Raw genomic sequence first — 70,460 nt, 5'->3', positions numbered from 1 at the left:
AATATATTCTTATTGTCTCTATTTCAAAACATTTAAAAAAACACAAATATACAGTACCAGTCAAAAGTTTGGACACACCTTCTCATTCAATGTTTTTTCTTTATTTTGTTTTTATTTTTTTTCTACATTGTAGATTAATATTGAAGACATCCAAACTATGAAGGAATACATATGGAATTATGTGGTAAACAAACAAATGCTCAACAAACCAAATGTTTTAGATTTTAGATTCTTCAAAGTAGTTGACTGAGAAGGTGTGTCCAAACTTTTTACCGGTACTGTATATTATATAAACTCGACATGGGACTCAAATAAAATAAAAAATGATAAATGACAGCCTTGTAAAGCTTATAGGTGTTTTATATTTAAACATCTTTTTGTTGATAAATTTAGCTATAGATCAAATGGATTGCTGGTGAATCAGCTCAGTAAACTTGAAAATGTTGAAAATGTAGAAAATAACAAACAAATGGATTTAATAAAAGAGAGAATCAGTGACATTCAGATTCAGTGCATACAAACAATACACGTTTGTTAAATAATGTAAACTGAGGGTAAAACCTAAACATCATCTCTCACACTATCTCCATAGGTTATGATTGGAGCTGTTCTGGTCACTGATTGGCTGTTTCAGTTTCTCCGTGACGCGCTGCTGAGGGAGGGAGGCTAATCAATCAATCAACCTCATTAGCCTCCAGTCCAGGAGCAAACCGCTTCGTGACCCTGCATTGCTTAATTGATTATTAGTACAAGTTTATTGGTTTCGACTTTCGCAATGGAGGAAGACTGCGAAGGAGCTGAAGGTTTTGGTGAGCACATTAGTCCGACTTTTAATTGTTTTATTGGTTTATTGGCTCTGGCCATTTTTTTTTCCTCTGTCGACTCAAAACTTTCTGTGTCATTTTGCAAACTTTGAAAGACTTTTGAAAAACTTTACTGGGTGTATTTAAAGCTCGTAATCTTCCCTGTGAGGTGAAACTCCCACTGCTGCTCAACTCCACTGAGACAATTTAAGAATTTAAACTATTAACATTCCCGACCCGGTGTTTGTAGGCGGGGGACAGGTTAGCTGCTTTAGCTGCAGCTAGCTGCTCACACTTAATTAAGGTCAGGTGAGGTGCTCGAGGCTCTGCACACCTGGGACACTAATTAATGACGTCACTGCAGCTCCTCGAGGATGACGTTTATAAGGAGTATTCAACCTTCAGGTCACCATGACTCATGAAATATGAAAGACATAATTCCAACATTATCAAGTCATTTCTTACACTATAGTCACTTTTAAAGGGAAATAATCAATAGGCATATGGCTTCAGCTGTACTGATATAAAGTCAAATAAATGGATGAAATGTATCTTTATTAGCTGTTATTAAAAAGCTGGAAACACGGCCAAAGACAGGATTTTAGATAAACAGGGCTTATCTAAAACATGTTACATGAAGTCTCTAAAATGTTGGTTATAGTTTACATATTTTTACATACAACATGGTCTAACTACTTTGATGATGTGGACATTTGCTGGCTTTCTTAGTATTCTATGATAGTAAACTGAATATCTTCAGGTTTTGGACAGTTGGTCTAAAACAAGGATTTTTAAAATGTCAGTTTGGGCTGTAGGGAAATTGCAAAGATCATTTTTTTTTTGTATTTACTATTTTCTGACATTTTATAGACCAAAAAATGAATCAATAGATCATATGAATATTCCTGATTCAGTTATTCAATGGTAAATTAACCTAAAAGTCCAAATTAAAAAACAAACAAACACAGAGTTGAAAAACTGCTTTAATCAGTTTATAATTTAACCACCATGTGAAAGGTTTCTTTAAATGGTTCGCTTTAGCCTCCCAAAAATACTGAAGACATTACTTTGGTGGCTGCTAAAGTCCTTGATGGAAATACTTCTGTGTCAACGTGCCTGTACTAAAATTCTATACATATGATTTTATTGTTTTAAACAGGAACTCATAATGAACCGATGTTGGTCTGGAGGGCCGTCTTATTAAAAGGTTCAGAACCACAAAACATATTTGAGACCACTTTTGCAGTTTTTTTTTTGCCTGTGACAAACCAGAGACATTTAACTCCAAACCTCTCAGCTTTATATTTACAGAATACATCGAATTATATACACTGGGGAAAGCTTAATGCCTTTCACATAAAGATTAACAAGGGAACAATGAAGATTGAAAAAAATCTACCTCCCAAAAAACTAATAAGAAAATAAAAGGGATTCTATTAATATTTCTATAAAAACGGATATAATACAGTTCATTGAAAAGGCAACAGAAAAATAAATGTTTTAAGGCTGCTTTTAAAAGTAATTGGAGTCCTCAGGGAGCCTAATTAAGCAACTGGGAGCATAAAAACTATAGACAGCCTCACAGAGCTTTGAATCGAGACTCAGTACAGCAAGAATAAAAGAGACCGATGAGTGCTTCTTATCTTTTAAGCATATCTTACTTATCAATAAACCTTAAAGTTAGTACCTTAAGCTAATTTGGTAATTTAAGTACAGGGGTAATGTGCTTTTTTCCTTCTTAGTCCATGTTGGAAGAATCTGGCTGCAGGAATTTGGTACAAGTGTTACGATTGCGATGAACCACCTTCAGGTGTGGTTTTGATTAATAGAAAGTATTTTAGACACAAAGTAGTGATAAATAACCGGCTGTAGTCTAAATGAAAATGGTCCTGGACAAAAGTGAAAAAAACTCACACTTTACTCCATTGCAGACTGTTCAAGCCTTCTGTGTGAGGAACTGGAGGATTTGGAAACAAAGATTTACCAAGGGAGGAAGAGGAGGCAGAGGGAAGGGAAGGAGGAGGAGGAGGAGGAGGAGGAAGTCTTTAATCAGAGGGAGGATGAAGAGGCAGGAGAGGAGACAGACGGAAAAGAGGGGGATGAGGACAAAGAAAAGAAAGTCGTTATGTCAGAAAAGGAAGTGAGGGCGACAGAGGGAGAAGAGGAGGAGCAGGTGAAGCCAGACAGTAGGCTGAGAGCGGAGGAGGCGCAGGAGGTGCAGATGGAAGACAACGAGACTGAGAACATTAAGGAAACAATGCCTGATAAGCCAGAGGAAAAAGAAAAAACAAGTCTAGAGGACAGAGACGAGAAGAAAAAGAGTAGGAAGAGGCGAGGTAAGAAGCAAACTGAGCGACTGAGAAACAGGAGAAGTTTAAAAGATGTTAGTGAGCGTGTTGAGGAGGAGAAGGAGAGTCAAACACAGGAGGTGTCAGCGATGAACTCAGAGGAGAGCTTGTCTCTGTCGGAGCCTCACGTTGGACTGATGAACAGCTGTGACCTGTCTGATCCCGTCTACCTGGGTTGTGGGGGCGGGGCTGTATTGCCCTCCGGTCCCTCTCCCCCTGCTTTACTCCTCACAACCTCCTGTCCCGATCCAACCTGCACCTCCTCAGCGTCACGGGACAAAAAGGCCACACAGCCCTCTTCTCCCTCACAGTCTCCACCAGCAGGGCCCTCAGCCGCTCGAGGTGAGAATAGACAGTCACTGTTTATCAATCACTGTGAACTTATAGTGAACAATATTGTACAATTAACTTTCATGAAGTGAAACCAAACTGTTAAAGGGTTAAAGTTCTAAAACGAATACACAGACATATCCCAGAAGAGACAACGCCACGATCTGCCAATAACAAGGTAGCCGCGCCCTAAAGCATTCCCTGCTTTATGGTCTATATAACTCTCAATGGGACCATAACTGACTAAATGAACTTCATGTTGCATTGAAGAAGACTCGAAACTAGCGATATTGACCATAAACTCATGTTTACTGAGGTAATAAATCAATTGAGAAGTAGGGTCATTGTCTCATAGACTTCCGTACAAACTGACTACAATGATGCAGCATTAATGAAGAAAATATTAGTTACGTTCTCAAAGATTTTAGTGTCATTTTTCATAATGAGGATTACCAAAAACTTATTTTAAATGTTCCTTTATTTAAAACTTCAGTGTAATATTACACTTTAACATATATCCCACATGGGCCGGTAAAGGCATAGTGTCCATGCTCGTGGGGTTCTCGAACTTGGAAAAATCATGCAGCAAAACAGGAGATATTGTTTCTTTCATTTCACACAGCTCTCTCTGTGAAACTTTATTTTTACTGCAGCACCTCCCAAGACCAGTGAACAGACTTTAATGTGTTAGGACTTAATCAATAATTGTATTACAGTGTGTGACATTATTTATATTATACCCTCAGTTGCCACTTTTTTAGATGCAACTGTACGATCATTTGCAATTCAATGCAACAGCTCTGCTATAAATTCTACCTTAACAAAGATTATAATGTTCACCTTTTGGTGACATTGTTGGATATGAATTGAACAATTAGAGATCTTTGGAAACTTTGTGATGTATCACTTTAAAATAATCTTGTGTGGGTTTGTATTGTTTAGCAGTATATGAGTTTTATCCTCTTCAGCCCAACAGACACGTTTGCAAGATCTCCAGATTTCTAATAATACCTAATTTGCCTTGTTCAACTATTGTGTAATATGTATGAAATGATCCACACCTACAACCTCCTGCAATATCAATGATGCAGCTGCGAAAATGGCGGACTGGATTTGAATATTTGGCTGTGTGTATATTTGTGTGTGTGTGTGTGTGTGTGTGTGTGTGTGTGTATATATATATAAGTATTTGCCAGTATGAATGCACCTACACGATTATAGATAAATACACATAGATACCGATGAGCATTAGCAAGACATTTCATTTTACCCAGATTTTACTAAATAAAATGAATTGGGACAGCGAACCCAAACCTTTAAATCACGGCCTGGCATGTAAGTGCATCATGTTGCATGTGGGTTGTTTGGATGCAGTTTTTCTAACCAATACAAGAGCGCTAACAAGTAAAATGTATGTGTAGTGGAGCTGTAACAATTATTGATTGATTGATTGGAAATTAATGGTCATCTATTTTGAGAATTGATTAAGCAGATTTCAAGCAAAACTTTGTCCATCCCAGCTTTCCCAAACGTGAGGGTTTGGTCCTTTTTTTTTTGGGCAGATAAAACATCCTTGTTGGCTTTTGGTCTTTTTGACATCCTCCAAAATTGTGTTCAGCTTTAAATAAATGTGATTATTGATACTTAACAGTGAGAAAATCATAATTTTTAAAGGAAGAATACTGTAAATCAGACAATACTTAACTTATTGAATCTGACTGAGTTGAGGAAATGTTTATCTGGTTCACGGCAGATGGAGATAACCCAGGTCTACTCCACCCGACGCTCCATCCGCTACAGCAGCAGGGGTCGAGGCCGCGCTCTGAGCTTCCCTCTGCCGCCGGGATTAGAAACTGTGGACAACTGCCTGCTTCCCCCTGCACCGAAGAAGAAAACTCGAACGCTCTACAGTACTGGTAACCGAACTATCACTTTATCCAGGTGTGTTCAGATTTGACTATGCAAAAAATTGACCTACACCCAGTCTGTGTGTGTTTGTGTGCGTGTACATATGCGTGCAGATCAGTTAGAGCATTTAGAGGCCCTGTTCCAGGAGGACCACTATCCGGACGCAGAGAAGAGGAAAGTCATCGCTGCTTCAGTTGGTGTCACACCTCAAAGGATTATGGTTAGAAATTCCCCTGACTCCTTTTATATTGCTTACTCGGTGATGCACATCCTAGAAGAAAGAATAATTAACAAGCAGGGAATTAAGTTTTCCTCCTCTGCCTCGATATTAACTTCTTTCACCTCCCCTATAATCCAGTTTCCTTCCATTTTCCTCCACCATCCTCTGTCTTTTTTCCTGATATCCATTTTCTCTCTGCATGATTCTGTGAACCAGGTCTGGTTTCAGAACCGCCGGGCTAAGTGGAGGAAGGTGGAGCGCTCGATCACAGCAAGGGTTGAACACAGACAGAGCAGAGCTGGATGCAGCAGCAGCAGCCCCCTACATCACCAGATCAATCCCACCCTGCCCACACTGGCACCCAACAGGTATTGCAGTGATATCCCTGTGTGCCCTCAAATGGTGCAAATGACTTGTATTTAAACATTATTTGATGTATGACATGTAGTTAGTTATGTTTTTCCTCTTTTTCAGTAAGGGCGTTCCTTGTTTTTCCAGTCACTTTGCCAATAAGCTGCCCCAGGTCGCCCCTGCAGCACCTTCTTTCTCTAACCTGTCCCACCAGACTCCGCCCTCCTACAGCAACCTTCTGGCCAGCCTCAACAGCCCAGGTGTTGAAATCCACATGCATATACACAATTTTTCAAAATGTACTGCTCATTATGAGGTCATTGTGCTCCTAAATTACTATTCAAAAGAAGTTTGGTTTCTTAGGAACTGTCCTTATGCCCCGACTTCTACATTCACACCAAATTAGCATTTGCGGCAAAAACGCCAGTCTTCCCATTCATTTGATTGTGGGTAGTGTGTTTAACTGGCGGTGGGGGCCGTGGTGAAATGTGGTCATGTAGTAATGGTACATTTTATGGATAAACATTTTAAAATCACAAATGGAAGAAAATAAATTGCTAACAATTGTGTGTTCGGCATACTGATATTAAGTCCCAAAAATATTTCCCATCTCTGTATTTCACAATTAAACTGAAGCAGCGGGAGGTTTGAACTCAGTTTATTAAATAAAGGACAATTAGTATCTTTATAATACCATAAATTACATTTTGTAGTCCAAACAACCATCAGTTGTAATTTCCTTTAGGGGAAGAAATAACTTGAAGCTGTGAGAGTCTGTAAGAGTTTAGGGTTTAACCTCAGTGCTCAGTGGACCTTCACACTGCATGTTTATATTGTACAAGACAGAAACCAGACCAATGTTTTATCTCCATGTGTTATCTCCAAGGTCAATCCAGAGTGAGAGATGTGGGCCAGCACCAGCTTTCATCTCAGGGGGGGTTGGCAGAGTACCACCCCCGTCCCATGCACAGCCCTCCCCCCTTGCGTCGAGCCAGTCTCCCACTTTTCACAACGACTTACAACCAGGCCAACCCAACTCCACCTCCGCCTCTCCTTAACACCCTGGCTCACACCCCACCTCTGTTCCTGGATGCCCTGGAGGGAGGCTCCGCCTTGGCACACCGAGACAGCCAGTCTCTGCAGACTGACACCAGGTCAGCTCGATTCACAGCAGACTGTGACATGAATACTAGGCGATGATTTGAACAGGGACAACGAGTACTAGAGTTGACAGGGGGACAGAGGCTGCAGACAGGAGCAGAGATCCTGTGAAATACTGGTATAATGATGCCTCAGACAGAGCCTGTTGTAGTGGGGAGCCGGGTTCTGCTGGTGTATAATATTTGAGAAATCATGCTGAGAGACATTTCAGTTAGTAAGTCCTTTGTACAAAATGTTGTTTTTTTGTTTGATTACAATTGTGTATCACAGCACAAAAAATCCCCCAATGCAAGACAATACAAAATCAAACAATGACTATAAATAAATGTTCCAGTCCTGCTGTTAAGAGATTTAAAGGGTCAGCTCACCCACATTACAAAATAACGTATTGTCCTTGGAACTACTATCAACAAAAATAACAGTTAATATTCATGATTGGCTCAGAGTATGTTCTGTAGAGTAATTGGGACTTTCTGTCTGAAATACCATTTTAATAATTCTGCTGTATTGGAGTGGCAGCAGAAGTCTCAGGCAAATTTGTCCAATACTGTGTTTTCATATCAAATACCTGCAAAACCAATCTCTATCAGACCAAAGCTAGCATGCTAATAATTAAGGTGGTGAACATGGTAAACATTACCTGGTGAACATCAGTATGTGAGCATTGTCATTGTGTGTGTGATTGCATGCTGATGTTTGCATTTACCTCAAAGTAGTGCTGAGCATAAATACAGCCTCACAGAGACGCCAGCATGACTTTAGACTCACACATACAGATGCAAAGTGACAGACAGTTTCTGGCCTCTTATGAAGCTGTTACTGTCTGTGTGTTTTGTGCTGAGTATGAAGTTAAGCCTACATACTCTGCTCCGACTACTGTTTTCTGACGTAGCTGCCACACATTACATACAAGGAAGTTGTTTATTTCTTCTTTTGCATATTCAGAGTAGCTTATTTGCAGTTCTTTTTATGTAGTATGTGTTGTTGAAACTGTTAAAAACTATCAAGGCGCCGCAGCTGACGATCAACAGTTTTTGCTGTTTTTAGAACAAGTGCTGGCTCAAGACTGACTTTTGCCTGGTTGTTGCTGGCCGTTTGTTAGAAGAAGACCTTTGCATAAAGTTGAGCTTTTCCTCAACATTCCCTTGTAGTGCCGTTGGGCACCTTTTTAAAAAATCTTTGTAGCTCATCAAGCGGTGCCTGGCTGCAACAATAGGTCCCATTCACAATGAATGGCAGCTGATTGCCGTCTCAGCATTTGACACTATAGGTGGGAAAAAGATAAGATGCAAGTCTTGTTGTAATTTGGTTGAACTGACCCTTTAAGAGGGTCCTTTGATGACAGCTGATGTAAGTGACAAAATAATCATTGTATCTATCAAATCTTACCAAATTCTTACTGTTGGGCTCCTTTGTTTTGGTCACATTGATTTCAGCAGTTAACGTTCGGTGCAACTTTAACAAACACCCCCTCATTTAAGTCCTTGTCCCTTACTTTTGGAAGGGAGTGATAGAAAGACAGACTATCAGAGATATAAGGAAGTAACTAAGCATACCATATAAACCATAGAGGTATATCTGTAGTAACACATTATATATTTATAGGTGTGTGTTTTTGATCAAGTTCTTCTTTGTTTTGTCCTCAGTTCTCTCTTTGACTTTGGGGAGAAGCTGGACTACCTGACCTCAGGCCAGCAGAACAACCCTCTCTCCTACCAGCTGCAGACCTCCTACTCTTCCGGCCAGCCCCAACATCAACCTCAAGCATCTCTGCCCCGCATGGCCTACCTCACCCCCTCCCCCTACCTCACCCCTAACCCTCCAGATTCCAATTCTACCTCGTACCTGACCTTTGGCCCTGGAGGAAACTCCACTGGGATGGTGACCTATTCCACCGGAGGCCACACTTACTTCCAATCCCAGAGCACTGGACAAATCCTGCTGCAGTCGGCTGGTCATCACGGTGAGTCTCTTTTTTTATTTTTATGGTGCAACAAAAACAAACCAATCAAGGGTATTTTTTGTTTCAAAGAATCAGATATTTTTTGATGTTGTGATTCATCTTTTTACACTGATGATTCAACTGGAAGAGTTTCATATCCATCCATGCCTTGGAATAAAAAGCCCACTCTTCTACTCTGTTGCAGTTGATTCTCAATCAAGGTCCACATTAACTGATCTTTTTTCCAAAATTGTATTTATTATTTTAGCATTTTCGCCTTTTATTGATAGTGACTTTAGAGCTAGACTGTAAACATGCCACTTGTGCACCAGGACGCCACAGTAAAAGTGTTTATTGTATATGAAATGTATGAGTAAAGATTGGCAGATGAAAATGGTGGAGCAGGATGATTACTGTGTGATGGGGAAGGCTTTGGGAAAAGACACAATAGCTTCTGGGCTCGGCAGACGCCTCGGGGACCAATGAGAGAGGATGGTGGGGCACAGAAAAATGGGAACAAACGGGTATGAAGGGCAATTAGGCATTTATAGAAATACGACAGGAAGAGGGGGGGGTTTGAGGTGCTGTCCTGCTCCTGAGCTACATCACCTCTAATACAGCTCAGTTTTCACATCTCTGGTTGACTCTGTGTGTTTCCGTGCAGGAGGGATCACAGCGTACCAGTCGTACCCGTGGGGTAACATGTACAGTCAACCGGCCATCCACCAGCGTACCCAGTGCCCTCCAACTTACCCCGGCTTGGAAGGTACCAGAGATCACCATCCGACCTCCTCCACCACCCTGCCTCCACCTTCATTCTTCACCCGGGGGGACCACGGCTCCTCACACGTAAACTCCCAGTGCTCGTCACACACCCATACACACACCTCCACCAGCAGCAACAGCGCCGTCCTCCCTCCTGTCTCCACCCTGCGGCCCTCGAGGCTCAGAGCGGAGATTACTCCGACCAAGGCTGCATCCCTGCTGTCCTCTCAGGTCAGCCCTGCCTCTCCAGACAGCTCTCCGCTACCCCCTTGTGTCAAAATTGAGTATGACAGCCCTCGAGAGATTCACAGCCACTTCCACTGCGAATTCTCCCCCATACATTTTTGACTCCATGTTTTTCTGTGTGAGAGAGTGTGATTGAAGTATCGTTGTTAATATATCTGTGTAAATGTAGGTATTTCTGTATTTGTATAACTATTAGGATGTTCTCAGTAGAAATATTAATGTAAGCTGCTTGGCTGCAATAAATGCTCATTGTTCTGTTAATCCTTTACTTTTGCATTTAACTCGCTTGATCTTAATCAGCGGTCTCCATCACATTGTTATTCATTACATTATTGCTCCAGGGATTGTTTTTATTGAGACAATTTTGTTGCATGCCGGACTGGGAAGGGCGTGGGAGGTGGGTTAATAGCCACATGTAATTGTTCTCCTCATCCCCATCAGTATATGCATGCATGTTCACAATTCATGAACGTTTTTAATTAAGTGTTGATTCCAGACACACCAATAAGCCTTGATACAAAGTTAGAAGATGATAGAGACGGACAAAGAAAAGAGTGCACAACTGTGGGCACTGAGTTAAAGGAAAAACTTAACAGTATTTAGTCTCCCCATTAAGCATTTATAAACTCTATACAAACATATAATGCATGATTTATAACACTATATTGTAGTTTAAAGCAGATGAGCAGGAGTGTTTATTGTATTAATGTATTTGTCAACTACAACTCCATAAGAGGCTGGTGTATAAGCACATTGTGCATCATAGAATGTCTTCATATCAGTTTTTAATTGTTGACAAATATTGTACTTTAATAATCATGTAAAATGTATCTATAGCTTAGTTATAAACTATTCATGAAATTTGTACATATAGCTTGAAGACGCTAATTGGAGGGACTTAAAGTAAAGTTTTACCCAGAAGCTTAACTGTATTGTCAATATTTGAATCTTGTTAGAAAATGTATAATTTAATACAGATAGACCTATCAGGAACACTCAGAGGTCGAGGCCTAATGAAAAATGGGGATGGTGATCAGCCGTAGATAAAAATCAGGTTGTTGGGCATGAAACACAAATGGATGGATAGATACATATTTCATTAAACCCAAGGAGGTTCATGTATAGACTACAATAACCTCCAAATTGATATGCGTATTATTCAGCTAACCTCTAATTTACTGCTCATGTGGCTTCACTAGAGGGCACTGTTCCGTCATGAGAGAAGACCACATGCTGGATTTTATTTTAACAGCATGTCAGTTTCTCAGACGTCCCTTAATCGGGGGATATGTGACAGTCACTAATCCGATGGAGTGGAAACAGGACAGTCGTTTCTAGGGTAGAGGTCCTTCAGGCAATCACTGATACAGCCCAAATCCTTAATCAGTGTTGCCATCTGCTGTGTTCCCACACTAACTGCACAACTCGCTCTGTTTATTCTTAGTATGCAAGTCAGTTGTAAGTGCTTGTGGAAACCAAATCCCTATATGAAACTCCGCCTCTGAAAGAGCTGAAGGCATTTTTTTTTCCTGAGACTAGAAATGTCATTTGAGACCTTAGTGTCATTTTTTGCTCTCAGTAGTGCAAGTAAAATAAAAAAGTTTTTTATTTCAACTCTAGTTAATATTCCTGTTTCGTAGTCCTGCCGTATGTAAAGTAAAGTTTAAAGTAAGGCTTGGATGATGATGATGATGTGGGAGTAAGAGAAGGAACTGTTTGATGAGAGCGAGGAGGAGGTTTCAGGGACCAGGGGAGCAGATAAGGGGGGGGGGGTGGAGTGGAGGAGCGAGGCAGTGTGTCGGTCCGGGAACAAGGGAGGAGAGCTGAGATGAGCTGTTGCTATGGGAGGAGGAGAGGATGATGGGTGGGCTCTGCCAGCAGGCGTGGGAGGGAGAAGAAGATGGGGATGAGGGAGGAGTGTTTGCAGCACAGGGGGTTCTGGATTGAACAGAACTGTTGGTTATGTAACTGCTGTATTTGGGTTTTTAATGAACGTCTCTCTTCCTGCTCACTGGCTACTGAGCTGTTACTGTTGGCAGGAGAAGCGCAGCATAAACACACACACATAAAAACTTCATTTCTCAAACTCTCTTCCATGAAGAAAACACTCAACACATTCATTTAAGGAATGAAACCCAGAGTGTGAGAGCTCTATTCAAACTCAGTGTAGCAACATTTCTACACTGGATTTAGGTTGTATTTGTGTTCATGTGAAGCCCATCACTGTGTGTATCTGTCTCTTGTGTCAGTGTGCACAGTTTCAGCCTTCATGTGTCAGTGAGTTAGCATGTGTGACTGAGGAGGGTTTCATGTAGGTTTAACTTTGTAATTAATTTTTCCAGGACTTCCCTGTGGTGAACAGAGAGTGCTTAGATCACAGCTGGAAGGCACGTGTGTGTGTGTGTAAGCACATATATATATATACATATGTGTGTGTGTGTGTGTGTGTGTGTGTGTGTGTGTGTGTGTGTGTGTGTGTGTGTGTGTGTGTTTGAGAGAGAGTGTGTAATCACAGGTATGGGATGCTTTAGTCCAACCCGATTCCAGCGTGTCAATATTTACTCAGTATTCTGAGATTTGAAGAAAGGGAACTTGTTTCAATATTTATGGATGTGGTCAAACACGAAGTCATCGCAGTCTTTCCAAACACTGGGACTGTATGAACACACACACACACACACACACACACACACACACACACACACACACACACACACACACACACACACACACACACACACACACACACACACACACACACACACACACACTGCTTTGATACAGTCCAGTAATGGAGTTTGTTGACATTAGTTGATGAGGTTTATTGATATAAGTGATTGGAGGTAATAATGTCGGTTGTGGAACAAAGCTGAAGCGTGGTTTGGAGATCCTCCAGTGCTTTGGTTCTCTGGTTCAGGAGGCATTAGGATGTTGATGTTTGGTTTGTTTAGAAAAGATACAACAAATAGACTTGTGTTGGGTTTGGAAGATCAGGGGACACCAGGGAGAGTGAGGCTGGGGAAAACAGCAACAACTTACTGGATATATATGAACAGACTTGCCTGTTCAAAAACAGTGTAAACACCAAGGCAAACAGTGGAAGGACCAGATTTGACTCGGATTAAATATCTCACCTCACCATGTTGATAGTAAGAATATTTTCTGAAAGTTGTTATTTGAATGTGGCCTTGTATAAAGATGGCTATTGGTATGCAGTGTGTCTGAGATGGAGGAATGTGTTTGTTTTAGACTGGTTTCCATTAACACTATGGGTCTGGCAGAGCTATTGTGATGAATATCCTCTAAACTGAGCTCCCCGCGGTGGTTTGGCTGTTGGCAATAAAAGACGTCTTACAGGAATGTTTCCTTTTTCAGTAAAAAGCAAATATGCTTTGTTTTTATATTAGATTTCTGTTTTGTTACTGAAAATAATATGGTCACGGAGAAACTGTAACTGTGAGTGTGAAAGTTAAACCATTGTATTGGTTCTAAAAATGATGCCAATAATCAACAACCATTTTGAGAATCCATGAATCTGGGGCCATCTCCGTTAGTTGATAAATCGTTCTCTTAAAAGGTAAAAAAGAAGTCCCATTGTAATCTCTCAGAAATCATAGTAATGATCTTCAAATTTTTCTCCAACCAGCAGTCTGAACCCGTTCATTTTAATTTTGGCATCATATAAGAAATCAGAGAAATCAGAGGAGCTGAAACCAGAAACATTTTTGCTTTAAAATGGACTTAATTAGTTGTTGATGATTAATTGTCCGATATTGATATATTGTTTTCAGCTAAATTTTATCCGAGTCATTGAAGGTCAAAAATGCCAAACATTTCCTATTTCAAGTATAAATGTAATGTTTTACATTATTGTAAAGCACTCACTTTGTGACTATTGGTCAGACAATACAAAACATTTCAAAATGTATTGTTGGACTGTTGGTAGATTATAAAAAGTAATCCTACTCTCTGACATATGGTGGACTAAATTATTCATTGAAACATCATAATGTAAGAAATCTTTAGTTATCAGTTCTACTTTGTAAATTGCAACTGACCTTCCAACATTTTAATAGGGAGTATGACAAACACAACCTTTATAACTCTAAACACGTGCACCTGATTTTTTTTTCAATTTCGTGGCGCTGTGAAATAGACACGTACACTTATGGATGCAGGTATAGCTCGTCCAGCTTATGTTTGTGTTTGTCCGGCATGCCAAGCAGACGGGGGGGTTACATAACCTGTGTGTGTGTGTGTGTGTGTGTGTGTGTGTGTGTGTGTGTGTGTGTGTGTGTGTGTGTGTGTGTGTGTGTGTTTATATAAATCTACTGAATACATTTTTGGCTACTTGCAGGAATATGTGTAGGTGTGTGTTTGTGGTGTCTTCTCTTAAGTCAAAAAGCCCATTACCAGAGATCACACGCTGTCCAGGAATAACATCTTGAATCTTTCATGTCCAACCGATCACCACCATAACACACACACGCACACACACACACACACACGCACACACACGCACACACACACGTTTTACAGCTTGTTCAGTTCAGTAGGAAATCTGTCTGGCCAGTTACTGTACAGCCTGAGCCCCTCCCAGACTAACCCCCTCAATTGATGCTTGTTCATGTCGTGTGTGTGTGTGTGTGTGTGTGTGTGTGTGTGTGTGTGTGTGTGTGTGTGTGTGTGTGTGTGTGTGTGTGTGTGTAGGAGGAGGAGGAAAGGTAGGTGCAGAGGAATGCAGGGTTGGGTCGGGTGGAGCGGGATGTCGGAGGAAAAAGAGGGGTCTCTGTTTTGTGTGTATGTGGAGTCTATAGAGATTAAGGATGTGTATGTGAGTATTGATGAAGGTGTGTTTTCCTTCTGTGTTTACTCCGCTGGGGCCCACCGCCTACCTGACAGTGGAGAGGAGAGTAATGGGGGAAAAGGCGGGAAGAAGACTCAGGGGGTGGAAATGTTATTTGATCGTTGATCTTTATATGTTGTGCTGTTTTAGGCTAAATATGATCGGAAAATATTTGAAAAGTCAAAACTTTAAAAATCTACAAAAATGCAGAAGAGGAAGGATGGGAGAAAATATGGAGGAGAGAAAAATGACCAGCCAAGTGACAAAATGTTATGAATGATTCAGGAGCTGGACTGAGCTGAACTTCCACAGAATCCACAAATTGGCTTGTATACTTCAGGTTTTTACAGAAATGCATGCTTATGCAAAAAAAAAATGCACACACACACCTCCCAACGTGGAGAGCAGCGGGAACACTGCGGGCTGTGTTTGGTGGCTCTCTTTCACTTCCGCACCATAAATGTGTGTTTGCTATACGAGGGAACTCGGGGAGAAAAGAGGAATTCATGTTGGTGTTTATTTGAGCTTTGGCCAAATCCAACCTGGGGCGGCTGCGTTGGTGCCCACTATGCACCAAACTCCAGCCGCTCCTGTACCCCCACACACACACACACACACACACACACACACACACACACACACACACACACACACACACACACACACACACACACACACACACACACATACTGTACACGCTCACGTACGTCCTAGCCATATCAAGGTGTGTTTGTCTTTCCTTGGCCGCCCTTTTAGGTCCTCCCAGAGCAGGTATTTCCCTCTCTTTCCCATGCACAACCACAAACACTCACACATTTACACACGTACACTGCCGCTATAGAGAGGGGGGCTGAGTGTGTGAAGCACTTGCATTGATAACCTGCAGCTCAGAGTCACTCAGGCTCACTTTCTTGCCATCCCCTGGCCTGGAACTCCCTTCGCCCTGCTCCGTCTCCTTTCTGCCTCCTCACTCTAGGACCGTCTGCGGACACGCTCAGACCCTCTCGTCACCCCGCCGTCGCCATCACCATGACGCCTACCCCGCCGTTGTTCCTGCTGCTGCTCTGCCTTGTAGGGGCTCAAGCCACCGTGGACCTCCGCACGGCCGCCGCCATGGGTAAGAATGATGACCTTTAACCCTAAAAGTTTGTTTTCTGAGGACTCAGAGTCTCTGATGGTGAGATACCTGACATCTAACACTGGTTTTCACTGCTTATCCTTAAGAATGATATATCTCCGGTGTTCAGTTGCCCTCAGAATTGACATAATGATTAATTCAAGTATTAAGTGAATACTTGACTTTGTACAGAGGTAACAGCATTTTAGAAGAATATCCCTCTGGTCTGAGTTCATTCTTGTCCATAAATCCATGACTGTGTGATGTGTGTTAACTAGTTGCATTGCTGTAGAGCGGTATAAATTCCCAGAGGTACCGTACATAATTGAAGGGGAGTAATGGAAAAAGTCAAGAATATAATTACTTTTCAGTGTCTTTGTGCATTTATTACTTTGAGGTGATTAGTCAGCCAGTATTAAAGACACTATAATACATTATATTAAAGTGTTTTTTGTTCTGGTGTTTGGATGACTGTTTCAGGATGGAGTTTGGTAGTTGGTACGCTGTGTGTGTGGGTGTGTGTGTGTGTGTGTGTGTGTGTGTGCGATGTAGAAATAGGTGGGAGAAAAAACTGAAGGGAGGGAGAGAGGTGAAGGGTGAGAAGGGAGATCAGTGATGTTAAACGGACACTGGATGTTTTAGCGATTCATTTAACGAGGCCTCGAATGCCTGAACCATCACTGAAAATCAAACACATCCTCCCTGAACTTTTTTATTATTATTATTATTATTATTATTATTATTATTATTATCATCAATACAAATGATCACAAAACAGTTCTCTGTCTTTCACACTCATAAGGTAGCTCCATCAGGTGTTTGCATGTGAACAGTAAAAGGTTTTTCAGAAAAAATGAGAAAAAAAACATCTTAACTCAAGAGTCACTTTGTCTGAGCTTTAAGGGACATCTCACTTTCTTTGTGATTTTGTTCAGTTTTCAATCAATAATTGTATTTAATAATTCATTATTTCTACTAAATTCCACTGTCCTTCATCCTTGTTTTTTTGCCTTGCCTTTCTCCATCTCTTCCTCCAACCTAATCTTTCTCCACCCCTGTTGCCTCCCTGCATCCTGTTTTTCTGTTTCCTTCCACTTTCTCTCCAGCCTCCATCCCCTCGACCCTCCCTTCTCCTCTCAATACCTCCTTTCTCCCATTGGTCCTCCCACCCTCCTCCCTTTTCTCACTTTTTCAAACATTTTATTTTTCTTCTATCCATTTACATTTCTGAATCAGTATGTGGATGCTTAAGTGTTATGAAAACTATTAATATATGAATCCATAATAATCTTTTTACCGTCCTCTTGTCTTCGTGTGTAGCGGCAGGTTTGTGCAAAACTCGTCCCACGGACATTGTCTTCATCATCGACAGCAGTCGGAGCGTTCGCCCTGCAGAGTTTGAGCAGGTCAAGGTCTTCCTGGTTAAGGTCATCGAGGGGCTTGATGTTGGACCCAACGCCACCCGTGTGGGAGTCGTCAACTATGCCAGCCGCGTCAAGAACGAGGTACGGGGCGCCGCTAGCCTTCACCAGCACTGAACAGTTTATATTCATTTGTATTCGATATTAATGCCCTTTCTGTTATGCAACTGTAGGTGTCTCTGAAGACGCACCGCACCAAAGCTGGGCTGATTAAGGCCGTGACCAAGATCGAGCCCCTGTCCACTGGAACAATGACTGGTCTGTCCATCCAGTTTGCCATGAATGTGGCCTTCAGTGAGAGCGAGGGCGCTCGCGTCAAATCTCCTGACATCAGCAAGGTCAGACAAACATTTCCATGCATTTACACATGCAACTCAACATATCCCATCATTATGATCATTTCTTAATCTAATTTTGCTCCTCGTCCTTCGCAGGTTGCCATTATTGTGACAGACGGGCGTCCCCAGGACAACGTGAAGGATGTGGCCCAGCGTGCACGGGATGCCGGTATTGAGATCTTTGCCATCGGTGTGGGACGCGTGGACATGAGCACCCTGAAGCAGATGGCCAGCGATCCTCTGGACGACCACGTGGACTACGTGGAGAGCTACAGCGTCATCGAGAAGCTCACCACGAAGTTCCAGGAGGCCTTCTGTGGTAAGATGGAAGGAGGAAGAGGAAGTGGAGGAAGAAGAAGAAGGAAAGATGAGGGCTTGACTGTTAAAGTTAGAGGGACAGATACAGTAAACTTTGATTAGTCTTTAGTGATGGAAATAGGCAAAGATGTTTGAGAAGAATCACTGTCAGGGTGGGTCATCATCATTATCCTTCATCACTGTGGAGAGAGCTGCCGCCCTATACTGAGGGTAAGGTCTCAGGACTGTCATCTTTTCATTCCTATAAGTTGTTCCTCTGCTCTCCCTCAAACAAGACTACAGTTTATTCATTCAACTGCTTCAACTCAATAATTACTCCCACTGCACGAGGGCATTTAAAGGCTGGAACAACCTTTAGGAAATGAAATTCGCTCCTGTTCTTCAGTCAACACTCACATAACCGAGGGGCGAGACTGATCTCTCTGCAATTACCGATCCATTAGTGACAATCATTAAACCTCCAATTAGTGATGCCCCTTGGCTCTCCCAGTCTGCGGCAGTTTTTGCCTGCTGCCTGCCATTCACTTTTGCAGCAGCCAATCTCGCTGCAGATGTTTCATCCAAGGGGCAGCGCTGCATGACGACAGTGTTGGACTGTTATTGGACGAGCCTGCGCCTCACATTTAGAAACAGGCAAAATAGATCTTGTTTATTTTGAGGCTACTCCAATCTTCTCCACCTGTTTGTTTTAAGGATCCACTGGATTCATGCGTCATCCGCACATATTCAAAACTGTTGGCTGCAGGTCACAGTGGATCATTAAATAATCATAGCTAGATTTTCCCGTTTCTCAAACTGACATAGTTTCATTCTCTCCTCCTAACCCCAACCACCCCCCCCCTCCCTCTGTGTGTGTGTGTGTGTGCCTCAACATATATTCTATGTGTGTTCTGTACGCACACAAACACACACACAGTGTCGGACCTGTGTGCCACTGGGGATCATGACTGTGAGCAGGTATGCATCAGCTCCCCGGGATCATACAAGTGTGCCTGCAAAGATGGCTTTACCCTCATGGACAATGGTCGCAGCTGCAGTGGTGAGTGTGTGTTTGTGTGTCTGTGTGTGTGTGTGTTTGAAAGTATTTGTCCAAGTGTAGCAATTGTGCTACCAGAGTAACATGCCCTGTTGTGTGTCCGACATCACCAGCTTGCAGCAACGCAGCAACAGATGTGGTGTTCCTGATCGATGGCTCTAAGAGTGTGCGTCCCGAGAACTTTGAGCTGGTCAAGAAGTGGATCAACCAGATCATAGACAAACTGGACGTTTCTGAAAGCAAGGCTCACGTCGGACTGGTTCAGTACTCCAGCTCAGTCAGACAGGCATGTCTTTGTGTTTGCCATTTCAGTGTCAACCTAACATTCAACCTCCCTCTCGTCCGCATCAACGTCATGTTTCTGTCTCCCTCCCGCAGGAGTTCTCCCTGGGCCGCTACAACAACAAGAAGGACCTGAAGGACGCCGTGAAGAAGATGGCCTACATGGAGAGGGGAACCATGACGGGCCAGGCTCTCCGCTATCTGACGGACAACAGCTTCAGCGGCGGTCAGGGCGCCCGGCCCGGAGTCGCCAAGGTGGGCATCGTCTTCACTGACGGACGCAGCCAGGACTACATCGGAGACGCCGCCAAGAAGGCCAAGGAGCATGGTGAGTGGGAGAGGACGGATCACTTCTTAATGAATGAGTGTAGTGTAAGTAGATCCAATCCAAACCCTACTTCTACTGTTGCAGGTTTCAAGATGTACGCCGTTGGAGTGGGCAACGCAGTGGAGGACGAGCTGAAGGAGATCGCCTCTGAGCCGACTGGAGAGCACTACTTCTACACTGCTGACTTCAAAGCTATGACCCAGATCGCCAAGAAGCTGCAGATAAACATTTGTCAAGGTCACACATGATGATTAAATACAAACATTATTTTACAATCAAGTCATTTCAATACATACAGGTACAATAATCCAGAACTTGAACTTGTACTTTCTGTTTCTACAGAGGAGGACCCTTGCGAATGTGACACCCTGGTAAAGTTCCAAAAGAAAGTAGAAGACGCCCTGCAGGCACTAACAAAAAAATATATCCTTTACAACGGGTGAATTGTGTGAGAATAGGATGTCTGGAGGGAGGGATCTAATGTTGTTATCATGTTTTGTGTCTTTGTCTTCATTGTTGCTGTCCTTGACAAAATCTTACTAGACAGTATGTCGAAGAGGATCGCCTTGCTGGAGAACAAAATTGTCTGAGGACTCACATCCCACTCTTTCCTATAAATCCGCACACTCACACGCAAACACACACCCAAACACACACACACAAACACCTTTTACTTCCTGTAAAATACTGAAGAGGAACCCGTGTGAGTGTGAACCCTGACCTTTACTTGTATCCTGAGCTCGCCCTGAAACCACCTCTGCCCCCTCCTCTCTCGGTGTTACCTCTTCCACCCATGGGTCTCCTGGGACACGAAGCGCCGGTTGCCATGGGGACCACGCCTTTGTGTGTGCTCCGAAGGTCATGCTCCATAGCCAGCCTGTGTGTTTGTTAATAAAAGTCTTCCCTCATAGGGAAACAGTGACGGTACGCTGAAGGGTTTTTCTTTGATGCTGCCACAATGTTGTATTTCCCCAAACCGCATAGAGTCTGAGTCTTGTCATGTTGAACAGAGCAGCGCATCACGCTCACTTGTTCGTCTGTTTCTATCTGACACTGTCATCTTTCCCTTTTTTTCTCTTAGCCCCACACATATTTAATATCATATATAGTATATAATATATATGCAGGTAAATTATTATAAGAAATAATTCTGATGATAAGGGTACACCCTTGATGTTTTTTTATTTTCCTAAATAAAGGTGATTCAGGAAGTATTATGATATAAACTGTGAAACTATTGTATGCACACTTAGACACAGAGCAATTCCTACTTTTATACAGTTTTAGTCAATTAAATATGAATATAAGTATAAAAAGTACATTGAATATTCCTATGGGCCCAAAATGTGGGCCCCAAGGACCACAAGGGCTTGACAGGTGTTTACCAGCAAAATGATGGACTGTTTCAATTAATTGTCAAATTTCCATAACAGCTTTTACACTTATAACTTTATTGTAAGACACTTATTTTTAAAGTACTTACATTCTTCCCAGATGGCAGTGATCAGGACCGAATCAAAGCAGGATACATAATCTAGAGTGGATGTGTGGGGTAAAGAAAACGTTAACAGGAAATGTGCTGCTTTTCACAGTTTCATTTTATAAAATGGAGGACAGAGATTACATAATTTATTTATTTAAAAAAAAAAAAATGTGATTAATGTTCAACTACAGTTGGTATAGTCATGAAAATTTGTATTTTTTTTTTAGAAAGGTTTTATATTTTAATATGATTTATTATTTACAAATGTTACAAATATGAGTGAAACTTAAATGGTTCAGAAATTGAAACATTGTTTTTATTTTATTTTATTTTATTAATGCACCCTGAAGTGCGGTTCGTTAGAGAAAAGTTTTCAACACGTCACGATGACGTTGCATAAGAGAAAAAAAAACAACTCCGAACAGCTGAAGGGAACCAGAGAGTGAAACCAGTGACTGAGACCAGTGACTGTGTGTGTTAACCAGTGACTGTGCTGGTGCTTCATGACTGTGTGTGTTAGCCTTTGAATCGTGTTTTTGTCCCAACACCAACCACTGGCTCTCAGTCTTTATTACCCAGGAGCAGTTTGCAGCATCTGCTAACAGCAGCTAGGCTAGCTGAGCGAGCTAACCGGGGGCAGACCGGGGAATGAGCACAGACGGTCCGATTGAGGCGGTCTGGAGGCGGTCTGGAGGCGGTGCTGCCTGCGGGGGACTGACGACGACTCCGGCAGTTAGGAAACAGAACGTTCGCGTCAGGCAGCCGTTGACGGTTAACGGACGGTTGACGCGTCAGCTAGCTGAGGCTAACTGACGACCAACGGCTGAGTCTCATCGACGGGTTCCGGGGAGGAAGAGCGCAGATGGCGAGCGACCCCACGGCGGGCTACACCTGCCGGGCCAACGGAGGAGACGCCCCCGGTACAGGGTCCGGTTCTGACGGGTCCGGTCGACGCCGGTACGAGTCAGAGTCCGACGCCGGCCCGACCGTGAAGAGCTTAGCGCTGCTGTGCAGCCGGGACGAGGAGGCGAGAGCGGCGTCTCTGGAGGAGCTCAGTCAGGAGGTCCTGGCTCGGTTAGGACCGGCCCGGCCCGGGTCGGCCCGGCTCAGTAAACAGACTCTTTTACTTCTGCTGCGACTGTCCCGGTCGTGTCCACTGCAGGAGGTCCGGGGGAGAGCGAGCGAGCTGCTGCGAGCCGCACAGGTAATGTAGGGTAGTAGTATTATGTAGTACACATAGTACTACACATAGTACTATGTAGTACTACTACACATAGTAGTATTATGTAGTACTACTACACATAGTACTATGTAGTAGTACATGTGTAGTACTACACACATAGTACTACACATAGTACTATTATGTACTACACATAGTACACATAGTACTACATAGTATGTACTACACATAGTACTATGTAGTACTACTACACATAGTACTACACATAGTACTACACATAGTACTACTACACATAGTACTATGAAGTACTATGTAGTACTACACATAGTACTACATAGTACTACACATAGTACTATGTAGTACTACACATAGTACTATTATGTACTACACATAGTACTACACATAGTACTATTATGTACTACACATAGTACTACATAGTACTACACATAGTACTACGTAGTACTACAGTACTGTAGTAGTACTATGTGTACATACTACGTAGTACTAGTACTACACATAGTACTACACATAGTACTACATAGTACTCATAGTACTACACATAGTACTATTATGTACTACACATAGTACTACATAGTACTACACATAGTACTACGTAGTACTACACATAGTACTACATATTACTACACATAGTACTTCATAGTACTAAATAGTACTTCATAGTACTACATAGTACTACATAGTATTTCATAGTACTTCATAGTACTGTAATAGTACTTCATAGTACTTCATAGTATTTTATAGTACTTCATAGTACATAGTACTTCATAGTACTTCATAGTACTACATAGTATTTTATAGTACTTCATAGTATTTTATAGTACTTAATAGTATTTTATTACTTCATAGTACTTCATAGTACTTCATAGTATTTTATAGTACTTCATAGTACTTCCAGCTTCATAATGAAGGGACATGTTGACAGGCAGCACTCATGTTATTGCTTTAGATGCTGGTGATAAATCCCAGGAGCAGGTGAATGATTCATAATCAGTCGTGATGACGTAGAAGCTGATCGATAACAGTGATCAGCTGATCACCACTTTCTATCAGACTGCTCGATATTTCATCAGACTGTTGAACTGCATGAGGTGATGCAAGACTCCGCTGTGAAGTGCAAAAAAACAAGCAGGCCGCCGGACACGCCCCCTCCTGGTGAACAACACACCGGACACGCCCCCTGCCTGCATTTCCACAGCTCACTGCAGGTTATAGGAATAAAAGTCCCGCTGGGTTGGACGCATTTTCAGTTCATTTGTCATCTCTGTTGGAGGTAAAGCTGCGCCTTGCTGCCGGCCTCCATCATGATGTCTGTGAGTTGAATGCTTGGTTTGGTTTTACGGGGCTGTGAGTTCTGAAACGAGCTCTCCAGTTACAGTCCAGCTGCTGCAGTCTAAGTAAAGTAAAGTCTAGTCAAGTTCAAGGGGGTTGAAGCTGTATGCAGATTTCTCTTTAATCTTCAAATGACATGTATTTATGTATACATGTTATTACTGCTATATTCTGAAGTGTTTAAGATGTCATTTTGTTGATTTATTGACAATCTAAGTTGTTTGTTAAAAAAAAAAATTAAATAGTGATGAATTAATGTATTAGATTTTAGCCATTTTCATGCAAAGATTTGTTGATCAACAGAAAAATAATAATCAGCAACTGCTTGGACGATTGATTTTTAACATTTGACAGTTTTCAAGCAGAATTTACTAACACTCCCTACTTCCAGCTTCTCAGTTGTGAAACTTGTGCTGCTTCTCTTTGTTCTTGCATCATTTTGAACTCAATAGCTTTTACGTTTAGGACTGTTTATCAGACAAAACAAGTCAGTTAACGTCACTAGCCTGGGGTTTGGAAAATTACAACAAGCATTCTGTACGACTTTCTGACATCTGATACAGTAGATCAAATGATTTATCAAAAAGATAATTGAAAAGATTTATCAGAAATTATATAGGACATTATTTCAGTCTGTAATTAAACTAACTCTCTGTGTCTTCCTGCTTAGGAACAAGGAGTTGAAGTCCCTCGGGCGCTGGCATCAGGCCCAAGCGCCTTTATACCTGCAAAAGAGGTGTGTATGGCTTGTTTTTTAAATTAAAACTATTTAGCCTACGATTAAAGATATCAACTTTTTGGGGATTTCCAAATGAAAACATTTTAAAAATTGTCTTCCAGATACATTTTTGTAAAATGTTGTGATAGTGTGAAATCACAAGAAATTGCAGTGTTCTTTCCAATAGTAAATCCCATGAGGATTGGTATATAATAGGTATACAATGTTGATCACCATTTTTTCCCCTACTTGCCATATAATGTTTAATGATTAAACTATTTATATGAGGGATGTGGTTTCACAAGTTGATTCATGTTGGCACACCGCTGGCCTCCATGTCTTATCCAAAGACTTAATTAGCTTGTTACAGCTGACATCGTGATAAACCGTCAAATCAGTTCTCGTATACGCAGTGCAGCCAGCTTTTGGTCCCCAACACCTGTTGCTTCATGTCATCAAGAGAAGTAATAACACACATATGTTGCAAAAGATGATGCCTAAAAATGCTGATTTAATATGTGACTCACTCCAAGCTTTCCACTGGAGAAATAGAAATGTTGCATCAGCTTTTAAAGGCTGTTTATTTCCAGCTGTAAGAGAACCATTATTAAGCGATTCCTTGCCAACGTGTCCTCAAGCATTGTAAAAATATCAAGTCAGTTGAGTTGTCAGGGAATCAGTTGTCAGTTTTAAACATGTATTATGTCTTGCTCTTTCTATTTAGATGTTGAAAGAAGGGCCAGACCAGGATATCCTCATTGAGTCTTTCCTTTCATTGGGCCGCGTGGACCACATCACCATGGTGATGGCAATGCACCCTGCCTACCTCAGCTGCTTCCTAAGGACCCAACATGCTTTGTTGGAGATGGACGGCCCCTTGCCCCGTCACTGGAGACATTACATTGCTGTTATGGTGAGTGAACCACAGTATATGATTTTAGCTAGTCACACATATCAGAGCTTTCAAATCACTGCCAGTGACTGCAGTTAGTTCATCATGTACTCTCATGAACATAAAACTTTACCTATATCTAAAACAGAGACAATAAACAGCACTACAAATGAAGACCAGCTGAATGCTTGCATGATATCAGACAGGATTGTCAACTCAAACTGAGTGGTTTTAAAGGTGTGGACCCAGGCAGGCCAAATGCTGCTGGCTATTTTGCAATCAACTGAATATAAAACATAGTCAGCAGTTTCCAGAGACTCTCATGCAAGCACTATGTGTGTGTTGTCATTGGCCTCAGCTTAAGAAGTGTTGTTTGATATCTTACTCAAGTTTGTTGAGTAAGATATATATATATATAAATGGTAATAAAACTAATTTGTAGGAGTAGTGCATTTCTTAAATTCCAGGACCTTATCCAACAAAGACTTTCAGTAAAGGCAATATTGTGTTCTTCAGCCATTATTTAAAACTCTTACTGAAAATACTGACTTGGCAAAATCTCTTATATTTGTAGATGGTGAGTTTCATTTTTCTGAGTGCATGAATGTCGGGAAGTTGGCCATAAGATGTCTTCCTAAATGTCAAATTCAATTCAATTCAGAGAAACTACTACAGGAGTAATATGATCTCTTTTATTAGTTTTTGTTAGTACACATGCTTCAGCATTCTGGATCAAGAGGAGAGACTTAAGAGACTTATTGGAGCAGATAAAGAGGGTTTTTTTTTTCTTTTTCTCATATAATGTCATTCTTATTGTAAACCATTTGATTTGCTCTAGATCTACACATGCACAATCTAACATTTTGGCCGAGGTAAATACAAATGCATCAAAATAATGTAAGTACACATTAAATTTGTCCTTTACTATAAGCAGATAATAATGTTGTCGGTAAGAGTTTCCATCTTGGTGTGCTGAGTTAAATGCTGCAAGTTGTGACACTGCAGGTTAAATCATAACGTCAAAAAGTGATTAGTTTCTGATCTATATTCATAAGCCTATGAGTAAACATTTAAGTGGTACTGACCATGTGTTAATCTTGTATTTATTTGCATCTATATTAATTTATGTATGTGTCAAATTTTGTGTCAGCAATAACAACAGCTATAAATGCTCTTAATCCTGTAATTAGGAACAGTGAGTCTATCCGTTTAATGTTTAAAGATGTTGCTTTACTAACAGCTTAAACATTCAAAGCAAGTTCTGACTCTGAAGCTATTATTGCCTCAAGTCAAGTTTGTTTTTTATGGTTTCATTCATTTATCTTAATATAATTATGACTTGATTTTATTAAACTAATACTGCGGTAATGCTGTTTCCACTGCAGCCCTGTTACAGTCAGTTCAGCTGTGGTGACAAATTAATAAATGCATTCCCACGGCGTCATGGGCTAAAGCAGACATTTTTAGTGAAGTGATATAACTACACTTCTGCTTTCCTACAGCTCAAACAGAACTTCTCATGGTGCCGTAGCTAGATAGAAACCGCTGCAGCTAATAAAATTAATTAAGTTTGAGTTATGTGTGGCAGTAGCAATAGTCTGACTCAGCGGATGTAGACTTTTCGGTATGAGCCTGCCAGTGGCTGCATATTTCAGGCGTCATTCTCCACCTCTTCCACTATCTGCTCTGTCTATTTTGCAAGGGCAACATTGCACTGTTGTGGGCTGAGCGCAGCCGAAAGACGACTGTCATTTGTTTAAAGAAATACTAACAAGCCGGAATGTTTTTTCCTTCTACAGCAGAATGTTAATGTGTGCTGCGGCTTTGTGACCCTACAGTAGAAAGCACTGACAGTAATGATTATTGTTAAACCTTAATCCTTAATGAACCATAACCAAACATCTTGTTAATGTTATTTGCTGGAGCTGTGAGAACAGTAACCTCGCAAACAAACCTATTGTTACAGCCACGTATAAAACAGTTTGTTAATTATACTCTTCCTTTAGTTATTCTACACTTTAACCTTCACAACTTGAAACAGATGTTTATATTTGATGTAATGTTGATGCTCCACCTTGGAACTGTGTCACAGGTTATTGCCTCATCACTGTTTCTGTGCTAATGGATGAAATGTAGTTATCTGAACACTGACTGATACTGCTGATATCTCAATGAATAGTGGTAGATGCATTTAAAGTTACTACAGTGGTTTAAGTTAACTATTGCACAAGAATGCATATTTTTAAAGCAGAATAAAAGTCAGGAAACAAGATATTTTAGGTTGTTGGAATCTGGATAAATTGAATTAAATTTTCCAAAGAGGAAGATGACATGCAAAATGGATTTGGCAGGTCATTCTCTGCTTGAGGGTTTTTCAGCTACTGTATCCTAGTGAGTCACGAACAGGGCCTGCCAAAGACTGATCCTCTCATAAACATTTAATGACTCATCGCTCATATATTCATCACATTAGCCGCCCTTTCACTTCAGGAGTGCCATGTCATTAGACTCAAAATGATCTATTTGTGGAGAAATTTAGTTGTGTTGCTTTAACCTCTGAGCCCTTTTTATATTTATGAGAATGGGCAGTTCTTATGCATTATGACATTGGCATACACAGACCAGTGATTAAACTTTGCTCTTAATGGATGGGGGTGACTATGTTTCACAGGCTGCAGCTCGACATCACTGCTCGTACCTGGTGCAGCAGCACAGCGCCGGCTTCCTGGACGCTGGAGGGGAGGAGAGCTGGCTGAGTGGCCTCCAGCACGCTCCCACCAAACTCCGCAGCCTGAAAACACTCAACAAACTGCTGGCACACAGACCCTGGCTCATCAGACAGCAGCACATCCAGGTCAGACAAAACACCCACTCAAAGTATCCTTATTGTGCCTTACTGGGACATTTTGCAGCCAGGATTCATAGAAACGCACAAAATCCTAAACACCATTGGATAACAACTAACAACGTGACATATTTGTGGTTCAGTTCAGTGGGAGTTTGTAAAGCGGTCACTCACTCACTCACTCACTAAAGATATGTTTAATATATTCTACAGTAATGCACCTTTTATGGAGTTTCTTGAGGCGTTCCTTTGTGTTTTGTGATATTTCATTAAGCTATATTGTCAGGTGTTCACTTTATTTTAGCCTCCTCTGTATCTGATGGTCATAACTTAACAACAGGAATAGTCCATGCTCTCAAGGTCAAAAAATCTTATCATATTTACATTACAAAAAAAAAATATATATTGTAAATCTAACTCGTCTCTCTCTATTGGAAATAACCCAGTTACCCAGGTCTAATCCACTAGTTTTGAGGGCTTCATGTCTACACTCTCTTTACGGAGTCCGCCATGTGGCTCCGCCTTGCCTCTACAGTAGCCCGCCTTCGTTCTCAGTCACACTTGTGAACGCGTGGTACCACCAGCTGCCGTCTGCCTCCCGTGCTAACAGCTGTAGCACTAAACACAATGTGCAGCTGAGGCTGACATGAATGTCCTTAGTTTAACAGGTATTTGGTTGTGAACCAAAGTACTGGACAAATGATAATTTAGCCACGCAAGATGGTGCTTGATAAAAAGTTCAGGATAAACTTAACTTAATTACAAATCAACCTTGAGGGGAACATGAATGTCTGTACAAAATGTTACGACAATCCCTCCAATAATCATTGAGATCTCAAAGTGATGGCCCCCAACCAACTAACAGACTTTGCCACCCAACAAACTCATTATCAATACCTCACTCACCCAACACCTGCCCCTCTACGCTGCAGGAGCTGGTGTGTCCCGGAGCAGAGCCTCGCTGGTCATTGGCTGAACTCATACACGCTGTGATCCTGATGGCGCACGCCCACTCACTCTGCTCTTTTGGGTGGGGATGCGGCTTAAACCCTGAGCCCGACCACATCGGAGGTTATACTTTCCAACTTCCATCACCCATTCACCTTCCTCGAAGCCCCCACAGCCCTCACAGCCCTCATAGCCCCGCCCACGAGGATGGCAGGCAAGAGGTGAGTCAAACCTTAATTTTAAACCGCAGGTCTGAACTTAACAAAGTCAACAGAATTCCAGTGATGTTTTACCAGTTGCAGCAGTTTCCTAACAGTAGAAGATTCATTTCATATTTACTGTTAAAAATCAAACAAAGAACTAAGTAAATTCCTCTTGCCCTACTCTATCCCTCTATCTACTCCAGTTGGTTGACGGAGCGATGGAGGTGGAGGTGTTGATGCAGAGGATGGTGGAGCTGCAGCAGCAGGAGGAGGAGTGCACACAGGAGGAGATGGTTACCCGCTTCGAGAGGGAGAGGAGCGAGAGCATACCAACCAGTAAATACAAACCTGTTCATCCCATGTGTCATTCACTCTGTTTGACATCGGTTCACTCACTTTTTCCTTCTTTGTCATGTTTGTGTAGCGGTTGTGCGAGAAGCTCCGCCTGATTTGGTGCTGCGTCTGGTGGAGGATCCAGAGTTCAGATACGAGGATTTTGCCCCCAGAGGAGAGCAGGCACCACCCACCATGAGAGCTCAGGTAGTGTGTTCATGTTTAGATCACAGCGCACACTTTTACAGTATAAAGTGTGTCTTGATTGTTTGTGTTAAGTTTCAGAGACCTGTGTTTGTTGATGTTGGTGTCTGATGTGTGCAGGACTATTCATGGGAGGACCACGGCTTCTCTCTGGTTAACAGACTTCTGCCAGACATGGGCCAGCTCCTGGATGAGAAATTCCAGGTACCCTCACTTCAGCCTTGTAGAAGTACACTGAAGCCCTTTTTTCCACTGGAATTTTTTTTTGTGTTCATTCCAGGAAAAAATGACTCAGCTGTAGTCAAATGTATTTATCATTACACCAGGGTGGACACGTACATTTTTGCCCCTTTTCCGGTGTTTTTTTGTCATCTCAGCCACAAAGCAGCGCTTGTACATTGTTCCCAATTAGTGGGTTATAAGTAGGTTACTGTTACATTTTCACTGGGCTCCAAGCTGCTTTCTACTGTCTACTGAAAAAAAAAAAAATTGGCAGAGACTCCAATTAGACAAATGCATAACACTACAGGTGCGGACGCTTCAAAAACTCATTGGCAAAGTAACTCGGGACAAAATCTGCATTGGGCCTCTGAAGTTGGGCTGCGTTTACAACATGGATTGAGCTGGGATGTGATTTAATGGGGGCAAAATGTATTCAGGCAGACTATATAATATTAATATACATAATATTAAATACAGCTAATATCAACCTTTTGACTGCATTTGTCATTGTCCCACTGTTGCTAACAAAACGCAAGAAAGCAGTGCACGCTGGTCTGGTGATACAATTGGTAAACTGATCCGGGCTCTCCTTGTCCACAGGCAATGGGAAAGGAGTTGGTCGCTTATTTTTAGTAAGGTTTTCCCGCATTAAAAAAAAACTGCATATACGCACTACTTTTGGTGTAAAAGTGGTCTCGTTTTCTATTACTTTATGTGTACGGCTTAAGTACGTCTCAATTTTTCTTTTTCAGTGTCCTACTTTGAAAATTGACAATATTGTTAGGGTTGACTGCTCTTAGTTGATTATTCGTCTAATTTTTTTGTTTTAGTCTTAGTCCACTATGATCTCTCTTGTCAATTAGTCGTTTTTTTTTTTCTTTTATGCTTTTTTCCATACTGTAGAAAATTATGAACACATCTCTGGTAAACACATGGTTTAGAGGGGTGCTTTTGTGTGATTCTTTGAGGACAAACAACTATAATTGATTAGTCGACATTCCTAAATTATGTTGAAATGATATGTAAATGCACAATGTCCATTTCATTTGATTGACATATGAGTGTAACACAATTTAGATATTTTGAGGTTCTAACCTTTCAATGGGAGGAGAATTCATTAACTGGACCTCTTTGAATTTAAACTGAATACCCATGCTGCTTTCATTTATTTATCAGATTGATTGAGTATATTATATTAAGATTGAACTACATCTTTGCAGGTTGTGAGCAACTTGACCTACAATAGGATGGCCATGCATGAAGGTGTGGACACTCACACTCTGAGAAAAGCTCTGTGGAACTACATCCACTGTCTCTACGGGATACGGTCAGTGCTGTCAGCAATCATGTAATTAACAAAGTTTGTTTATTGTCTCTGCTGTGTCATTAACTTTTCATTGTACCTGTGCAGCTACGATGATTATGACTACGGCAGCGTGAACGTGCTGTTGGAGCGCTCCCTGAAGGTGTTTGTTAAAACCATGGCCTGTTACCCCGAGCAGACCACAGCTCGCGTCTACCACGCATTTTGGAGACACTTCAGACACTCTGAAAAGGTACGAACGTGGTCGAACAGGCACCTGACCCGGCCTCTTCGGCCACCATCAGTGAATCATTTGACATTTTAACACATCATCTCTCTTTGGTACCTCTTCAACAATGAATTAATCATTTGACACTTCAGTGTGACTTCTCTTATTTTCTTTCCTGTTTTAAATGTCATTAGAAAATTTGATTTTGAATTACAATTAAAGTTTATCACCTAGTAACCTGAAGGCAATGACAGTTTTTTATTTCTTTATTGCAGGTTCATGCAAACCTGATAGTGATGGAAGCCCGGCTACAAGCAGCACTTCTTTATACCTTACGAGCCATCACACACTACATGAGATGACACACACACACACACACACACACACACACACACACACACACACACACACACACACACACACACACACACACACACACACACACACGCACACATTTTTTGCAATGCTGAGCCAGCTGTGACGTACCACAACCCAATGCAGAACACAACATTGACAGACAATCACACACACACACACACACACACACACTACAGTGAATGTTTGTTTATGCATATCTTATGTTTCAGTGTTAATGTTTTGATGCTGCTTTGCGACTGGGATCTCTGATATTTAAAACTTGTTACTTATTTTGCACTGAAATCAATGAGGTTTTGTTTTCCCCCCAATTGAACCTCAAGTGTTGCTGTGAATATCTTGCACATGTTTTCCGTCTCTCACAGACATATCTCACATGTCGGATATGCAGGTGGAATAAGGTCTGGAATCACTAAATCATCATGATTGAAGTGTTTATTTTGCATATCTTTTCAGTCCAATAATCTGTCACTCACAGACAACAGCTTTTGACCACACCATGACTACTTAAACCTCAGTTCTCTCTGTTTGTAGCATGCAGAGGCTGAGATGAAAATAAAAACAAAAAACTTGTATTTTTATATACAATAAAAAGTTACTTTATCAACATTTAAACAGTGTGTTGTGTCTGTACATCATGTTCCGGCAAAAACCATCAGACTGCATTATCTGCTTTTTTTTTATTTTTGAATTCTGATTTGAAGAAAAGTATAAGTTTTTTTTATTATGAGATTAACATTTCTTTTATTTATGATCCGAGACGCTCAGTTAAACAATCCCAAACTTCTGCATGTGTAACATTGAGTTACTTTAACTCGCCACCAGATGGAGACAAAGACTTGTACAAATGTGTAATGACGCCACAGCTCACTTTGCGAAGTCACTCTTCAAGGTGGATTGTAATAGTATGACAACACACATCCGTCCTCTTCCATCAGTTTCAGTTCAACGTGTGTCAACCTGGCGTTGATCAAAAGATATACCAACAAGATAAGATGAGGAACATACCAGTGAACCGCACAACACTGAACACTGTTTTTTGTTTTTTTTATACGTACGCGGATGTCGCACATTTCATTCCGTCTTCCTGTAGTTCACACCAGAGAGTGCATGCTGTCTCACCCTGAGAGTGAAAACACACCCAGACTGCATCAGCACCGGTTACTGTCGGCTTTCTTGGTTGTTGAGTGCTGCAAGCTACACGCACTTCTACTACAGCTTAAAGTTAGTGCGGGTTGTAGTGTGCTTACAGATACATAACTTTAATGCCAAAGTGGTCTAATGCGAGCAGGAAAGTTTGTCTTATTCAACCTTCTTTATCAACTATTTTTATTTTATTTTTTTTAATGGTGGCTGTCAACATTTCTTTGTATAAGCTTATTTCATGTGTGATTTATTTTTGTCCTATTTTACAGAAGAATAATTCTTCTTCTTCTTCAACACTGAACAGTCTGCTAGTCCACACTTCCATAAAGGAATCTTTTAATAAACATCATTTCTCTATAACACCAACTTTCAACTGTCCACTTCACGCGCGTGCGCTACTGGGGTGGACTTCATCGCGCGCTCGAAATCCGTTCCCAAAAGCCTTCCGGACGAGGCGCGCGCTCACTTCTTCGTCACTTGTTCAAGGCAGGCAGGAGCTCGCGAGCCACCGGACACACGGACACACCGGTAACGACGCTCTCTGACCAGGTATGAGCCAGGTATGTCCTTTCTGTTGTCATGTATAAAGTCTGAAAACGTCTGAGTTGTAATAGACTGTATTTTAATGAAAGAATGAGTCTTATTGGGTTTTTTTTTTTTAGGAACTGCCTTTGCTTTAATGAGACACATATAGGTAGTTTTCCCACACTGTGTATCAAATGAATATAACTTTAAACTTGTTGTGTTTTTATATGAGTGGAGGAAGTCACCTCTGAGTAAGAGAGAAGCTCTAGTGTAACCTGAACACCAGCAGCCCAGACCTCTCCACCTTTTACATGGTGTAGTCACAAGCTGGGTGGTGTCAGTCCTTCTTAAACATTGTGTAACTTTGGAGTCTCAACTGTCAGATAAAAGGAAGTTTGGGTGGTTTGACTGTGACAAATTAATGAAGTGGACGGCCGCTAGTTCCACTCTTTATGCTGGACGGATACCACAATGAGATTTAGAAATCAAACAGTCAACGTTGCAATATTGAAAGAGCGGAATTTACCAGAGAGTCTAGTCACAAGTGCTTTCAAGTGGAATCTCGTGCAATCAAAAACCTATACGGTTGTAGAAATTGTACATCTGTTGTTAAATTGAACAGGTCAAAGGATCAAACAGTAACTTAACTGCATCATCTAGGATCAACTGGATTGTTTTTGTAAGTGTACTGCACGTTTCTCAAACTTTTTTGATGGATGAGTTCTGAAAGTAATTTAGGCTGAAGGTCTTCTGTCTGTCAGTTTATGTTAAATCTGCTCCAGAGGCCGAATATTCCTTTTAGTAAATGTGATTTATTTGGCAACGCGTCTACAGGAAACCACCTTGGGGGGGTTTCCTTAACATGTCCATCTCTCTGAGGGGTTTCTGTGGCTTTAGGTGGCTTTTAGGTCTAGCTTTTTTTTTTTCTTCATCATGATGGGCAGCGGGGATGATCACACCACCAACCTTTAAGTCATCAACATTCATCTTTGTTTCACCACTGATTTCGAGGCGGCTTGTGTGTCTGCGTGAAGGAGTTGTGGTGGAATTTTGAGGGTCGGATGGGGAAAGGAGCGATGAGGCTGTCCGAGGCCGGACTTCTTCACTTCCTGTTTCTTTACAAGGTCACTTCCTGTCTTTAGCCTCGGGGCCAGGCAGGATAAAGGGAGGCGTGGAAATGTTTTTTAGTTGGTGGTGTTAAGAAATGGACGACACGGCCTTCCAACCAAGCAGATGAGGGCCGTGACGTTGAAGTGCTTGTCGAAGTATGGGTCTTACTTCTGGATGGAGGCTGTAGGCTGAATCTGTCATTTTAAACCAGGTTTTTGTCTGTTGTCAGCCACTTGGGCAACCTGAGAAAGACTCCTTTTCTTGTTGCACCCTTAGACAGGATTATACTGTTGAAATTCAATAACGTAATTCATGTATGGCTTCGAACAAGCAACCTCGGCCCCCTGTATCTGGAGGATATGATGACTTCATGTGAAAACAGGACGTCCTGATGACCGATACACCTTTCTTTTCCATTGTCCCCACCTCCAGTTGGTCTCCAGTTCCTTTCTGAGTGTCTGTTTGTACTCTGTTTGAGTGTGTGCTGTGCGTGTGAGGGTTCGGTGACAGCTTGCTTCCCATTGTCCTATCATTCCTGCTCCACTCACCCTCTGCATCCTGTAGAGGCTTCCTGCTAGAGAGGAGAGAGAAAAGGGAGAAAAGAGAAAGGTAAGAAAAAAGAGATGGAGAAACGCGAAAAGAGGAGAATTGGAGAACGCCTGGAAAGAGGATGGTGTAAAAGTACAGAAACCCAACAGATTTGAACAATTTGTGCGTGAGTGTGTGTTTCTCTGTGTTCCTGCAGTGAATTCCCTGCTGGGAGCAGCTTATCTGCAGGCCACTGTGCAGGAAAGGGTGTGTCATTTGGATATGGATGTTTGCGAGTGTGACGACGTGGGGTGATGGTATTGTGATTTTATAAGAGTGCACTGAATGAGTGCTAATGCTTTGCTTGTATTGTTATAGAGCAAACAAATATACTGCAATAAACCGTTCAGCAGTTGTGGAAAGTAACTAAGTATATTTACTCCAGGGGTTTATGTACATTTTGAGGTATTACTTTACTTTTCCCAGTTTATCCTTCTTTATAATTCTACTGCACTACATTTCAGAGGGAGATATTGTATTTACTTCCTCGCTTCAGATTCACATTTTAAATACAAAACATGATGAAAGCTCCACCTTGCTTCTATTAAAATAGTCCAATAATGTAATAATATGACACTGAAGGGGCATCATACAAACCGAATGCTTTTACTTTGGGTACTTTAAACTGCACTTCGCTAATAATGCTTCTATATTTTTACTTAGGTACATTTTTGAATTTAATTGAGTGCAGTTCTGCTTCTTTTACTTAAGAAAAAATGACCAGAATTTTCATTACTGCTGCTCTGTGATAGTTTCTTCTGTAAGGGTCAGATCTCTTGATTAATAAAAAACATGCAGCTGAGCAGATAGTTTTGGTTTCATTTGAAAAAGTTCGAGATATTCATCTCCAAGATGTCTGCCTTCAACCCAATACAATAGAGGCTCATACAAAAAGTCAAAAAGCCTGTAAATTCAAAACAGAAAACAATTCACCTTCATTGTATTGTGTAAAGGTGGGTTTTTAAAACCTGCTTCGTGGAAATAATTAAATGATTTGCTTATCTTCATGCCATTAGCGATGGGTAAGAAAATATATATTTTTTATAGCAACCCTTTCAACAACACAAACATTGAAGCTGATTATCGGATGAAGATGGACGTCTTCGTCCGTTCTGTCGTTGCAGACAGACTTGTATTCACAAACCAATACCACACTACTCCCCACCAGACAAAAGCTGCCTATGTATTCAAATGATTTCTTCTTGCCAGCTGCTATGAAAATCTGCTGTGACAATAAGCAACCAGTCAGTGAAGTGAAGTTATGATTAGAAACAGCTAACAGAGTAAATACTGTTATCTTTGTGAGATGAATATGATTGAAATATGTTTGTTTTGGGGGCTGTACTTGTTGCAAGAGGCATAAATGACAATGCATGACGGAGAAATATTGACTATTCCATGGTATTGTTCTACCATATGCAACCACCAAAAGGCTAAACAAAGTTTAGATAAGGTGAAAGGCAGGATGTGCATGACTGAAGAGCCTTTTTAATGCAACATTGTAGTCAGTTTATTTTTTTATTTTTTTTATGTACACAAGGATATCTCTCCTGCTCTCATTACCTTTAATTTAACATCACATATTTTAAACTACGACAGCGACAGTCTTCCAAATGCATGTATTCACTGTGTTTGCTCGCCTTGCATACCTTATCTCATTTTCGTTATTTTGTTTCAAAAGGCAAAGAGGAACTCACTGTTCTTTATTTACTCTGCTGTAATTCTCAGTACTTATTCTGTCTCTCTTTTTACACACACACCGAAAAGGTAGCAACAAGTGTGCTGTGTACCAATTTCATGCAACCCAAACGTACCACCCATCACCAGCACACACTGGCATACACACACACACACTTTGCTCTATTTACCTTTAATGCTTGTGGCTGATTTAAATAGAAATAAGGAAACTGACGAATGTTGGTTCGTGTTTAAATTTTGCACCTCTGCAGGTTATATGCGAGTGCACAGGTGCATATTTTTGCTTTTTTCTGTGCATGTTTGATTGGTGAAGCCTTTGTTCATTGGGCTGTGTGCTCTGCTGCATGTGTGAATTTAGCGTTTGTTTCCTCTATGCATAAACACATCAGGTCAACTGAATTATCAGGTGTTAGAGCAGCTTCTGTGTGCAGAGAGGAAGACAGAAGTTTGGTCAACAGGAACCCAACGGAGAACAATGACTGTATGGCCACTCTGTGTGTGTGTGTGTGTGTGTGTGTGTGTGTGTGTGTGTGTGTGTGTGTGTGTGTGTGTGTGTGTGTGTGTGTGTGTGTGTGTGTGTGTGTGTGTGTGTGTGTGTGTGTGTGTGTGTGTGTGTGTGTGTGTGTGACTACATGTTATTGTGCTGCTGATCCTTTCTCTGGTCATCTGCCAATCTTATATAAGCAGAAAAAGAAGAGATGAGAGAAAGAGCACATGCGATAAAGATGAGGAGGGAGGCCTCTTCTCTGTCACTCCTCATTTCTATAGTTCATCACAGAGGAAGTGAGCAACTTTGGTCCAATGGAAGGCTGGAGAGTATGAAAGGTTAATGTTGGAGGGGTGGGGACATGGGGAAGAAAAAAACAGCAACAGTGAGTGTGTGTGTGTGTGTGTGTGTGTGTGTGTGTGTGTGTGTGTGTGTGGATGGACTCTGTTCTCAGTTTCCAGGAAAAGAGGGGAGTGATCAGAAGGGTGGACAGGAAACTCTAACAGGGCTAACTTCCTGTAGCTCTCCTGATGGCCGGCCTGATACAGTGAATGAGTGTGTGTGTGTGTATGAGTGTGTACACATTTTGCTCTCCTGGATGTAGCCCATAATAGCCTCTGTTGCTTTAAAGATTGTGAGGAATTTCATGGGGTTTTGTGATGTGGATGGGACGAACCTGACGCTGTTCACTGGGATCTCTGATGTTTTTCATAATGAAAGTGAATTACTTTAGTTTTTTTCCGTAGCTCCCTGCCGTAACCTGTATTGTTCTTCCTGTGTGACTTCCCTCACATTCCTCAGTAGGTGGGGAGGCTGCAGCCTGCAGTTTAGTCAGCTTGAAAGGTTGCCAATTTGAATGCTAAGGCCACTGTGCGCTCAGTTACCAGTTTGTTGGGTACCCCTACAGCAGCTATCACTAACTCTGTCTGATACAACAGCTCTGCTGTAAATTTGAACTCTAATGTTAAGTTTGGTTGAAACTTTTAGAGAGTTGTTGATTAAACTTTCTAGTTAGTTTTGATGCTCTAGTTGATGTACTGTTCGATTGTACTGCACTTTGCAGAAAGGTGTGTTTGATATTTTGAGCACTCTTTATATCAATAACAATAGACTAAATATTGTAAACTACAGCCTCCAAAATGATCATAAAGTTAAATCCAAGGTTGCAATTGAGGATTATTTTCGTTTATCTGCCACCATGTTTACACGGTGGTGTGGTGGCTAGCACTGTTACCTCACAACAAGAGGGGCACGGGTTCAATTCTCAGGCTAGACAGGCCTGCTGTGTGGAGTTTGCATCTTGTCAGATTGGGTTCTTGGGTTCTCCGGCTTCATCCCACAGTCCAAAGCCATGCAGTTTAGGTTGATTGATGACCATAAAATTGCCTGTAGGTGGCGTGAATGGTTGTCTGTGTGTCCCAATCCAGCGGCTGCAGCCTTCGGAGGAACCAGCCTTCGCGGTCTACGTTGGCCAGGTCCTTTGAATACCGCGAAGGCTCGACCGAGTGGTCCCCGAAATAAGACGGTCTGGTCACCAGAGGATTTCCTGTTTACGTCACCAGCTTTTCGCGCCCCCACCCTTTTGCCGCTCCCGTCTCCTAGCAACCAGCTGCGGTTGTCATAATAGAGTATAAAAGAGGTAAAGCTAAGTTTAAAGACTAAAATGGACGAGCTGCTGTAAATAGCGCGGTGGCTCTCGGTAGCATTAGCTGGTTAGTTAATAGCGTCACGTAGGTTAACCGATCATTTTAACACAAGTGTGATCTGATCAGGCCCTTTGTTTTTAGTTTTAACACTTGTATCTGTAAATATTCACTTGAGTTAAAACACAATAATTGTGAATTCTCCCGTTGCTGGTCCACTAGTCGCCATGTCATTAAATAAAAAAAATCAACTTCACCGGCACGCAATGATTCTTGGGATATGTTGGGCCTTGAAGGATCCATCCTCCAAATCTTGGAAAAGTAGGCTGCATTTGTCGGCCGCATTAGAAGGAGTCTTTGAAATGGGACAGCCTCGTCGCTGTGACGCAATCGGTCTTCAAATACACCCTCCGAAGGATGCAGCCGCTGGATTGGGACACATATGCCCAATGTCAGCTGGTATGGCTCCAGCCAGGATAAGCGGTTAAGATAATGGATGGATAAATCTGATTATATTTAATCTGTGGACCTGTCCAGGGTGTATCCTGCTTTCACCTAATGTCAGCTGGGATCGGCTCTTTTTTGCATTTTCCCCCTGTTTCGATTGTTTATGCTAAGCTAACTGGTTGCTGCTTGTAGCTTCATATATAGACAAGAGTGGTAACTCACTGCTAGAAACTCAATAAGAACATTTCCCAAAATGTTTTTAAGTTGTTTTTTTTCAGCTAGGTGAACTCTCGACTGGAGCTCTGAGGAATGTTCGTTAAAAAGAGACGCATAGCCGGTTTGATTTCCTGAAGAAATACTGCTGAAAACAAAATACACTCATGTTGATCAGGAAAGCCAGTGTTCTCTGCACACAATTAAAATGTTTTACAGTCGCCTCTGTATGTTATTTCCTCTTGATGCTAGCACCAACTTTTGCTTTATCAACACAAGCTTTATTTGAGCAATGTGGTTTGCTCAAAACTGGAAGTCTGGATTGCGTATATATGTGCACATCCATTCTACACAATGATCCTTTTGAAACACATTTCACAGCGGCAGTGACTGTCACTTTGTGTCAGTTACCTTTGTCTGGTGATGACATTTACAGGATCATTTCACCACAAACACCTCCTCACATGCATATTCACACACACACACACACACACGCACACACACACACACACACACACACACACACACACACACACACACACACACACACACACACACACACACACACACACACACACACACACAGCTGTTGACCAGAGAGAATGCCTGAGTACCCCTTTTTGAAACTGCAAAGCAGAAAGGGAAGTGGCTAACCTCACATCTCTCTCTCTGTCTTTCCTTATATCGAGCTATCTCCTTTTTTTTCTAACGTCTCTATCTCTGTGTGTCTCCCTTCACGCATCTCTTTTATTCACGCTTTACCGCTTTTGAGCCTTTATCTCATTTCGCTGCTTGTCACTCACCCCTTCCTCCCTTTTTTTTTTTCAGTGGCGATGGTGATTGACAGATGATCTGACAGAGGAAGACAATCAGGTGAGGAAAAGTGAACTACTCCTTACTGTACGTCGAGCCTTACTTCGCTCTTCCACCTCCTGTTTTGGGGAAGTAAAGTTTTTTATTTAAAAGTTTGTAACTTCTCTCTGAACAGTTCTCTTTGGTTTAATGACCCCTTGCATGCTGTTGATGTTTGCTGCTTTCACTTTCTACGGGCTTTTGTTTGAAGTTTATTTCAAACACAAGCAGGCAGGCGTAGGAAAATGTTGTATCTTGTGATTAACCAGATTATTTTTCTCTTTTGTACATAAGCCGTGATAATGTATTTAATTAAGTAGGTGAGAAACTAATTAATTTAAGGGGCACTCCACGAGTTGTATACTTGAAGTCCAGTACTGCTCAGCCTGTGAAGACACAAAATAACCCTGATGATGTCATAGTGATGTCATCAGGGTTATCGCAGCTTGGACTTGAGAATTAAAATTAGTTACAAAAAGCAACTGCGACAAACTGGAGGTGTGGGGTTTGAAAGGTGTGTGCTCTCAGGAGAGATCAGGTTGCATCATGGGAAATGTAGGATCTGGTGTTTCTAGGGCGTGACACATACAAGGCACTAAATAATATCTGGGCCTCTACTGCTTCAATTTTGACCCTTGTTTTTTTATGGAAGTAAAATAATTAATTACTAGAGTATCCCTTTAAACAGGTTACTTTTTTATTTATATTTCTTATATTTTATTCCAAACAAACCTTTTGTCATACAAAGATTATTATATTGTACTTGTACCAGGTAAAACTGCTTTCATAAACAGCTTTAATCACTAAAGCAATAAGCAAAGTGACATTTACATATCAAAGTTGTTGCATGTTTCTTTACCTCTGCCTGCTTTCACAGACGTCGTCTCCGTGCTGGTTATTATGGGGTGCGTCTGTTGCAAGCAGAAGAAGTCCGCCAAATTAGCAGCAACATCAGCAGCAGTAGACGTTACAGATCTGTCTCCTAGCAACGCAGATGGAGGGTTGTCCGCCGCCTTGACTCAGGGCCGTTACTGTCCCGACCCGACTCAGGCCATCCCAGACTTCAACAAGGGCTTCCCATCCAGCACCATCTTCCCCAGCACCAACACACACCAGCGGCCTGGAGGCATAACAAGTAGGACTATGTGTGTGTGTGTGTGTGTGTGTGTGTGTGTGTGTGTGTGTGTGTGTGTGTGTGTGTGTGTGTGTGTGTGTGTGTGTGTGTGTGTGTGTGTGTGTGTGTGTGTGTGTGCGTGTGTAAGCCCTAAGAAATACAGTCTTAGAATATTAGATTCTAGAAGGTGAAAATCAATATAACTGATGATATAATATAATAATAGAGCAAAGTGAACCCAGCACTTCTTCAGAGGTGTTTGTTTCTATCCTAAAATGATCTTTTGCACTATTAAAATAAGAGAAAACGAGTTGTGATATGACACTGTGATCATATTTCTCCACCAAAACATATTCACAACGTTATATCAATTTGGCAAACTTATGGAATGATAAAAAAAACTGTTTTTTTGTATGTACCAGTTACCTTCTTGAGTCCTTTTCTGCCCAAATACATTTTCAGGAATAGGTTCACATTTTCACAAGTCTGTCTTAAAACAATGCTCACGTGCCCACATGTAAACCGAAAGAGTTATTATTATTCTTCTGTCCATACTGGCCCTGAAGTTATCTCACAATTTCAATTTGTAAGAGATGTGGGACAAAATCAATAGTGCTTGTTTTGTGCCAAAATGCATTTTAAATTCAGTTAGTCAATATGTCGCTTCATTTGTCTCATCTAGACAAATCAAGTGGGTAACTGTCAAAGATACAGTCTGTTTCATTATTGAGATGCACTTAAGAAATTTTGATATAAAGAGGAGAGTTGGCACTAAGAAGACTGTAACTTTGGAAGAGAACTATGATGGTATCTACTATCTCTTCGTTTATATTGTGCTATGGCGAGATCTCTTCACAGCCAGTATCTCATTTAATGTACCTCTACTGTATCTGCCTGATTATTCAAAACAGCAAGACCCTAAAAACAGTTAGAGTTCAGTGGTAGAAACTCGTATGTATAACTGGAAACTGTTAACCCCTCTGTCTCTCTGTGTGTGTGTGTGTGTGCGTGTGTGTGTGTGTGTGTGTGTGTGTGTGTGTGGGATCACGTATGCAGGTGGTGGAGTCACTCTCTTTATAGCTTTGTACGACTACGACGCTCGTACCGAAGATGACCTCACTTTTCAGAAAGGAGAGAAGTTCCAGATCGTCAACAATACGTGAGCACAAACACAGTGTTTACAGATGTTGCTCATTTTAGAGCAACAACCCCGCTGATAGGATTGTTATACATATTGTCATACAAAGATTTGACAAAATGCACCGGGATATGAAAAATTCTAACTATATGTGTTAAATGTTTAAAATGAGGTCAGTTATGACTCCTAAGTTAATTTATTTAGTTTGCATATATTAAATGCCACTGGACATCAGCAGACAATGTTCTTGTCTGACTCAGGAAATCTAAAATCAGATTGGTTAAATTTAGAGATGTTTGAATTTATTGTTCACTCTTTTGTTCTTCATCTTCTTTCTCATCTAAACTCCTTTTATTCTTCCATTTCTTATGAATGTAGATAAAGTGCATTTTGAACTTTGACCAAAGACAGTTTTTGCCGGTGTCATTGTTCCTTTTAACTTCAACATTTTCAAAGGTTTCATTACCCTCTATCGTTCTTATACCAAACTTTGTTTTGCAGAGAGGGTGACTGGTGGGAGGCTCGCTCTTTGGACACAGGCCACTCAGGTTACATCCCCTCCAACTACGTAGCTCCTGTCGACTCTATACAGGCCGAAGAGTGAGCACGCACACGCACACACACACACACACACACACACACACACTAACACACACGCGCACACACGTCTGCTGCAATATAAGTACTGACAGTTTACGTTGAAAGATTTTATCCATGATTGACATGTAGTTTGAGGGCAGAGGTCACAGGATGGTTTGCTGCGCTGCAGTGACCTGTGTGTTGTTGTCATGGTGACAGGTGGTATTTTGGGAAGATGGGGAGGAAGGATGCGGAGAGACAGCTGCTGGGCAATAGCAACCAGAGGGGAACTTTCCTCATACGAGAGAGCGAGACCACCAAGGGTAAAGAAACCACACACACACACACACACACACACACACACACACACACACACACACACACACACGCACACACTCTCTTACTGCTCTAAATATATGAAAGCCTTTCATTTCTTTCTCTTTCTATCTCTCACCTCACCTCCACCATGTGCTTGTTTGTCCACCCCTCCCCTCCTTCCTTCCCCTTGTTATATCCCTCTCTCTCCTTTCTCCTTTCAGGTGCTTACTCTCTGTCGATCCGTGACTGGGACGACAACAAGGGAGACCACGTCAAACATTATAAAATCCGCAAACTAGACAATGGTGGCTACTACATCACAACGAGATCACAGTTTGACACAGTGCAGCAGCTGGTAGAGCACTACACAGGTAACACACAAACAATGACACTAATTCATCCTCTTCGTTTGATGTTTCCGTTGTCTTTTTCTGATGGACTTTCATGCTACAAAGCTCCTGCTTCTATGAATTTTATCTACAATTTGTTTTGACTCTTTGCTCAATCCATTTCTGCCAAGCTACAGGAGAGAGTTTAATTATGTTACTCTACTTGATGCATACTGTAATCAAACTATTACCAGTAGTGGGAAGTAACTACTTTTACTGTACAAAAGTATAATTTTGAGGTATTTTACTTGAGTATGTTCCATTTGTTGCTAGTTTCTGCTTCACTACATTTCAGAAGGAGAATTGGACTTTTTACTCCAATACATTTACCTGACAAATTCTGATTTTACATTGAAAGTAAATGATCAGCTCAGAAAATATGATTCATTGTTATTGAACTAGTCAACAGTACAGTAAGTAATTATGAGTTCCAACAAGAACAACAACAACATTAAAGTGAGGCTTACATGTCAATGCATCAGAATAAATAATTTTCTGATGTAATATGTGTAATAGTACATAACTCTGAGATCACTTTTACTTGTGATACTTTTGGTAGATTTTTCTAATTTGTACTTTTACATAAGAAGAACTTTGGATGCAGAACTATTACTTGTAATGGACACGCTTTTACTATTACTTTATTAAAGGACTTATATACCTCTTCCACTAACTTTTTAAGCTTGATTCAGAGTTGTTGTAACAAGCAGCGTTCACACCCACCACTTCCTTTGCTCTCTGTCAGTGTAAATCTGCCTCCTAGTGGCAAGGAGTTGATACAGCAAATCTTCTGCAATCCTGGCTTTACCTGACACGATCATCAAAAGCAACCTGAGAGATTTGGCCACATATATCCTGTATAATTTATTTGTTTGTATGTCTTTTTCTGTATCGGTACATGATGCTGCTCTGAACTTGTCTGTTGCATAAGCACATAAGCAACCTGTCTTGTTCTTTTTTTTATCTCCGCATTTGCTGCTTTTTTCCTTCTGTTTTCTCTCCCTATGTTCCTTTTTCCTACGCCTGCCTGTTTGTCTCTCCTCCCTCTCTCAGAGAGAGCGGCGGGACTGTGCTGCCGTTTGATTGGCAGCTGCAAGCGGGGCATGCCTAAGCTGGCCGACTTATCAGTGAAGACCAAGGATATGTGGGAGATTCCCCGCGAATCTCTCCAGCTGATTAAAAAACTGGGCAATGGCCAGTTTGGAGAAGTCTGGATGGGTAGGAATGGTGGGACTGTGTTGCAGTGGGGGAAGGTGACAGCGGGAGCACACCTGGATAAAATAAAGTATTAAAAGATGAGCAGGTACATATAATACATTTAAGTCGTGGTTGTGTTCAGTTGACAAGAACATCAGTAACACTTCTGGTGTGACGACACCTGCACTCTCACAAACATACACTGTAGAGCCCTGTTTATCCGTCTGTGTTGGTCAGAGTCTGTCCATCTGCAACAAATATACCTGTTGATCGGACCACACAAACTGAAACACTACACACACACACACAGTCTGGACTAGTTTTTTTTATTTTCTGTCTTTAGTTTAAACTGCAGCAGTCAAACAAACACCTAATAAATCCCTGCGTGTGATAACAATTGCAGTGGCAGCAGTTAATAGATAGAAATGTATCTTTGTTTTACATCGAGGTGTGCAGAGTTGTTCCCTTCCTCCCCTGTTGTTGCATGTGCATGTTTCATCATCTCACCTCACCTCTTTGTCACCCCCCCACCCCCCCCCCATCTCTCTTTCCATGTTTCCACCCATCATATCACCCCTTTCTCCCATTCTTCAATACACTTCCTTTCTTTTCTTTCTCTACATCTCACCCCTCCTTGACTCCCACCTCCCCCCCCAATAATAGGCTCTAATGATGGGCTGTGTTATTACCTGACCATGCCCTGTCCCAACTCCACCCCACTCACCATGGGCCTTGGGCGGGACGCCTGGGAGGTGCCCAGGGAAACTCTGTCCATGCAAAGGAAGCTGGGACAGGGCTGCTTCGGGGACGTTTGGATGGGTGAGACTGACACCGCCAACCTCTGACGCCCTCTGCAGGCTCAGAGGGAGAACTGTCTGTCCAGCATTGTCCTCCGTCATGTCCGTTACTGTCCTGTATTGTTGGTAATGCTTAATGTCATCTATTTCTGTGTATGTTAGTGAAGTTTGATGTTTTTCCAAATAGCGTAGTATGTATATCCAGCTACATATCTGACCAATTTGTTTTGAAAATGTCGTACAGTTTATCCGAATAAATGTGAGTGTGTTTGGTTTTCTGAGCCCTGCATAGTTCCTCCCTGAAGGTGTTGATGTAAGACCAGAAAATCTCCCTCCCTTCTAACATCACTCTGTCTAAAATCATGCATGCTCCCCAAAACAGTAATCATTTGCATGCACCAGAAGTATAACCACATGTGTTTGTTACAGTGTGCATATTGTGTGCCATGTTTCTTATGTCTTATTTTTTCATCATCATCAGTATGCCAGAAAATGTCTGTGTATGTCTTTATGTGTGGTTTTTAATGTGCTATGTGTGCATTAAAGTCTCCTTGTCTCTATGCCAGGCATGTGGAACGGTACCACCAAGGTAGCGGTGAAGACTCTGAAGCCAGGGACCATGTCCCCCGAGGCCTTCTTGGAGGAAGCTCAGATCATGAAGAGACTCCGCCATGACAAGCTGGTGCAGCTCTACGCCGTTGTGTCTGAGGAGCCCATCTACATCATCACCGAGTTCATGAGCCAAGGTATCAGGCCGAGTAAACTGTCATGCCTGTGATGTAGTGTAGATGAATCACTGCCGTTGGTTGGAAACCTCACTGACACTGGAGAGTGAGCTCGCCGAGTGTTAGTAGTAAATGCAGTCATTCATGAGAAAATAGAGAACATTCTTAGAAATGCTATATCTTGCATTGTAATCCTTAATAAAAATCCTGTATCTGCCCCTGCCCTAATTTTCAACCATTTGGAGATGTACCTCACAGACAAACTAACAACATGATCAAAAACAAATTTGGTAGAAATGTGTAATTTGGGAGAGCTCAAGCCACCTTCCTCCCTGCTGGGCAAAAAACTAAACTACAAATTCCAGGGATTCTCTTTCATCTTTTTACTCTTTCTGACCTTTGACCTCCATATGGAGTTGGCCTTGGTGCAGGTGAAACATCACTTTAGTATTCACTAAAAACTAAAAAGAAATAGAGATAAGTTTGCATCAGGAAATATGCATGATATGCAAAAAAACAACAACTGTGTAACCATGTATTACAAGCGTCTATCTGATTTTGATTGAATTTACATTTTGTACCCGCCATGATACTCAGCAGATATGAGTTAACTACAGGAGGCAAAAGGACTGGCCAGTCATGACGCTACAATCTTGGTTTTTCAGGAAGTTTGTTGGACTTCTTAAAAGATGGGGAGGGGCAGAGTCTTAGGCTTCCTCAACTGGTGGACATGGCTGCACAGGTGAGTTAAACACACAAACACAATGACATTAAAGACTTAAAGGAAACTCTAGTTTTACTATCTTTCTGAGCCCTTTTTTTCCCCTCTGTGTCTTTAGATTGCAGCTGGAATGGCATACATCGAGAGGATGAACTACATCCATCGTGACCTGCGAGCAGCTAACATACTTGTTGGAGACAATCTGGTGTGCAAGATTGCTGACTTTGGCCTGGCCAGGCTCATCGAGGACAACGAGTACACAGCCAGACAAGGTAACAGCAAGAGATATTAAGCGAGTGTGTGTGAGGGAGACGGATGAGGAGAGCAACGCTTGCACAATGTGATGATTAAGAGTTCTGCCTCTGCCTCCGTGCCTATATTTTTATACATAACCTATCCTAATTATATGATTATGCATCTTCGCTGTGTTTCCATGGTTTCAGGGGCGAAGTTCCCCATCAAGTGGACGGCTCCTGAAGCTGCATTGTATGGACGCTTTACCATCAAGTCAGATGTCTGGAGCTTTGGCATCCTACTAACTGAACTCATCACGAAGGGACGTGTGCCATACCCAGGTACTGAAGGACACCTGCTAGATCAGTATTTCCTAAATCTCATGAAGTATCATCCTTGGCAGTGAGAATTCTGCAGGATTAGTCATTTTTTCAGCTTTTCACTGTCAAAACTGGGACAAGATCATGTTTTTTACAGCAACAGCCCGGCCAGGTTTGCAGAGTTTAAATTTAGACCAAACTACATCCTAGCACTTGATGAATTTAGGGCCTTAATGCCTTGCTCAAAAGTGCTTCAAATGTAGATGGGAGAGAAGGGGTGACCCTCTTTTATGCACCTGCCAACTTGCTATGCAAATAAACACGCAGATAATGCAGTGTCCTCACCCAAACATTCCTGATTTTACCACGTCCTTAAACCACAAAATATTCTTGTACAATATGTCATTAATATAAGGCCACCAAGTATTGCTCATTTTACAAAATGTTATAATCAATAATTTTGATCAAATTAATCATGTATTTTCTATTTACTTAGTATAAAGGGATTTTAAATTCAAGTTGTATCATTCCTTTCCTCCAGACATTTTGAATTTGTAACTGTTGTAATATGATAATATCATTTTTTTACAGTACTGTCATGGCAAAGACAGCAGCACCACATACAACAACAAAAAAATTAGTATACAATGAATGAAATTAAATATTAGTGGACAATGAAGGTTCACAAAACACATAAATTCAGAAAGATAATGTAAGATTCAAAGAAGATAAGATAACAGTAAAGCCAGAAAAGAGCAACATGTTGCTGCATGCTTAATAGAAGTAAATAAATAAATTACATTTTAATTATTCCTTTTTAATTTCTTTTGGAGGTTGTTATAACCAAATTCAGATGTGTCCTAGATTATTTTAACATTGCAATATAAAGTATATTGTTGCAGTATTTCATCTTTGCATTGTTTTGATTATCAACTCTACTGTTGGGATGATTTCTAAGGATTTTCTTTTTTCTGTTTTAACTTTTCTCCATATCCAGTGTTGATTTTTGCCTGTTTATGTGTTTATTTAATCCATCCCTTTCTCTAAATCCTCTTCTGCATACACATCCCCCCTCCCTTCCTCCATCCCTTTAGGCATGAACAACCGTGAGGTGTTGGAGCAGGTGGAGAGGGGCTACAGGATGCCCTGTGCCCCGGGCTGCCCCGCCTCGCTCCATGAACTGATGGTGCTGTGCTGGAGGCGAGAGGCTGATGAGAGGCACACCTTTGAGTACCTGCAGTCCTTCCTGGAGGATTACTTCACGGCCACGGAGCCGCAGTACCAGCCCGGAGAAAACCTGTGACCACACACATGTGTAGGACAGATGTGGAGCAATAAACGGACAAACACAAAGAGAAAGACAGAAAGGAAGATGTGGATGTATACATGCAGATACACGATATGCCTTCATTGTATTTGTATTCCTACTGTGCACACACACACACACACACACATACACACATACATATTAAGATACATATCATTGCCTTGTTTCATTGTTTGAAGACAGTTCCTTCCTTTTTGGTTATTGATCACTGCAGTGCAGCCCATTCAGGACAGATCAGTCAACCATGTTGAGGAGCAGAGTCGGAGCTCTGCTGATCAGGCCTTGCAGTAATGTTGCTTTACTCTGTAACCATGACAACAAGGAACTGAAAGAAGATGTAGATGGTTGTGTCGAGGTGGGGGGGGAGTTGAGTTGGTACATGATTTGTTCAGCTGCCATAAATGTCCAGGTCCTTTTGATTTCTGTTTCTCAGAAGAGACACTCCGAAGGGCAACTGTTTGCCGGAGATAAATATGTTGATAGAGAAATGATAGAAGGTGCAACAGGTTTCAGACGACATTAAATAAACCTTGTGAACCTGTGTTATAGATTATGTATGCAGACACTGTAAGATATAATAACATGCCTCCTGTTACAATACAAAAGGCTGTTGAACTGATCCATGTCCATCACCTGAAAGCGGGAACTGATTTCAAGCTTGCTCCAACATGTGCCTTAAAGTGGTCAAATTAAGGGCTGTTTTAGATTTTAAGTACCTTTAATACTGTGTTAGTAAAGTCTGAGAGGGGAGATGGTTAGGAATGCTCTTTGTTTGTCTGATCATTTGAATGACAATTTTGTATGAACTGTCTCTTTTGCTGTTTTAATTTAACTCAGATATATATCTGTGCATCACAACGACTTCTATATTAACATGTATACAGTTTTCATCCATTGGGAGGGCAGGGTGAAATGTTACACGCAAAGGGAAACGATCAATGTCTTGGGTCTGTGGAAGGATAGTGTTTTAATCTGTGTTGTTTTGACTAAAGACTGTAACCTTTATGTGACTTTATGAGATTCCCCTGTTATGTTATTGTAATAAAAATCAAATATCATTTCCGGTTTAAGACATGTCTCCTATTCTGTTTATATTTGGACACTTATGCTATTTTGTTTAATGTTTCAACATGACAGAGCCAATACAGAATAGCTGTGAGACCAACATTGATTTAATGAATTCACCTAAACAGAAATTGCTTTAAACCAGGCCTGAAGTTTCCCCACTTCATTTGTAGCTTTATCTTTTAGCTACTATAAAATACCACAGGATATTACTAGTGTTATTGCAATCCTTGGCTCTGGAAACCATTAGCAGCCCTCAAAAAAAAAAAATCCTCCCACTCCCACTCTTGTCTGTGTCTCATTCATGCTTGCTATAGGGTAAACTACTTTTCCCACAATTCCACAGGTGTAAAGTGAGGCCAGCTACGGATGCCCGGATGGTTTTGACAGCCAGGCACGTTGGAGAGCCACAGAGAGACAGAGAGCTAGAGACGCACGGTCGGTTCTCGCCTCCCGCATACTGGGGAGTCCCGTGTCTGTCACCCGGTTATGTCAGCACCTTTATTGGGGACAAAACTGTGAACCAGCGTCCCTGCTCACCATTTTTTTTATTTTTTCCTCCTCCTATTGTGTTTTTGCTTTCCCATCTTTGCGGGTGCAGATATTGATGTGAGCCAGAGGAGCGGTTTTTCCATCGACTGCAGGAGGAGACAACGTTTACACTGATGTGGGAGGGCTGTCTCCCTCCGCCGCGGGGAGCCACACATGAAGGGGACATCTCCGTGACCCGGGAGAGGAGCAGAGAGGAGCAGAGAGGAGGAGAGAGGAGGAGAGAGGAGCAGAGAGGAGCAGAGAGGAGCAGAGAGGAGGAGAGAGGAGCAGAGAGGAGCAGAGAGGAGGAGAGAGGAGCACCGACACCGACAGCCCCCGGACTCTCTCCCCCTTGGTGAGTAAGCGTGCAGCGTCTTGTGTACACAACACCAAAAAAATTTGCTTACTGTCCGCGCAGCCAGCTGTGCTGCGCACCTCTGGATACGTTTCCTTTTTTTACATTAACCTCGTCGGTGCCGCTGGGTCATCTGGGCTTTACTGTGGGCATGCAGCGTGTATGATGACGCTCACACACACACATGCATGCATAAAATTCACGCACACGTAATGTGGTAAAATGTGCACGCAATGAACCCTGATTACCCCCACATGTTTTTTTTCAGATTATTTAATAATCTTCTTTTATTATGACTAAATTAACATACAGTGTGGGCAGGGCAGCTGGATACAGTAGCTTCCCAGGTAATGGCACACACACACACACACACACACACACACACACACACACACACACACACACACACACACACACACACACACACACTTGTTTATTTGCTGTTTCCATAGCCTGTACCTCTGTTTCTAATACTGAATTTACATGCCAGTGACACAGACCAGAGGTTAGACTGTCAGTCCAGCTCCTGATGATGGACAGGTGTTTTCTTTACATATAAACAGGAGACACCAAGGTTACAGGTGAGCATCCGTCCAGTCCCGGGGTTTCCATCCTGGCAGCCGCCTGAGTTGTCAGGGCAGTTAGGCGGGACACAGCAGCAGCACATCCTGCAGTGGCAACAGGGCCAATGTGCTGGAGAGACAAGGCGTGCTCATGGTGGTGATTATCAGCTCTCGTCCGTGAGGGGGGGTGACAAAGGAAGAAAGAGTGCATGAAGGGAGGAGAGGGAGAGAGGATGAGAGGGAGAGAGAAGTCAATGTCGATGTCTGGACAGTGACAGTTCGTTATTTAAGGGCCCCTCAGAGACGTGCACAGGCTACCCTAGTGCAGGTGCCGTTAGTATGCAGAGTGATGCTTCGGTCCGTGTGTCTGTCTGTCTGTCCGTCTCACACTCAGCCAGTCTCACCCTCTCATTCACTGGTTAAAGAGTGAGTTCTCTTATTGGCAGGTCTACTTGGACATAATGAATAATTTCAGCCCTCTGAATGCTGGAATGAAAAGGAAATGGCCTTACCTTGGCATGCAGCCGCTGTCTGTCAGACTTGTCTTGAGTGCATGGCCCTGTGTGTGTGTGTGTGTGTGTGTGTGTGTGTGTGTGTGTGTGTGTGTGTGTGTGTGTGTGTGTGTGTGTGTGAGTGTGAGTGTGAGTGTGTGTGAGAGAGAGAGAGAGAGAGGGAGCGGGAGAAACAGAGAATGTGAACATATAACAGCTTAGGCCTATTGTGCTTCCTACCTGTGTGAGCGGGACCAGTTGTCATAGCAACGGCCTTGTAGCTCCGTTGATGTTCCTCCTGTCCTCATTGGCAGGGTCAGCGCACCTAACACTCCACAGCTCGTCTCAAAGCTGTGTGTGTGCGTGCATGTGTGTGTGTGTGTGTGTGTGTGTGTGTGTGTGTGTGTGTGTGTGTGTGTGTGTGTGTGTGTGTGTGTGTCTGTATGTGTGTGTGTGTGTGTGTGCAAACTGTGGAAGTACCTTTTGTTTGCGCCTTGCTGCAGTTCGTAGGCGTGTGGGTTGATGGCAGTGACAAGCCAGTGTGTGTGTGTGTGTGTGTGTGTGTGTGTGTGTGTGTGTGTGTGTGTGTGTGTGTGTGTGTGTGTGTGTGTGTGTGTGTGTGTGTGTGTGTGTGTGTGTTGCAGTGTCACAAAGATACATCCTGCCGATATGACAGGCGACAGCTCAACCAATCACCTGTTTTCTCTCTCTGCCTATCAGCATGTGACGTTGCTCTAGTCAGATGTCCTCTTGAGATGGAAGTCGCCATGGAGATGAAGAAGACGGAGTGGACACAGTTGACTTTCACTGGTGTCCCGGTGTTTTGGGAAGTTTTGAGTGATGTTCAGTATGGAGCAACCTGTTGAATGGTGGAAAGTCAGTTAAGAGGCAGTTTAGGGCGACCAAATCAGTTATTGAAGTTCTTTGTGGTCGTATAAGACGACACAAACCTGCCACCAGACAGAGCGTCAGTAATCTAAATCAGAAAGGATATCCTACCACAGACTGAGTCTGTTCAAACGCTGATGCTCCAAAAACAATCTCAGGCTTCTCCTCACAACTACAAAGCATCTCATTTTAGGAATTTGGCTTCTAGCTGTGCGCAAGATTTGTAAAATGCAACAAAGAGCTTTTTTTGGGGGGGGTTACAGATGTTTTGTGAAAGTCAGATGAAGATCATTCTGGCACCCCCCTTTGAACTCTTTATAGCAGACATATTACTGCCATTTAAGAAAAGAGAATTTACACCAGCGTTGTGAATGAGTCAGGCCCTTTTAGTCAGCACCTCCCAAAATACATGATTAATTGATTTTAGGTCACAGATTCACATAAACAATCTATTCATAGTGACAAAACCTGGTTTGCTAGAGCTTAGAGCTCCATTCTGATGGCTTAGAGCTATCAGAAGATGGCTTTAAGCGTAATATTTAAATGCAATTGACATCAATGTTTCATCTGCTGCTGTTTCCACATCAAAGATGTTTCCATTGCACGCTGTTAAAAAACATCTTCGTATCCTATAAGACCTCTTATTTTAATAATGAATACTTGGACATTTCAGGATTATTGACAACTTTTAATATTTTCCACTATGCAACGAGCTACCGGCTAAAAATAATTAGTCATTACTTTGTCCTTGGAGTGAAGGGTCCTGTCTTTTTTACGACTCCTATTAATCTAATCGTCACCTGAAGTGAAATAGCTTTCGCCAAAGACAGGTAAACGTGGTTCACCTCCCACACACACACACAAACACACACGCACCCACACACACACACGCACACTCACACTCACACACACCAACCATTTAGCATTAGTGTTAGCAGTGTTTGTATGCTCCATTCTGTCACCTCCCACACGATACATTCATAAAACCGCTCCTCCGCGTCAAAGGCACTGACTTAAAAGAAGAAATCTCCCTTTCTCTTTTCTCTCTCTCCCCCCCCCCCACACACACACGTATCTGTCCTCCAGTGAGTCCCTTATTCTTTTTTACACTTCCATCTCCCTCTCTCCTACCCTCCCACCTTTCCTATATGTCCCTCATCACCTACCTCCTCACTCTCCTCATTCTCCTTGTCTCCCTCACACCAGCCCCCAGCCCCCACCCCCCACCCCCACCCCTCCACAGGGCTGGTTGCAGCCGGTTTTAGTCTGACAGTGGAGAGAGGAAGCTTCGACCTCTCACCTCCAGAGGATGGAGAGAGGGAGACGAGAGGAGGGGGGGATGATGGAGGGCAGCGGGGTTGGGGGGTGGGGGGGGGGGAGGATTGGAGGGGGTGAAACTGCAAGAGGCGAGGGAGAGGTCAAAGAACAGGAGGGATTTGCGAAGAAAGAGGGAGAGGAGAGCTGGGGGGGAAGGGACTGAGAGTCGACAGGGAGAGAGAGAGAGAGAGAGAGACGACGGAGGGGTCAGGGAGGGAAAGGAGTGATAAATGAAGGGGAGAGCGGCAAGATGGAAGGATGAGGAGGGAGAGATGGAGCGCATGAGAGGATGAGAATGAGAGAAAGACAGAGTGTGAAGCTGCTGTGTACCTCCCTAACAAGCTGGACAGAATCAGCTCAATTATTAAAGAGGAGCGAGAGATGGGGAAAACACGCAGACACACACACACACACACACACACACGCGCACACACAAGCATCTCTCGGTGTCTCGCACACAACGCACACACATCTATCTGCAGATCAACATACTTACACATGTACTGTGTGTCTGATTCCTTGTGCTCGTGCCTCAGAGTTATCTTTGTTTTTAGCAGCGTGAGTGAGTGTGCACACACATGTGTCTGGGTATGTGTGTTAAAAACAGTGAGTCAGAGGATAAGCAGAGACTTGTTAGTGATTCTCCTCAACATCCCCCCCCCACACACACACACTCTACCCAATTTGACTTCAGCACCGTCTCAACGTTCCATCAGCGTGGCTTCAATGTCGTCCCATCAATATGAACAGATAATCAGAGCACTCAGGGGTCTGTCTATAAATCCCCGCCATGAATATAGTTTTTACCCTCTTCCCTTCCTATCTTCTCTCCCTCCCTTCCTCTCCTTCCTCCTTCATCCTTCCTCCTCCTCTCTTGCCCGTTCTACTCTATGTTTTTAGTTCCCTTTCTTCTTTCCCTTTTCCCTCCTTCTCTGAGGAAGTGTATGCCCCCAAGGGACGAAAAGATTCACTACCTTCCAGGAGAGAAAGAGATTGTGTGTGCTTCTCTCTCTGTGTGAATGTGTGTCCTCCACATGTGTGCCAGGATGATGTGTGTGTGTGTGTGTGTGCGTGTGTGTGTGTGTGTGTGTGCGTGCGTGAGAGTGAAAACACACACTTCCTGAGACAGAAAGGGAGAGAGAGGCAGGGATGAGCAAGTGAAGAGCGAGTGAGAGAGTGAAAGCAGGAGGCTGTGGAGGGGGTGGAGAGAGAAAGAGATAAGAGAAAAAGACAGAGAGTAGTCGGGGAGAAGGGGGAAGATGGATGAATGTACTGCGCACTGAGTGTGTGTGTGCATGTGTGTGTGTGTGTGAGAGAGAGAGAGATGGTCGAGAGATGCAGGTAGACAGAGAAGGAGAGAAAGGTTTCTTATCCTCTCAGCAGAAGTCATAATTTCTTAGAGCGTGCACAGATGTGTGTGCGTGTGTGTTTTTTTTGTGCATGCCTGATTGTGTTTGTGTGTGAGAGAGTTACCATCGTTCAGGTGCGAGGCCAAGAATCTGAGAGGTACCGTACAGTGGCATGGCGTCGGTGTGTATTGCGAGCAGCATGTGTGTGTGTGTGTGTGTCTAAGTGTGCTTTTGGAGCGCTGTGTATGTCGAGGCTGTGGCTGATGAGCTGTCAGTACCTACAGTTGGAATGTTCACAAGGCGGCCATTGTTGTTCAAACAGCCAGCAGCCTTCTCCTTGGCAACGGGAGCTGCAGCAGCGTCTCCCACAGCAACTGTGGAACAGGAGTATGGAGGGAGGAGGAGGAGGAGTCAGGAAGTCAGGGCTGCAGCACAGAGGCCCCTCTCCAAAACACTGGCCTCAAGGTCTGAGTGTGTGTCCGGGTCCAAGCATCTGGTTTGTGTGTCCTCCGTGTGTGAGGTAGATATGCGTGACTGTGTGTGAGGGTTTTTTAACTGCATCTGTGAGTCCTCGCCAGCGTGACTACGTGGAATGTGCGTCAGTGTGAGCGTGCAGCTTTGCTTGCACAAGTGTGTTTCTCCCCATTTGTATGTACATGTCAGCTCAGTGTGTGTGTGTGTGTGTGTGTGTGTGCGCACCTGTGTGAACTGTAAGTGGGCGTGTGTCTGTATTTGCACCTAAGTGGTTGGTTTCATCTTCATGTGTTTGTGTGTGTTTCTGGACGTTTCCCTGCGTATCCTTGTTTGTGTGTGTGTAACCCCGTTTGTGTTTTTTGAGTGCGCACATGTGCACACTCCTAGCTGTTCCCAGCTGGCGCGGTTAGTCACATGACCTGACGGAGGGGCGGCCATCAGCAGCGCCAGGAAACTGCCTGCAGGAGGGAGAGAGAGAAGGAGAGAGAGGAGAGAGAGTGTCAGGCTGAGTTGAAGATGAGTTGGGGAGTGGGAATGGTGTTGTGGGAGAGAAACTGGGGGCGGGAGGTGTGTGTGTGTGTGGGGGGGGGGGCTGCTGGAGACATGAGCGAAGGAACAGTTAAGAAAAGTGAGGAGGGGGTGAAGGAGGAAGAGGAAGGGGGTAAAACAGTCGTCCTCATCTTAAAATAACTACAACATGTAGGTTCATGCAGAAACAACAGGAGAAACAGTCAGAAAGCGAAACAGTCAGATGGGGGTGGGTGGGGGGGGGGCTGTTTTTTTTTGTTGACTAGTGTTTCGAGCTACTTCTCCAGTCCCCTGTGTGCATCCTCGGCTGAGCAGCCACTGTATTTGGTCTGTGTGAAGTCTGTTTACGTTAGATGTGTGTCTGTCTATCCCAACGTCTGTCTGCCTCTTTGTTTGTCCGCACATATGGTTTATGTGTTGCTCTCTGTGCATTTATACTCTTTGTGTGTGTGGGTGCGTTTGTTCTGTGTGTGCGTTCACATGCTTGCTCTTGGCAGGAGATACAGCACGCACACTGATGATGGAGATCATTAGGAATTTCCTGCAGCTGGGGAGATGGGAGTGTTTTTTCTTTTTTCTTTTTGGGGATGTTGGAGGAGAGGTCAGAGTAAAGGAGAGTGTGGGTGGGTGGGGGGTCTGTGTGTAAGTGCAGCCGTTAGTTGGACTGTCTCTGTTTGACTGACGGGTGTGTGCATGGAGCTGCAGCCCACCAAAGCCCAAAGTTCAGATTTGTTTTTGAAGGTTGCTGCTGGTAATTTGTGTGCAAGCATGCCGGCCCCAGTAGTAGGATATATGTGGATAACATTCCTCGCCCGCTTTGGCACACTAACACACACCTCAAGCTCTAAAACAACTCCAGGTCTGTTAAGTTTGGATGTGCTTAAATTCTAGCTGTTCAGCGTTACTGCCGTTTGGGCTTTAACGCACTGCAGTCAAGGAAAGATCTTAAAACTTCAACTTTTATTTTTACATTTTTATTCTTATTTTGAGTCGAATTAAAACTTTGCACAGTTTGGCTGAATATAAAGTCAATATAGAAAAACTTTCTCCCCACAGTGGGAAGAAAGATAAAGCCTTTAAATCCAACCTGTCAACCAACAGGATCAGTTTAAGATAAAGTCGTAGTACTTAAGATTGGTCTTGGTCTTGAGACCTTTTGACCTTTTGACCTTTTGAAAGTCTCGTCTCGGTCTCAGACAGAGAAACCTCTGAATTTGTTTTCTAGATCAGTCATGGGGATAACACTAAATTGCCTCTGCATTATCTTATCTATTTGTTATCAATAATGTGATTGGATATAAAACGTCCTGCTTCAAATGCAACAAAAAACTTGAAATATTTGCTACTCTTATTGGCTGTCACTCCTCCCTGCCGTCCTTCACACCCACTCCAACAAAGTGAACGCGGGAGACAGGAGATGGAGGAGATGTCAGCACGATCTTTACTGTAGATTTGAAAGGTACCTAAACCACAAAGAGTGGTTTAGGTACAAAAACAGCCTCCAAAAAGAAATGCACAGCAGTATGTAAATTCTGCAATGTAACACTGATGAGACAGCTGGGACCACGTCAACCTTTTATCTCCGCTTAGAAAACAAGCATAAAGAAAGGAAAGTTTAGTGGAAGGTACGCAGTCTGCCTCTAAAGCAAAACCGTTTTTTCATTTCAGACACCCGACTGATCCTGGTCTTGACTTGGTCTCAGCCCCTCAAAGTCTTTGTCTGGTGTCAGTCTTGATACACTCTGATGATATCAAGTTACAATATAGTTTGTGCTTATCTTAAATACGTTTTTTCGTATGTTCTGTAATGCTGCTGTAGTTGAATAACGTTTTTTGTTTTTTTATCCCCAATCGAGTCACATCAGTTTGCATTAATAAGACATTTATATATTCAATTTTTTTCTACTTATTTAGCTCCACATTCAGAGGCCTAGAATTCATGGTTAAGTATTTGATTTGACACTCACACAGTGAGTACTGACATTAAGAGGCCTCTTCAAAGTGATGCTGTTTCATGTCATGTGATGTTTCAATGACAAAGTCAGACAGACGTTTATTACCTGGAACACAACATGACACACTTGTTCCCACAGCAAACACCTCAAGGATGACTTGAGAACAGTTTGTCATCAAGTTGTCAAACAGTTTTGTTGATTTCTTTGTATATCTTCTCTTAATGATTTTCTTTTGGAAGAAAAAGTTGTGCATTGTCGTGTGTCATACGTAGGTTTGAGGCTGTCGGAGCTGCAGGTTGAGAGGCTGATGGTAATTGAGTTTCTGCACAGTGTCACTCAGTCTCTACGGACCCCCCCCCTCGCTCCACCTCTTCCACTCTCTTGGCCTCACATACACTTTCTCCATCTCTCTCTGTTTTATCCCCTCTTCTTCTTATCTGTGTAAACCTCTCTGCGGAGCACCCCCCTCCTCCCCTCACCACCTCTCTATCTCTCTCACTACCTCTCTCTCTCTTTCTCCCTCCCCTCCATGTCCCCCTCCCTTACCCCCCTGCTTGTTTCGGTGCTGCTGCCTGTCTCTTAGCAACAACTGCACACCCGTTAGAGCTCAGTGAGTGCTTTTACAAACACACCCAGGAAGACACACACTCACACGTGCACTCGCAGAGACACACATGCGTGGTCTCTCTCTCTCTCTCTCTCTCTCTCTCTCTCTCTCTCTCTCTCTCTCTCTCTCACACACAAACACACACTCACACACACACACACACACACACACACACACACACACACACACACACACACACACACACACACACACACACACACACACACGCACACAGACACACAGGGTCTAGTTCCTCATTGAGGGTTGCTGCTGGCAGGCCTGTGAGTCTGTAAGCCTTTGTGGCAGTGAGATAGATGGTGAGAGAATAGATATGCTGTACAGCTACCATGTACAGAATGATTGTTCCTTTCAGACTATGCACAACAGGGCAACTGCCCAAACTGGAAAATGACAAGTTCCCATCTCTGATTTCCCACTGGCATCTGCGCACATACACGCTGTGGCGCGTTGTGTTGCCTTCCCTGTGAGCGCATAACAGCACCAAAAACTTTTACGTGCAGATAATAAATATATAAGATAAAAGATTTTTTTGAAACAGTAGTCATAGGAGAGGTGCTCTTTGTGAGACAGATTCAACAGCTCATCATGTGGGAGCAGCGCACAACATTGGCTGTTCTCACAGAGACAATGCTACGCCACTGAGCCATTCACAGTAAAATGCACCAAAACGCATTTGCTACGTATGACGATGAATATATTGGAATGGCAGCTGATGGATGCCAGGAGTGTTTGCTTAAACAATGAATCATAGTGGGAGCAGTTGATTGGCTGGTATCTAAGCTCTGTCAGAATACCCCCCGCCGAGCACAGTAGAGAGATATTTGCATGCGTGTCTTTGTTTTGTGTGTGATCGTGCATGACTATATGTGTGTCTGCGTGCGTTTGTGGCATGTATGTCTTTATGTGCAAATCGGTGTGTGGAGCGTGTGGGAGGATGAAGCTGTGGGGGCAAATTTGCATGTGTCTTTGTGTGTCTGTGAGTGACAGGGCGCGCATGTATGTGTTAGCACATGTGCAGCAATGTTTAATTAAAGCATGTGTTCTTCTCCCTTCTCTCTCATACACCGGTCAGATGGAGCCTTAATTAAGGAATGCTGTTAATTAGACGAGAGAGAAAGTGAGAACGAGAGAGAAGAGAGGCAGGGAGAACAGCACTGGGCACAAGAGAGAATGGGTGAGGGGGTTAAAGAAAGAATGTGTTGTGTGTGTGTTCATCTCCATGTGTGTTTGTCCTAATTGTGTCATTCCTCAGAGCAGCAGAACTCTGAGGTTGGTCCGCTCCATGTGTGCAGCCCTAAACTCTTCTACAGCAAATCTCTCATACTCCTCCTCCTCCTCCTTCTCCTTCTCTACCGTTTCTCCCGCTCGCCTCCTTCAACTTTTTCTCCCTTCTTTTGTTTTTCTTAAATCTGTCTGCCTCTGCCCAATTTACCATCCTTTCCTTGTCTCAATCACGTCTTTCCCCTCTCTGCACTTCTTCTGTCTCTCGCCCTCTTTCATACTTTCTCACCCACACTTGCACTTATCGTGTCTTTTACCCCCTCCCCTCCTTTCCTTGTCCCACTCTTTCTTTCTCTCTCACTCTCTGTCCCCCCCCTCCCCCTCCTAATCTGGACCATATGTTCGAGAGGGAGGCAGAGTGATCTGAGGATGGACACGATTGGGTTGTATGTGCAGAGTGTGGTACAGTGTTGTAGCCAACCGTGCGTGTATATGCGTGCATTTTTTGTGTTTGTGTTTGAATGTGTGCATGCATGCAGTCATGTGTGAGTCCGATAGCAGATTTCATAGGACTTGTGTGTGTGTTCTGGCAGTCTGTACTTCCATTTCCCCTCTGCTCCGGGTTTCAATAATCCCTCTATAGTTCCTGTCCCTCTGTCACCTTCATCTCTCCATCCTCTCAACACCTCTATTCATCACCTCTCTGCTTCCCCCTGGTGGCTGCGATTATTCACACATTCTTGTTGCACCCTCCAAGTCTAGTGCTTTGTAATGTATTTCAATAGTTTTGGCGATATGTGGCATGCTGTATGAGTTTGTGTGCTTTTTTTTTTACCACTACTGAACTGCTGATTGTAAATTTTGAATTTTTACAACATGTACATCGGGGAGAAAAAAATGCACAAATGCACGATTTTGTGAACATGTTCTTCATCATGTAGTGATGATCCTCAGTGTTTGTTATGGAGAACATTGAAATTTCCACAGAATAGCTGAAGTGGCACTGCTTTACATGTGTACATTCAATCTGCTGGGACACATTGAAATGAATTACTAACCACAATTAGAGTTTAAAAATATGTATTGCAAGTCATCCTCCCCAAAATAAAAGCGTCTGATGTGAGATGGTGCAGCCCTCACCAAAATACTGATTATAGTCTGGTCTGATGATGCATGCTGTGACATCATGTTCTAATCTCTTATTCTCTTTTTCTCTCTGCTCCACCCTCCTCCTCACCCCTTACTTTTTCTATCTCGCCCCCCACCACTCACTATTTCTCCCACTTTTTTCAACACACTATCCCTTCCCCCGTCTGTCTGTCTGTCTGTCTCTGTCTCTCTCTCTAGCAACCATGGGCAAAAGACAGGAGCAGAGGGGTGAGCGAGAAGTATGCGAGCACTCCACTGCAGTATTGATGACCCAATGATCCCCTGCAGAACAGAGCCAGTCAGGCAGACAGAGTGAGGCTCAACTCAGAATCAAAATCAGAATCAGCGCCACAACCATTCGGTAAAAGCGGGGTATGAATGGTGAACGTAATCTAATGTTGTAATTCTGCTGCGTGGGCGGCACAGTTAATAGAATAGAGTGCGTTACGAATTAACTGTATGGCCCATTGCCAAAAAATCTATCACACAGCCACAATTTCATCTGTGCTGCAAATGTTAGATTTTTATTTCTATAGTGTTTGATGACCACTATATATGTAGCAGCAAGGAGTTTAGATGAAATGTCTAAAATGCAACAAGAAAATGTTAACATATTTGTGGACTTCCCATCCAGTTGATATTGTTTTTATAATATATTAGAATATAATGTTTTTGACCATATTGTTTTTATTTCTGTCCTCAGGTCACTGAATCATCTTTCCTGTTGTTAGAGGAAGACACTTACAAGCAAGAAACACACATTTTTATACATCAGAAAAAAATCCCTCTTTCCTCCCTCAGCACCAGGAAGACTGTCCACTGAATGAGTGGTTTGTCAGATCACCTACATTCCAGCCAAACTGGGGCTCCAGTAGGCTGTGGTGGGACGCAAGCAGAGGAAAAAGCGTGTGTGGGGGACCTGGAGGGGCTGGCAGGGCCAGAGCTCTGGTCAAGGGAACTCGGGCTCCAGGAGGGGTCCCAGGATCCCTCTAAAAATGGACTGGCACCGGTGACCTCCGACCCCTTTCCCTCCTCTCCTTCAGCCCTGGCGAACGGCCTCCGTCAACAAAGAAGGCTGGGGCACAGCAACTGCCCGCGCAGGCAGACGGAGACTCACACTACCGCTGAGACACCTACATTTGCAGAGACACTCGGGGACATGCAAACGCACATAGACCCAGATGTGCACGCACAGGCTGTCTCACAAGCGCACATGGATAATTGTGGACACATGGAAAACAACCCACTTACGGGTTCTGTGGGACGGGAACGCTCCAGGACTCTCACACCAGAGGCCATACACACAACCTCACCTCAACCCATGTCTTTGGAACTTGGCAATCATCCTGCCTCCACCAATCAGAGGGCTGCCCCCGTCCTCACTGCAGAGACAGACAACCCCTCAACCTTTTGTCCGGTCCCTATTGGTCCAAACCCGAACACAGGCTCCTCTCCTCTTCCTGTGGAGGCAGAGAAGAAGTATGCACTCCGCAGCTCTGGGCGGCCTCGCTTTCCGTGTCACCTCCGCAAATCCTCCCGCCTCCGCCGAAGCTTAGAGGATGGGGAGAAGAGAGCAGGACGGGAGAGGGGAGTAGAGGAGGAGGATGAAGTATTGGAGGAGAAGATCTGGAGGGTTAAAGAGGAGGAGGTGGCTGTTGGAGAGAAAGAAGAGCATGTGGAGGCTGTTCTCCCCATGGCTCCCTGCCCTACAGAGATTGCTCTTGCACTAACTGTACCCAAACCTGCATCTAAAGCTATACCTAAACCTGGGCCAAAACTTGGGCATAAACCTGGACCTAAATCCAGATCTAGGCCTGCACCAAAATCGGTCCATAAAGCAGCTCCCAAAAGTGTGAAACAGCGTCAGGCAGCACGTTCTATGGCTCACTGTGCTACCCCTCATCTCCCATTTGCAAACACATCCACCATCGCTGCACCTCTAACTGTGAAGCAGGAGCCTGTTGCAGAGTCGGGGCAATCCCCTCTCAAAAACAAGAGACGTGGACGTTTTGTAGGTGTAAGTTAATTTATTGTTACATATCATTGTAGTTACTGCTCTGACATAACACACAGTGCCATTCCATGTATGAAATAGATGTTTATACAATTTACAGTTGCTTATGTCCCATTCTGGTTTCTGCTTTACAGGTGAGGAAGATTGTTGTCAAGGTGGCTCGCATTCCTGTCAGCCTCAGCCGCCGACAGAAGAGCTACAAGATTTCCAATTTGGAGACAGTAACAGGGCCAGAAAAGGGCAATGATGGCGGCCTGGAGGGCTCAGAGGTAGTTCGAGAGCCGACGGCACTTCTTCGAATGAAGAACAATGGGAAGAGTGTTATGGTGATGTTCCCTCCTGGAGAACTACCGGTTATTCTCAAACGCAGACGGGGACGACCACCTAAACAGGCTCTGCCCGTAATACCGGGAGAGCTTCCGAATGCCGTGAATGCTGGTGGTAATGCAGACCCGCCCAAGAAGCCCCAGAGGCGGCGTCGGGCTAAACTCCCTTGCCCCTATCCATCGTATGTCAATGATACTAATGATGTGAAAACAGAGTATGGAGATGTTCTGTCCAAATTGGCCTTTTTGAACCGCCAGCCCCCTGCCACTGGCCGCTGCTCTCCCCCGCGCTGCTGGACACCCAGTGAGCCTGAAAGCTTTCATACCCCCTTGGAAAATCCTGGGATATCCACCCTGCTCCACAAGCTCACTGGGTATAGACGCCCCCGGGGGGGCAGAGGAGGGGGCACTGGAAGAGGTGGAGCAGGAGCAGGGGGGATTGGGGGCAGTGAGCGCAATAAGAGCACATTCAGTGACTTCTTTGAAACCATTGGCAAGAAGCAGAAACCGAGCCCCTTGTCTGAGCATGGATTACCTAAGAAAAGGGGAAAGGGTGCAGGTGGGAGGGGAGGGGGAATCGTAGGCACTGAGTCTGGGGGAGATAAAATAGTCAAGAAGAGACGTGTGAGAAAAAATGGTGCATTTAAAGGGGTGGGGATGTCGATGGGGCAGGACTGGCCCAATGGGGCAGGTGGCTGGGGGGAGGGGGGTATGGACAAGGAGAAAGGTTTGGGTGGGTATCAGCTCACAGGATCTCCAAGGGGAGGCTTTTCCTCCTGTGACGTTGGAAGGGGAGGAGCTTACAGCAGTCACGGAGGTAGCAGAGGGGTGGGGCCAGCCGGGGAGGACTCACAAAGCCTGTTTGCTGGATATTTCCGGTCACTCCTCGACTCAGATGATTCCTCAGACCTGTTGGACATCTCCTCCTCGCAGTCAGACCCCCGAAAAGCTTCATCCACCGCTGGTTATGAGCCATCCAGTCCAGCTGCAAGTCACAGCTGGTCCCCTGCGTTCCCCAAGTGGAGCTCCAAGGGTGCAAGTTCTGGGGTGGAAGGTTCGTCCCAGACCCATTGCTCCTCAGCCAGGCCTCCATACAGCTATGGCAGCCTGGCCCAAACATCCCCCACCACTTCTACCTATCCCAAATCCACTCCTCCATCTCTCTCACACTCTCCTAGCTCCCCCCATCCCGCCTCTTTTGGCCACTACTCATCTGGCTACTCCTCCTCTTCTCCTGCAGTGCCACAGAGACCCTCAGATTGCAGCTTTGCGTATGGATCTGGACACAACAGTGGCAAGGCCTCCACTGTTGGTCAAATGGGTTATTCTAGCTACCAGGCGGCAGCCAAGCGAGGCTACAGTGGATATCCTGCAGCAGGTCATCCCTCCATGTTGCGGGGGGAGTCGGCAGGACCCACATCACCAGGAGGAGGATACATGTCTGTGGCCAAAAGTAGCCCCTTCAGCTCCTCTCCAGAAGGTTTCAAACAGTACAACGCCAATCAGTGGAGCTACAGGTAAATCACTTGTGTGCCCTGGCATTACAAATAAAGCTCAAAAAGTCATACAAATAATTCAAGAAATTTCAAATTGCCTTTTCACACATAATCTGACTTTTTTCTTTAATTATTAATAAAGGATTAAATATTTTTAGTCCAGCCACAGCAGGATCAAAGAGATATGAATTACGTAATATAAATATTTCACTCAAGCACATAATTTTCATTTTTAACCTTGCACTGTATTATTCCAGCTAGTAATCTATCAGAACAGTTACTAACAGTTTCCTCTGCAGGTTTGTCTTACTGATTGGTGAAACTGCAACAAAGAGCAGTGGAAATTCAAATATCTGCACACATAAGCGCACACATTTTCCTCAAGTGCACTTAATAATTTGTGTTGCTATATTTATATTTCTTTTTCAGACAAGGTTACTTGGGCTGGTCAACAGACAGTTTTGGGCCTCAGTATCACGGCTACAGTGAGTATGGCTCCAATGAGTCCAAAGACATCTTGGATATCTCAAACTACACCCCCCAGAAGGCCAAGCGTCAACCTTTTCCTGAAAGTCTATCAGAATCCTCCTCTGACTCGTCACATCTTGGCTCTGCAGCCACTGGTAGTGGACCTAGCTCCACATGTGGCACCTACAAACTGAATGAGGCTACGTCTAATAGTGGAGAGGGGGGTCAATCAAGTCTGTCCAGCCTGGAGAAGCTGATGATGGACTGGCATGAGAGTGCTTCTGGGCCCTCGTATAACTGGAGCCAGAACGTCCTCTTCCAGGGCGCGGGAACCAGCAAACCCGGCCGGGGTCGAAGGAAACGGACTGAGCCACAAGTAGAAAAAGAAGGAGGTTCTGCTTTACACTCTGATTCCCCATCCAGTCCCTCCCCAACACCCACTCCTGGACCTAAGCGGGGAGGCGTTGGAGGACGGGGCAGAGGGTCTAGAGGCGGCAGAGGGGGTTTGTCTCCATGCCAGAGAGAGCGGCCTTCAGGGGCCAAAGGCAGGGGCAAGGCTGCCTCTTCATCTGGAGCAGCGACTGCCGGAGGTCCAGAGGGGTCCGGGCTGTTCCAGGAGGGTCTGGACTATTACAGTGGAGACAGTAGTAGCCTCTCTCCCCTGGCCACTCCCAATCCTGCACCACCTTCCAGCTACCTCCAGGACCCCTGTGAGTACCCCTCCCCTTATTCTGCCCACCCCTCCACACCCTCTTCTGAGGAGCGATATCCAGCCTTATACCCTGGAGAATCCTCTTCGTCCCTCTCACCCAGTGTCTCATCTCCCCCGTACCCTCCCAAGCCTACCCCTCCTCCCCCCAGTCTTATCACCCTGTCCCCTCCAGGACATTCTCCCCCTCCTGCTCTCCCTCGCCCCGGATAACACCCCTCTGCGCCACGGCGCTGAGTCCCTCACATCGCCCCCTCCAAAAGACCCACAGTTCTCCCAGTATGACTCTCCCAGCTACTGCAGCTCCCCCTACTGGTACGGACAGACGTCGCACAGCGGCAGCCCCAGCCCGCACTCGCACAGCACACACTCAAACACAGCCGCGCACACACACAGCAACCCGCACACAAGCCCTCACGGAAACACACACGGAAATCAGCTCGCAAGCCCAAACGCGAACACACACACACACATGATACCGACCCTCCATGACACACACCATCACAACGCGCAGCCCCACAGCAACACCCATCCCACCTCACTGCTCCAGAGCAGCCCCCTCTCCCACTCAAACCCCCACACCAACAATCAGCCCCACCACAATACACACACCAACCCCAACTCTCACCTAGCCAGCCACACACACTCCAACCCCAGTACCAGCCTCCACTCCCACTCCACACCTGTGCTTTATGAGGAGTGCAGCCCTCCCTCGACCTTGCCCTCCCACAAGCGGGATCTGACCCCCCACGCTATGAGCACAGGCCACCGCCAGGGCCCCTTGCCTAACTCCCCATACCCCAAACCTCCCCTGGACTCCTCGCCCCATCAGGAGGACACTGGTGGCTACTCCTTGTCCCACCAATCCTACCAGGGCATTGGACACCGCTACCCCTCCCAAGCGGCTCAGGGAGGCGGGGTGCTGTGCCAGCTCCTGGACACAGCCAATGACGACAGCTTCAGCGTCACCAGCCTGTAACAGCAGGTCAGTTTATTTAACTTAGGCACCCACAATAAGGCCAAACCCAAAGCTACATGTCAAAAAGAGTGCCTGATTACTGATGAGACCATACTTTTGTTTTGAAAGCAGTTCATTAATCAATATTTAATTGGACATTAAAGAAAAGTTTAAAAAAAATATTTACATATGTATTAATCCATTAACAGATACACCAAATTGTAAAGCTTATCATAACTATATGTTTAACTGCAAGATGAAGCACTGAAATATTTTACTAAACACCCTGATCTAATTGGAATATAGAAAGGTATGGATAAATAACATTTATTAATAGCTTTTGCCAGACTTCCAGGTACCACTAGGTATTCTCTAGGTCCATATTTGAAAATTCTTGTTTATTTAATGGAAGTTAATGGTGGATGTGTTTCATGGTATTTTGTGTCTCAAAACATGTTCAAGTGGAAGTAAACTCTTAAGTTGCAGTACAAATATATAAATCAATAAAAGTAGAGTAGAACAACAACGACACAACAGTGCACACGTAGGTTAACGCATTACTTTAAGATTAAAAGCAAACATTTAAAAGATTGGTTTCACTTACAGTCAAGTATATTTGCAATGACTGATGATAAAATAGTGTCAAGGTTCAACTCATTGTATGCTTTTCTTTTTACAAATGTCAGAAATACAATAGTCACATATAACTCAATCTCTCTTCCCCTCTTTCTCTCTCCCCCTGTTTTTTCTTTCAGGTGCACTCAATCCAAGCTTTTACAGATTTGCAAACGTTTTTTGTTTTCTTTTCCTTTTTTTGTTAAGGAGACTTCTTTGTGTGAGTTTGTGAAATGAAGGGTGAGAATTTAGCTGCCAGCTTTGGACAGTAAAGCTTTAAATTCTCCAGCATTGACAATCAAGATCAACTGCAATTTAAACACCCAAGCATGCACACACACACACACACACACAGAAACAGACACACACAAACACGCATGTGCAGATTATTACACTACCTATACATGGACACATAAAGTCATACATGTGAACACTCACTCCCACTCTGTGCTGGAAAGAGGGGATGGCCACGAGGAGCTGACAGATGAATCCCAGACGCTGATGGACAGAAACAAACCTATTTCCTCACTCCTTCAAGTCCTGCTGTGATACATAGAGGACTCAGTTTCCCAGAAGTCTGTATCTCGCCAAATCTTTCTGGTCCTGTTCTGTACATCTACAATATGGACAATCACACAACTCTCTCTCTCTTTCTGTTTCTTTCACCTTTTCACTCTTAACCCTCCCATCCTCTGCTAAACCAGCAACTATGTTCTGCACTCGACCTTCACTAACTCTGCATTTCTGTCTTGTGCCCAAACGTGAACGGCATCTGAGCCCAAATCAACTTTTTAAATACCATGAGCCTAGCAAATGTCCCGCTATGTGCACTCCTTGTGTTGTGTCCCATAAGAGAAAAATGGACTGAACCAGTTTCTGCTCTTGAAATACCAGCATCTGTACATATGACTCCAGCTCCAAGCCAGAGGCCCCCCTCTTCATTTTGAGGGTCCGTCATCAACATGCTCTGCTCAGCGTTCTGCCATGGTTTCCCTGCTCTTGGGGGGGGGAGAGCGGACTGCGGCATGGAGACCCAACATCCTGTGTTTTGCTGTTTTAACTACAAGGGAAAGAGACATTGAAATCACACAATGGCCCCAAAGAGACTCTTGTTTTCTGTGTGCGAATGTGAGACTAAGGAGGGTGTTTGCGTGACTGCAGTAATGCATGTACTTGTGTGTGTGTGTGTGCATTTATGTTTGTGTGAGTGTGTGTGCGTGCCTGTGGGGTCAAAAGGAGTGACGCTCCCCAGCACCAAAGTCTTGGCGGGGTCTCATTCTTTCGTTCACTCTCTCCCTTTCTTTTTTCTGTGGTCTTGTGTTGTTTGGTGGTTTTTGTGATGAAAAAAATTGTATATCTGTCTGTTACATATCATGTACGTATCTGAGGTGCAAAATATTTAAATACACATTCTGTTCTTGCCATTGGTAATCTTGTCTATAGCATACTGCTTCTTTAAGAGATTATCAGGAGGTGTGAGGATGTTTGTGTGTTTCTATGGTGTGTGTGTGTGTGTGTGTGTGTGTTTTAGAGCCTCCCTGAGTATTGGGTTTTGCCCAGGCTGTCTGGGACTGGGAGCGAGAGAGTTCAGTCAAGGACACAATTCGACAGGGAGTAAAAGGGAGGGGAGGAGAGGAATGGATGGTGGGGAGGGGAGGATGTGTTGGAGGGGAAATAAAAGAAACCAGACTGAGGAAATCAGAAAAATAGTGTCGGAGAGGTCCTAAAGCCACTGAAACAAAATGTA

The 70,460-nt window shown here is 43.3% G+C and overlaps 5 protein-coding genes across 11 annotated transcripts; all 5 read left to right on the top strand.

Annotated features, from left to right (window-relative positions):
* The first annotated feature begins 2,928 nt into the window (after positions 1-2,928).
* LOC129097637 (homeobox protein NOBOX-like) lies at positions 2,929-10,342 on the top strand. Its single transcript, XM_054606544.1, has 9 exons — positions 2,929-3,139; positions 3,297-3,493; positions 5,235-5,397; positions 5,503-5,609; positions 5,826-5,977; positions 6,084-6,220; positions 6,847-7,114; positions 8,768-9,084; positions 9,728-10,342. The coding sequence occupies exons 1-9, from the start codon at positions 2,929-2,931 to the stop codon at positions 10,174-10,176; spliced, it is 2,001 nt and encodes a 666-aa protein (XP_054462519.1). The 3' UTR covers positions 10,177-10,342.
* A 5,607-nt stretch (positions 10,343-15,949) lies between these two features.
* On the top strand, positions 15,950-20,350 carry matn1 (matrilin 1). Its single transcript, XM_054606343.1, has 10 exons — positions 15,950-16,037; positions 17,358-17,542; positions 17,632-17,796; positions 17,893-18,115; positions 19,031-19,153; positions 19,264-19,436; positions 19,529-19,760; positions 19,845-19,997; positions 20,103-20,183; positions 20,301-20,350. Exons 1-10 carry the CDS (start codon positions 15,950-15,952, stop codon positions 20,348-20,350), a joined length of 1,473 nt encoding a protein of 490 aa, XP_054462318.1.
* Positions 20,351-21,664: 1,314 nt separating this feature from the next.
* sesn2 (sestrin 2) lies at positions 21,665-32,167 on the top strand. Of its 2 annotated transcripts, none has more exons than XM_054605824.1 (11): positions 21,665-22,447; positions 24,444-24,509; positions 25,216-25,404; positions 28,055-28,237; positions 29,161-29,397; positions 29,583-29,715; positions 29,804-29,919; positions 30,037-30,120; positions 31,359-31,465; positions 31,550-31,694; positions 31,946-32,167. In XM_054605824.1, exons 1-11 carry the CDS (start codon positions 22,106-22,108, stop codon positions 32,030-32,032), a joined length of 1,689 nt encoding a protein of 562 aa, XP_054461799.1. In that variant the 5' UTR covers positions 21,665-22,105; the 3' UTR covers positions 32,033-32,167. The 2 variants fall into 2 exon arrangements, with proteins under 2 accessions (XP_054461799.1, XP_054461800.1); XM_054605825.1 differs by lacking the exon at positions 21,665-22,447 and adding an exon at positions 23,365-23,754.
* A 1,299-nt stretch (positions 32,168-33,466) lies between these two features.
* yrk (Yes-related kinase) lies at positions 33,467-50,677 on the top strand. 6 transcript variants are annotated; one of them, XM_054606686.1, is made up of 14 exons: positions 33,467-33,751; positions 40,731-40,775; positions 41,632-41,889; positions 42,925-43,027; positions 43,508-43,606; positions 43,805-43,908; positions 44,125-44,274; positions 45,346-45,510; positions 46,153-46,308; positions 46,853-47,032; positions 47,677-47,753; positions 47,851-48,004; positions 48,176-48,307; positions 49,381-50,677. In XM_054606686.1, the coding sequence occupies exons 3-14, from the start codon at positions 41,655-41,657 to the stop codon at positions 49,587-49,589; spliced, it is 1,764 nt and encodes a 587-aa protein (XP_054462661.1). In that variant the 5' UTR covers positions 33,467-33,751; positions 40,731-40,775; positions 41,632-41,654; the 3' UTR covers positions 49,590-50,677. The 6 variants fall into 6 exon arrangements, with proteins under 6 accessions (XP_054462661.1, XP_054462657.1, XP_054462656.1 ...); XM_054606682.1 differs by lacking the exon at positions 46,153-46,308 and having other exon boundaries at positions 33,471-33,740; XM_054606681.1 differs by lacking the exon at positions 46,153-46,308 and having other exon boundaries at positions 33,471-33,751.
* An 11,674-nt stretch (positions 50,678-62,351) lies between these two features.
* ahdc1 (AT hook, DNA binding motif, containing 1) lies at positions 62,352-70,125 on the top strand. The gene is given in 7 exon segments (XM_054606003.1): positions 62,352-62,488; positions 62,831-64,144; positions 64,276-65,984; positions 66,393-67,288; positions 67,291-67,389; positions 67,392-68,125; positions 68,854-70,125. Coding segments are annotated over 5 exon segments (4,626 nt in total). The 5' UTR covers positions 62,352-62,488; positions 62,831-62,950; the 3' UTR covers positions 68,120-68,125; positions 68,854-70,125.
* The last annotated feature ends 335 nt before the right edge of the window (positions 70,126-70,460 follow it).

This window comes from Anoplopoma fimbria, chromosome 10 (assembly GCF_027596085.1).
Source record: "Anoplopoma fimbria isolate UVic2021 breed Golden Eagle Sablefish chromosome 10, Afim_UVic_2022, whole genome shotgun sequence".
Classification (NCBI taxonomy): Eukaryota; Metazoa; Chordata; class Actinopteri; order Perciformes; family Anoplopomatidae; genus Anoplopoma; species Anoplopoma fimbria.
Note: the sequence above shows the minus strand (reverse complement) of the source record. Positions and strands in the feature narration are given on the sequence as shown.

Excerpts from the sequence above, each read along its gene's own strand:
- LOC129097637 (XM_054606544.1), top strand. The coding sequence starts at position 2,929 with ATGTCAGAAAAGGAAGTGAGGGCGACAGAGGGAGAAGAGGAGGAGCAG. Across the intron at positions 3,494-5,234 it reads AGGGCCCTCAGCCGCTCGAG|ATGGAGATAACCCAGGTCTA; the intron begins GTGAGAATAGAC and ends GGTTCACGGCAG. Across the intron at positions 6,221-6,846 it reads GGCCAGCCTCAACAGCCCAG|GTCAATCCAGAGTGAGAGAT; the intron begins GTGTTGAAATCC and ends GTTATCTCCAAG.
- matn1 (XM_054606343.1), top strand. The coding sequence starts at position 15,950 with ATGACGCCTACCCCGCCGTTGTTCCTGCTGCTGCTCTGCCTTGTAGGG. Across the intron at positions 19,154-19,263 it reads CAATGGTCGCAGCTGCAGTG|CTTGCAGCAACGCAGCAACA; the intron begins GTGAGTGTGTGT and ends CGACATCACCAG. Across the intron at positions 19,761-19,844 it reads CAAGAAGGCCAAGGAGCATG|GTTTCAAGATGTACGCCGTT; the intron begins GTGAGTGGGAGA and ends CTACTGTTGCAG.
- sesn2 (XM_054605824.1), top strand. The coding sequence starts at position 22,106 with ATGGCGAGCGACCCCACGGCGGGCTACACCTGCCGGGCCAACGGAGGA. Across the intron at positions 22,448-24,443 it reads AGCTGCTGCGAGCCGCACAG|GAACAAGGAGTTGAAGTCCC; the intron begins GTAATGTAGGGT and ends CTTCCTGCTTAG. Across the intron at positions 25,405-28,054 it reads GACATTACATTGCTGTTATG|GCTGCAGCTCGACATCACTG; the intron begins GTGAGTGAACCA and ends TATGTTTCACAG.
- yrk (XM_054606686.1), top strand. The coding sequence starts at position 41,655 with ATGGGGTGCGTCTGTTGCAAGCAGAAGAAGTCCGCCAAATTAGCAGCA. Across the intron at positions 45,511-46,152 it reads GTTTGGAGAAGTCTGGATGG|GCTCTAATGATGGGCTGTGT; the intron begins GTAGGAATGGTG and ends CCCCAATAATAG. Across the intron at positions 48,308-49,380 it reads GGGACGTGTGCCATACCCAG|GCATGAACAACCGTGAGGTG; the intron begins GTACTGAAGGAC and ends CCATCCCTTTAG.